Genomic DNA, 65,820 nt, shown 5'->3' with positions numbered 1-65,820 from the left:
TCGCGCTTCTTGAGCTGGCCGAACCACTACCGGAAACAGTGAGTATTTCAATCTACACCTACGACATCTGCATCTGGACGTCAGCGGGCACTCGCCTGCAGGTTCGCGCAAGGCTATAGAAAGCAGCAACACAGGCACCTGACTATCTTCACACACAAGGCCTTACCATCTCAACAGAAAAATGTGCGTGAGTCGCTTTTACGCGAAAAGCGATGTCTCGTTATCCAGTATGCATCAATGGCCAGCGTATCTCCTACAAGAGAAATCATCGGTTTTTGGGTGTCATTGTTGGCCGCGACCTCTCTTGGAGCCCTCAGATTACCCATTTGAAGAAGAAGCTAACATCTATTGTTTAAGTTTTCTACGAGTTCGTCGCTGGCAAAACATGGGGATCGAGCACTTTTTATCAGATTCCTACAGTACGATTCTACGCTCGGCGACGGCCGCGGCAGGCAGCTCGAACGCTTCCCCCGGCCTAAAGTGTTACCTTACGTCTTCGCAGGCTTGGCGACCGTGGATGCTGTTTTTTTGACATCAGGGAACTAGATCTTGGCCCCTCAACAGGTTGGCCAATAGCCGTACACCGAAGACAAGTGCCGAGGGAATACATCACTACCGCTCAAACATCCCGCGGTTTCCGCCCCCCTCATTCTGTGCTCGGCGACGTCAGTGGCAGGAAGCTGGGACGCTTCACCCAGCCTAAAGTGTTACCTTCCGTATTCGCAGGCTGGTAGATTATACTTTTTTACTATTGCGCAAAATAGCATTCAAATAGCATTGCTGCTGCCTCTGCCGTCGCACGAAATATGTTTGTATATATCTTCTAATGACATGCTCACAAGATTCGGTGATGCGTAATGATCTTTGTGGCACTTGCGTCAAACGTTTTAGACAAACAGCAATCATTGACATGCGCCAAGTGTGAGGCATGTTTCTATGTAGGAAAGTGTTCGGGAGTGACATTAAAGGCGTTTAAGCAAATGAATGCGTAGTTGCAGAATGGCTGGCAATGCAGTTCCTGTGAAAATCCTGACCATGGCAGGTCGTCAAATGACGATTGTAAGACAAGGGAAGAGCCGAGCAGTGTTTATAAACTGAGCAACCTTCAGAAAATGCTAACCACTTTGCTGCCCCTTTCCGAGAAAATGGAATCAGTACTAGGAATGAAACAAACCATTGATAGCATTGAGAGTTCTGTGCAAATGCTCTCTGATAAACATGATGAATTTGCAACGCGGTTGAACAAGCAAAACCAGGCGATAAATAATCTTCAGAAAAGGGCGACTGAAATAGAAGTGGGAAATCCAAGGGAAGAAATATCTCGGTTGAAGAAATAGCTAAATGAACGTCGGCAATATGGTAGACGACAGACCCTAAAAGTTCACGGTATTCAAGTAACAACAAATGAGAATTTATTGGCCATAGTAAAGCCTTTGGGTGAGCCACTGGGGCTACAGGAATTTACTGACTCTGACATTGATAGTATTCATAGGTTGCCCTCAAGCCCCAATCGTGTGCCACCCATCATCATTCGTTTTGCCACTTGCAATATTAAAGCGCAACGGAAAGCTAATGCTAAGCTACTGAGAGAAAGACAGTCGGATGTCAATTTTCTTGAAAACTTCACACCGCTACATAAGAAGTTTATTTATCTTGCACTTTCAAAGGCAATGAAAAGAGGCTACCAGTTCGTTTGGGAAGATCGCCGAACAGTACTCACACACAAGAAACCAGGAAACTACGCAATTAAACTTGTACTCAGAGCGATCTCGAGAAGATGGTAGAAGTGTTCTGGCCAACATAATTTGCTGGATTTTTCGATAAACTTTTTAATACCATGGAGGGTTCGATGTAGAGTAAAGATTACTTTAACCAGTACGTAAGGCAGAATGCGTGGACATACAATGCGTTTTATATGCAACATTTTAATGCACGTAGTTTGAAAACCAGGGGAAGAAATTGAATGCTAATTGGAAAAGATGTCACTGAAGTTTGATGTACTATAAGTCACTGAAACATGGTTTGCGAGTTATAGGGATGTCTATTTGTTCAATGGCTACAGGGAATTTAGTGTATTTCGTAGGTCGGAAAAGAGTGGTGGTGTCACATTTTACATAAGGGACGACATTGATTGCTCTGTGGAAATGGAATACTCGGTGATTTCAAATGACTAGGAAATCATTACAATATCTTTTTGCAACGCTTACCTAATTGCTACATACAGGCCTTCATCGGGAATTGCCAGGCGCTTCTTTGAATATCTTAATCATGTTCTTGCGTATCTGTCAACTTTGCGAAAAAAAATTATAGTAATGGTGACATAAATATTAACCTTATGTCAAAACAGCCCTGCAGAAAGAGCTTAATCTCGTACTTCTGGTTTTTGTTGCGAAAATCTCGTAAAATGTGCTACATGAATAACTGTTGCCAACGAGGCAATGCTAGATATTTGTTATACAAATGGTGTGGAAAACAATATAGCCTCTGGGATACTGTCTATCGTTGTTAGTGATCATTTGCCTGCATTTTGTATTTTAGGAGAAACAGCAAGGAAGAAAAATTATGATAAATGCCATAAATTCAGAAGAATAGATGATTCTAAAATAGATGTGTTCAAGCAGATCGTGCTTGATGCAGACTGGTCCAAAGTCCTGAACGGAGATTGCTCTTCGGTGCGTTTTTCTAGATTTTACGAAAATATACTGGACTTAAACCACCATCCTTTCCCAGTAGTTATACGAAAATAAAAGGTAATGAAACCATCGATGACCACCTTCAATTTATGAACAAATACAACACAGGAACAAGCTGTTTCAAGAGTTCTTGAGACTCAAAGAACGCCATAAATTTATTGAATATGAAAGGTATTGTAATAAACCTAAACAAGGAAATCAGAAAGGCAAAAGACAACTTTCACGGTAATAAATTTGATGGCGTTGACAATTCCGGGAAATATGAAATATATATAATAAAATATCATTCAAAGCCCACTCATTAAATGAAATTAAATGAAATTAAATTTGCCGGCAAAGCTATCACAGGTCGAGACCTTTTCAAGAAAATTAATAAGCATTTTCTAACTTGCGGCAGGAAATAAAATATAATACGATAAACGTTGACCCAAGCACTTATATAAACATAAATTGTTCGGATAATTGACACCTGATGCCTACTAGCGAATTCAAAATAATTAGCACAATTGAGTCTAATAATAGTAAAACTGCAGCTGGTCCCGACGAAATTAAGGTTGGTCCGATCAAAGCTGTAGCGTCAACGATTTCAATTCTACTGCCGCACTTTTGTAACTGCATTCTAAAAGACGTATACTTTCCCGATAAATTAAAAGTAGCACGCCTAACTCCTCTGCACAAAGGTGGAAAAACAGATGACTTAGGAAACTGTCGTCCTATCTCCATTCTAAATATATTCTCAAAAGTAACTGAACTCGTTATATTTACAAGAATTACTGACTTTCTAGCAAAACACAACTTGACAGTACCCCAACAGTTTGGATTTCAAAAAACAAGTCCACTGAGCTAGCGCTACTAGGCATTAAAGAAAAATTAGTTGAGGCCATTGAAAAGAAACAGTTTACAGTGGCAATATTTTTAGATATTAAGAAAGCGTTTGGCTCAGTTACTCACCCTATATTATTAAATAAGCTACCCTGCTACGGCTTAAGGGGCCAGGCTTATCAGTTAATCGAAAGTTATCTAGAAACTCGCAAACAGTACGTGATTATAAACAGCTATTCTTCAGATCACAACATAATTACAAAGGTAGTGCCACAAGGCTCGATATTAGGTCCCATTTTATTTCTTTTATATGGTAATGACTTCTGCAACATATCCCCATACTGAGGAGATAGCACTTTTCGCGAACGATACAAATGTATTTTTTCATAGTAAGAATTTGGAACAGGAACATTTGGAATTGGAACATTTGTGTCGGGTGCTTCCCAGGTCATTTCTTGTGTCTATCTTTGCGACTCTTATGTCAAAGTCATAAACTGTTGACGCCATAAACTGCTCACTTTATTTCCTTCTCTTGCATTTCCCTCTCGTTCCCCTAGTGCAGGGTAGTCAACAAGACTCAGTCCTGGTTATCCTCTCTTCATATCATTTATCAATCTAAGAGACGTCTCTAAATGTTATCTGTTGGCGTCATTTATAACGGCGGCGTCGCCATACCGAATGACGATTTGCCAAGACTGATCAAACCAACGATAGAAGGCACGTTTATGACGAGGGTTTTCAGACTGGAAAACAAACGCGGTGTGAAAATATCTTTAGAAGGAGACAGCGTTCCTTCCCACGTCAAAGTAGGACATGTCCGCCATCCAGTACGACCATTCGCACTGCAACCCCTCCAGTATTTCAAGTGTTGCAAGATTGGTCACGTAAAGGGTGTCTGCGTGAAGAACTTCGTGTATCCGCGGTGCTCTGAGTATCATACAGAAGACGCCTGCAGCACAGACATTCTAAAGTGCCCTAACTGCAGTGGCCTTCACAAGGCCTCATCAAGGGATTTCCCCGCAGGTGCGGAAGGAATTTGTGATCCTCATAAGAATGGTGCTTGACAATTCGACGCATCGAGAGGCTGCTGCCGCTCTTTGGCGATGTCGGCATCGACACCGAAAACGTTCACGAAATACTGCAGCTGAAGATAGCGGCCCACCATCTTCCGCCAGAAGGACTGCCGCATCAAAGCATAGCACCACCAAGGCATATGCACGCACACGCACCAAATACGACATTGAACTGGAGAACCTTCGTGCGATTCATCACAGTGCAGAGCGAACATACAGGCGTACAACGTCTACATGACTTGAGGTTGGCCAGAAGAACGCAAAAGATTATTCGACAAACTTGCATCGCGAAGATCGGTGTCATTCTGGGAGTCTTTGGATCCACGAACAGCTTTGTCTCACATAAGGATAACTATTCGTGATCTACCCGGAACTCTGCAGCAGCACCACCTCTTCAAATCTTTGGCCCTTCACAAAAAATGCATGGGGATTGACGTCACTTACGATTTCTGCAGGACGATTGCTGGCGAAACTAGATCCGCTGGAACATCGACGCTAAACCACTCACCAATTTCACGCAACCACCGCATGGACAGTCATTTTACCTAGGAAGAACTCGAGGGTGCACTTGTGCAAGCGTTCATTATCACCAGGACCCGATGATGTAACCTACCGCGCGCTATGTCATCTTGGCGAAGAGGCTCGGGCTACTGCTCTTGTTCAACAGCTCCTGGTAGACAGGTAGGGTTCCTCAGGAATAAAAGACCAGTCGCCTAATTCCACTACTCAAACCTGGCAAATCGCCTGTAGACATTGCATGCTACCGACCAACTGCGCTTGGCAGTTGCATCGGAAAACTAATAGACATGATGGTTTTAGCATGGCTAAAATTGTACCTCGGACATTACCGGGTATATCGAGATGCTATGGGTGGTTTTAGGCGTGGCCGTTCTTCCACAGATTCTTCCATGGACAACGTTACCGACTTGGTGACGTACGTCGAGTACCCGAAAACTTGCAAAAGATTATCTGCAGCCCGGTTTCTGGATGCTAAAGGAACATAAGATAACCTAAAACGCGAAGCGATTTTCAACTCGTTAGAGGCAGCGGGACTTGGCGGCAAGATCTATTCCTGGATTAGTAGCTATCTACATAAGAGAGCCTTTCTCCTACTTATCGACGATGGCCCTACCTCCCAGCATCAATATCCTTCCATACACCTTTAGGCTCTCCATCTATGCCGACGACACTTGTATTTAGATGTCGGGTGTGAGAAGACTGCAGCTTCGCGCGTGGTTTGAGAAGGCAGCCACTTTAACATCATCCTCCCTTCGAGAACAATGACTCTAAATATCGCGTGAAAAGTGTGCAGCGGTGGCATGTACCAGGAAACCAATGTCTCCATACGTGATAGCCGCCGACGGAAAGCTGATCACATACAGCACAAGTCGAATTTTTGAATGTGGTCATTGACAGAAATCTTTCCTATAGACACCTCATGTGAATTATGAGAGGAAACGCCAGACAGGAATTTGACATATGCTGAAGTTCCTAGCAGGAAAGACTTGGAGAGACCTGGAGTGTTCATTGAATCTATGCATCAACTGTAAAGGGCCATCTTTATTGGATTCCTGCGGTATAGCCTAGCGGTAATCTCCAACATCTGCAGAACTAACCTGAATACAATCCACAGCATCCAAGCCCAAGCCCTCAAGATATACCTTGGTCTACCACTGAGTGCGTCAACGACTAAAGATATTGAAGCTAATAAATATTACACTATTAGAACGCACAGGTATTCAGGCAATGCGTGTGCACATAAGGCACTTCGCCCGGATCACTACCTACCACCTTCCAAGTCTCTCAGTAGGAAAGCCTGACACGACATTCAGTGCGACTGTCTTCGCGCATTATGCCTCTCTCAGGTCAGGTTACGCACGTGTGGCAAGTCCTTGGATTCCTCCATGGTGTGTGAGCCGTACTCAAGTAAGCCTAACAATCCCAGTAGTTCAGGAAAAAGTCGGACTTGCCGCCAGCTGTTAGTTAGTTAGGTTAGGTTAGTTAAGTTAGTTTTCTCCTCCTGCACGAGAAATACAGCGACGACACACAGGTCTATACTGATGGCGCAACTACATCAACCAGTTCCGGTGGCGCTGTAGCTATACCAACAGTGGGAATCGCCAAGCGGTTCAAGACTTCCCATATCACTACGTCTACAGTTGCAAAGCTCGCGGCTACCCGCGACGCGCTTCGTGTGATAAATGCTGAAAGTTTTCTAAATTGGGCAGTTTTCTGCTATTCAAGATCGGCCTTGTAATGTCTGCAGTCGTTTTTACGACATGGAACTCATGATCAGCTCACGTGCGAAATCATGGAATTTGTCCATCGCTTGAGAGAAAAACACCATCATATTTCTGTTCAATCGATACCAGGCAATTGCGGTATCATTGGAAATGATGACGCAGATAACGCAAGTCCGACGTCAAACAAAGAGTGCTGCGCCCCCATTTTTCTTTGAAGCACCGACGCTGCGAGACAACTTCGCATTCTAGCACGCACGCTCTCCTTAGCGGAATGGAATACCGCACATGCAAGGTGCAGCAAACTGCTCAGACTAAACCCTCCACTTGAACTCTGACCTCCAACCGGACTGAACCGACGCAAAGCGTCTTTTCTGTGTCGGCTGTGGCTGGGAGTTGCCTTCACGAATGGTTATATAACACCAATGGGAATGGCTGATAGTCCTACATGTGATGTTTGCGGATGCGAGGGGAACATTGACCACTTACTGTACCACTGTCCTAAATTTCAAGCACAAAGGTAATCTTTGTCCAACACATCGAGGTAACTAGATTATCGTTCTCTGAGTGAACAGACAGTACTAGAGCACCGTCCCCACCGCTCATCGGCTCAGAAGGCAGTGAAGGCAGTTTTGTGTTTTCTGCGAACGTCTCGTTTACGCGAGCGGTTTTGACTCAAGTACTGTGTGTGCACGTCACTATACCTTCTATCACCTCCTTATCTCTCTTACCCTTCTCCCTTCCCCCAGCTTAGGGTAGCCAACCGGCCTCTTGATTGGTTAACATCCCAGCCTTCGTTATATCGCTCTCTCTCGCTGTCTGTCTGCAGGTGTTTTGATTTCCTTATGTCACGCGCATTCTCTCGAAGCGGCTTGCACTAATGTATAATGCCCATGATGCAATAATGTAAACTGAAGGAAAGGAACAGAATTTTCTGATGACCTGAACGTCGCTGTGACACAGTGAAAGTGCCAGATCAGCTCCCGAGATATCGAGTGAAGAATCAACAGAGACATTGGGAATATTTAAATATTTGGTCATACGTTTCTTTTAATAGCAAAATTACAAGTTGTAGTTACAGTTTTGATGTCAAACTTACGCATATGTACAGGACTTGACACTCCGTAGGCAAATCACAGCGTTCCAAAACAAAAGCAAGATTTTAAGAACCCTAAACAAGATGTCTTACACAAACTCAGTCGTGATTGAACAAAAATCCAGGAGAATTGTACAGAATGTCGCAAGGTTACGAAGATTAAGGCTTCAATATTAAAAGGAACATTGAACGTTACAAGTATTGACGCAAGCCAGGACACACAGGATAAACAAACAAAAGCAGCAGTGTAAATTTTGTGCTCGGAAATATATTCTGCTTGCACGTCTACCGCGGCGTAAACGTCAACTTGTAGTGGTTTAGCTCTACCAGTGGAATATCGATGGAGTCGAGATCGTGGATCTTCCCTTTTTCGGGCAGGATGCGATACCTCTGGAGAAGACACGTGATGTACAGGAAAATCTCGACGGAGGCCAGGATCTCGCCGGGGCACATGCGTTTTCCTGAGCACAAACGAAGTGGGAAATAAAAGAATGTGAATGTTCCGAGACGGAGGCCGGCTGAAATTTTAGAGTCCGCTGAAGCAAAAAAAGAAAGGACATGGGATGGCGATTTGAACATAGAGAGTAAGACGACAAAATGTGTGGACTGCGCTCACGCTGAAGCACAGTGATTGGTTCGTGTAATAACACCTGAGCACAATTTCTTGGAGGCATTTGTATGCATCAGGTAAACTTAATGTGCGAGAACTTGCGTTAAGGGCCATAGCAAAGTCTTACCCAGCTTGACAGCCAGAAATGTCGCGCGCACTGCTGCATTTTTCACTTATCATTAAGTGAAATCGCTCCATTGCTCTTAAGTATTTGCTGTATGTTGTCCGAGTACTACTTCTACGCACGCAACCGATTTGCAGGCAGTGCAGAGGTCTAGAGTCGCAGTCTGTGTACATTGCGAAAGGGAAACTCGCCAACTGCTTGTGACATTTGCACAATGTAATTCCTGACTGCCAACTCCAGTGGTCCCTGGCAAATTGCACCAGTTGCACCACTAGACAAGTTTCACAATGGTTGAAACAGTGCCCGGTGCCATTAGTCGAGGGTGCCATGACTGTTTTGCATAGGCAATTTTGTTTTTTCTTCATTGGCCCAGCCATGTTTTGCTGCTATGTGAGGAACTTCTCGATTATGTTTGCAGCGACATCCAACTAACCTGGTCGCGCAACACCGACCGCATCACTCCAAAGATTTTCATGCATAGAAATCGACTCTAACGCCGTGCATTGGTTGATAATGATAGAAAAAACGCCCGTATTAGTGAAACACTAAAAAGAAATACTTAGTCAGTTAGCGAAGTGAATATTCTTTAAAACATTGCTGCAATAAATTTGGCGGGAAAATATTGGCCAGTGGTGGCGAAAATGAAGGGCTTACTTCGCTTTATCGAATTTCACGTATTATATCAAGAGCCGATATGTATGTTTTTATGTAATGGATTTCAAAGTACACTACGGACATTATTCAGTCCATTTTGCGCTGGAAAAACTCTCGAAACCTGTTAGCATGCGTATTTGTTCTTTTAGAATTCAATGTAGTCTTGCTCCACCGATAAAATATTAACTTCCCCCAAATATTCGCTTTAAAAAAAACATTTGACATCACACCGGGAAGGTTCGGGCACGCAAGAGGGGCGTTGTGACCGTTCTTTCGTTATCGCTTATTTTCTGGCTCACCAAGTAGAAAAAGTGCGACTTTTGAAACTGCAAAACCGTAATTTACTATACGCCATGACTGCCAACGAGTTCAATAGTAGTTCTGCTCCCATAACCACTCGGTACTTTCCCGCATTGCCTCCACGCTCGGAAATAGTTCCCGAGAAACGACGATCTTGCAAGACGTTCGCTTCCGCCTTGACATCATGGAAATGGGGAACGTTAATTGGCTGGCGCATCTATACGAATTCTTTTCAATTTTGGCAACGGTAGATTTGCCACTGCATTCTTGCAGGTTGCGGAGTAAGAACAGCAGCAATATTTTTCTTTAGAGACCCGATGTGGTGACTTAACGTCTAAGGTGCGGCACTGCTAAGCGCGAAGTCACTGGGTCAAATCTCGGATACGGCGGCCATATTTACCGGGGCGAAATGGCAAAACGCCCATGAACCCCGCTTTGGTGGCGCGTAACATTTTGTCGTGGTCGAAACGAATCCGGAGCTTTTCCACTGCTGCGTGCCTTTAGTCAAATTGTTTGTCTGGCTCGGGAAACCTCACAATTAATTCACTTTTCTTTAACGCCCCTTTAACAACCAATGATGGCGAAACTCGTGAAGTAAACCATGTAAGTACTTGTCTTACCGATAGAGAAAGGGATGAGGTGCTCGGGTTTCGGCTGAATGAGGGAGCCGTCTTCCCTGAAGAACCGCGTCGGGTCGAACTTGAACGGTTCTTTCCACAGCGTCGGGTCGTTGTGCACGGCCCACACATTAGGAATCACGGTGGTTCCTTTGGGAATAAAGTACTCGTCGAACACGGTGTCCTCGCCGGCACTGTGGATCAGATTCAAAAGAACGTCCATAAGAGTAAGATCAAGAGAATTGAACAGGTAGCATGTTGTTTCATCAGAATTTGACGATTTAGCGGCCAACCAATGGTTTCAAGGGAACGAAAGCCATTTTGCTGATAGTCATTTCTGCGGTAGATTTTCGACCACTTGCCCTGTCAACCTGCCAAGAGGACGTTTTATAATATAGTTTTGACATCTTGTACAGGTGTGGTTCTTGCTAAAGAGAGGTCTGTTATTGTTCCTTATTAACAGAAAACATTTGAAAAAAATATCTCCTGCAGAAGGTCGGGCTATTACATATTAAATTGGCAGCTTTCTTTGGTTCTTCCTCCTGCTTGGCGGTTTGTACGTGTATACGTTTTGTCAGGACGTTTACGTTGCTTTAAAGACCACCTAGAGACGGGCCTATACCGTGTATTTCAGCGAGCATTCTAAATATTTTTTGAAAAATTGCCTGTGATAGAAAACACAATTCTAGTCCATGAGCCTATTGAAAAATTGAAATGCATTATCAACTAATAAAGAAATCCCTACTTCAGTTTCTAACTAATTGCCTTATGACACATATTGCATATTACAAATTTAGCCATGCAGTTTGCAAGGCTAATCCATTTAGAATGAAGTCTCAGGATGACACCAGCCTTAAAATTCAAAAACATTGCGGAGAAGTGGTGTCTGGTATATGGTGTCATTCACGTAATTCTTTTTAAGTGGATATGTCTTGCAGTCTAACCCACTAGAATTTGTAGAGCGCAATACGTGTAATACGGCAATTACTTAAAAATTTATGCAGGTATTTTTTGTGTATCCCTGCCTTCCTATATTCAAAATTTCGACCACCGCTGTGCTTCTATTGTTTATCCATGCCGCGTTGTATCTTCTTTTGCATTCGCCGGGCTATCCTTAGATCTTGAATTGACTTAGTTAGTCGTTATATTCTTTCAGCACGACAACGAATCGCATGAAGCCGCTCCAATTCCAGGTCGAGTTCAGAGTACCCTGGAGAACACGTTAGTGTGCGCGTGGCTGTCTGTGCCGTTTCCTTGATAGCATGTTAGAGATGCCTCGTTGTAGAGAGGCCTTTGTGACAAGCGCCCTCAATGTGGGATTAAAAAGTAGTCCAATCTATTCTTCGTATCGTGATGGACGTATACGTGTTAGACAACCCTTTCATCTTGAAGTAAGTGGGTATGTGCTTGATTCCATGCGTTTCAATGTCCAAAACCACTTAACATGTGCGGCGACGCGGCGGGAGACGAAAGTCAAACCGAGGCAGCTGCTGTACGTTATTTCCCGCAGAAACATTGGACTCGCGTCATTCAGTAGGTAGGGACCATTGTTGGAAACTAATGAAGCTAGTCCTCGGCCCGTCGCGTTAACCTTTGAGCTTTTCCAAATGGTATGGTGTACGTTGAAGTCCCCTGTGATAATCCACGGACTAGGTTGTGTATTTCAGATGTCTTTTATTCTTTTGCTGTCAAATCGTCTTCATGGAGACAGATACGCCCCCAAGAGTGTAAAGGTGACTTTTCTATTTTTGACGGTCAAGCACACATACTGATTGTCGTTGCACAGGCTGGACAACGTAAGTGAGCTCACGGCGAATAAACACGACAACCTTGCTGCTGTTGCTGTCGCTTGATCATAATATTGTCTCGTAGCCGAATATCCTTATTGGATGTGATAACCTTGGTTTACAGATCACAGTGATTGGAAATGTGTTAGTGAGAACAAACCGACGAAAATAGGGAATGCGAGATCTTAGACATCTCGCGTTCCACTGAAGGATCGACGCTTCTGTGATTGCGGCTATATCGAAGCTAAGAGCTTATTGACGACACCCTGTGAAGTTTCCCAATACCTCTAGGGAAAGTGTGAAAACTTGCCACTCGTCATCAAAAGCACGTTCGCCGTGCACTCTAAAGCGCGATCCCTCATACCAGCATGGTGCCGGATGATAGACGGTGCTATGATCGCAAAAAGGCTGCGCCCTCAATAAAACGGTCTATAAACGAGGAAAGTGTTTGATAGGGCTGTTAAAACAACGCTTCGGGTCACCACCCGATGCTTGCGGCGGCGGTTACGTAAATTTGTCGCCAGGAGATTGGAGTAAAGCCAAAATTGAATAGTTTGTTGACCACAGGCTCGCGCTTTGGCTAACTTTAGCGCATACGTCTGTTGTGGTCACTGTCCCAATATTTTCGTTCTCACAATGGCCAGCCGTCCATCGTCTTCAATGCATACAGTAGCTGCATCTCCCCACTATAACGAGGCGGATGCTCACATTATGGGTGATTCTTTCATCCCAGTCGCAAATCTCAGGTAGAGCTGTCGGTTCATGGAATAATATAAAAGCATGACTTGGTATCGCTACCCCAAGCCACGGCTGGTACAATAGCTTCTACGCACCCTGAGGTAGCCTTATAAAGACAAAGAGCTAGCTCGCCAGTTTTGAAGTGGAACTGTGCTCTGCTGCGATTTCGTAAACAATTTGGTGATAGTGACCTTCCTATCAAGCGGAACGCTTTAACTGATGTTAGGTAAAAACGTACCTATATTCCATCTCACAAGTCGCTTGCATTACTTCCGAAGGTATGAGGGATACACAGACAGTATTCTTGCAGAGTGAAAATATAGTTTTTGGCGTAACTGTCTGATTATTGGCCGGATTAGAGAGTTTTATTCTTGGTTGGTACGTGATATGGTACAGCGATACGTGACACGCTAGGGCATTTGCGGGATAGTGCGAATTACTGTGGCGGAATTACTTTGGCGTTCTTATTGGCTAAGAAGTCCTGCAGCTTCCACCGTGCTGAAAACTACTTGTGGGATGCAGTATAGGCATGAAACCGAGTAACAAGTTCTATAAATTTAATCTGACGTGTCTCTTTCACAGGAAAAAAAGAAAATGAAGAAAACTTGGGGATGGGGTCACGAGCTGCCAGTCGACATTTTACTTTCATGACATCGACGCCGGAATATACCACAATCTCCCGGTCATGCATAGTAAAAAGATATCGTGAAACTAAGACTCACGGAAACTGCGAGCGGGAATGAAGCCTTAAAGCCGCGATAGGATCACCGCTGTGAACCTGTAAATTATTTTTCTCACTTTCATTCGGGCGCTAGCACTGTTAACTTATTCAGATCGCAATGTTGACTTTATCCTGTCTTTTTTCGATTGTTCTTCCACAAGGCAAGTTGTATAGTAGTCATCAAGATACGTACGTACGCACGCACGCACAGATATAGACAGAGACAGTCTGTAGCGGTTACTCTGTGACAATGCGAGTGATACATAATGACTAAAAAAAAGTTTCACTATCTCAGCTGCACGTGGGCTCTGAGTAAAGTCGTAGCGAACAGCTGTTATGTTCAGTCCGGTTTTAAACGGGCTGTTGGGGAGAGACGGACGTAGAAAATAGCACCGCTAGTCTATTTATTTTTGTCTTGCAGCAAAATAAAATGAAAAAGACAGATTTACGATACAGCTTATGCAGACAAGACGGAAGTCAACAGGAAGGTGAAACCTTGCAGAGTTCAGTTCAAAAGTACAGCCGCACTAAGGATGTCGCCGTGGCCAACTTTTCGACAAGGAATGTAACGTGCAACTATATACGCACTGCCCGTCGAACTTCGCGGTCACGCGAATATGATGGATAGGATGCTTGGGCTCCTTAGCATGCAAGGAAACACTCAAGCAAAAACAGAGCTAAAAACCACAATGCTCTAGTTAGAATCCTGTAGTGTGGCGCTGTGGTGGATTGAGCGCTGTGGTGTTCAGCTAACTCTATGCGAGGATGCGTTGCAGCACGAGAGCAAGTATTTCATAGTACTTGAGTGGATGTTGTTTCAAAATGTTTCTTGCATGGTTTCTGCACACGTTGTAATACGATTGGAATTCTTCTTCAAGTCTACTTCAAGCACTTTGTGCCTGTCTATGCATGGCCTCTTACGCCGACCCAAGACCCACGTTGACTACCAGCTTCGGCCACTAGGGTACACCTGCTCGTCGTCGTAATGCTCTCGCAGTCGTTCCGTTCCATCATCGTGATCCCAGCTTCGTCATCCGACTGTCGTCATGCTGTGGTCCTCTCGCTGTTGTCATGCCCCCGTTATCATTTCCGAAACGTAATCCAATTGTGGTCACCATGTCACCGTCATGCCGGGTTCGTGCTTCTATCGACATCATTCAAGTTTAATCATGCCGTCATCAATCAACCGTGACAATGCCGCCGGTGTCATGCCATCATCGTCACTGCGTCGTCGTCATACAGTGGTCGTCATAAATTCGTCGTCATACAGTCGTCGTGATCTGGTCATGGTCGATTCGTCGTCGTCATTTCAGCTTCGTCATCCGATTTGTGTCATACCGTCGTCGTCACGTCATTGTTGTCGCGCCATCACTATAGTGAGCAGCCGTCGTCGTGCTTTCGTCGCCGTGCATTCGTCGTCATCCCATCGTCCCCATGCCTTTGTTGTCACGCTGTTGTCGTTATAGAGCAGTCATCGTTTTTAATCGTCGTCCAGTTTTAATGTTGTTGATGTTGTCGTCGTGCAGCCTTCGTCATTCCGTCAACATCATTCATGCTCCGCCATTCCATCGTGGTCACTGCGTTGTCGTCGTACAGTCGTCGTCGTGCCGTCATGATCGTGGCGATCACTGGCGAGGGAGTGTCATAGCCAAGTGGACTGATCTCAGAGACAGTGTTGTCGCATATAGCCGAAGTAATGTAAATATCTGAATGACCACTAAAAATTCCAAATAAAGGTGTCTTCAGCAAAATGGTCTGTCACTAGATTGATTAAATGCTAATTGCATTAACGTCGATAGTCACCATAAGATGGGTTCTGAATTTTTTTTCGCCTTGGCACTTTTTGCACTACCATCCGCGTAAAAGGTATTACTTGAGGGATCGTAAAATTATGTTTGGATCCAAATTAGCCTATTTTTTAGAGCAAATCAGATTAACTTGACCCGCGTCAATGTTTAAAATGTAATTCCTGGTTCACGCATTTTTTTGTAGCAATGGGGGGGGGAGGCCGCGTCAATCGAACGAGCATTGATAAAGAAGCCGCTGTAGAAGAGTTCAACATTCGCCGTGGTATATAGGCTTTACGTAGTAGTGAACAAAATTACCCGCAATTTCTCGGCAAAGAGGCTTATACATCATCATCATCATCACAACCACCACCATCATCATCATCATCATCCTGGTTACGCCCACTCCAGGGCAAAAGCCTCTCCCATACTTTTCCAACAACCCCGCTCATGTACTAATTGTGGCCATGTAGTCCCTGCAAACTGCAAACTCTGACGTAATTGATTTTCAAAAGATGAAGCGCCAACAGTGACAGCACACTAAGAAGGAACAAAGACAGGACAAGGCGCAAAGACAGAGATAAAAACAGGATAAACACAGATAAAGACACGAAGTGCCTTGTCCTGTCTTTGTTCCTTCTTAGTGTGCTGTCACTGTTGGCAGTTTTGAAAGCTATGCACCAACTAGCCCGACAACATGTTTTACTGCAATGACATAATTGAACCTGCTTTAGATATCCGCATTGTCCTCTTATAGCGTTCTCTTTTTATCGCATGATTAGGCTTTACTTTGACAAAAATCCCATAAGCTGCAGGGATTCAGATCTCACAGACTCGCGGCGCTTATCCACCGACTCTTTGAAAGGTAGGGAAAGGACCTGAAGCGCTAGTCACAAAAAACTGATCTTCATTTTCCTTCGTGCGATCCTTGGTAGGCAACAGACGACCAAAATCCTAATTAATAGCAAGGTTTAGTGCAGATAGTAGACGCGGTATTAATGCAAAAAGACACAAAAGCAGCGAAATGCATGATTAAATGAACCTAATATTTATTTATTCTTGTCGCTCCACCTGCTCGGAATGCTGAAAAAGTATAAATGTAGAGAGGTAGAGCTAGACGAAAATCATGAAGAACAAAAATCTGTAGCTCTAGTTGGCGTTTGTACGTCTGTGTTCTTATGTGACCGTATTTTTATCTCTTTTCTGTAGTTGTGTTTTATCAGTTGACTCGAACAACGATAGTTGACAAAGGCACATCCTACGGCCACTGTTCCTTACCGTTAGTTTAAAATGACAGAAAAACAGTGATTGTTTGTTGTTGTTCATTCGGCTAAATTGCGTTTAGTATAAAAATTTACCCGACACATGAACGCGCACTGCTTCCTTTACGTATGATGTCCATTCTCACTAAAGTCACTTCACCAGGATGAAAACAAAACCTAAACGAAGCTAATCGGATGACTCGCTACGGCAAGGTGTCGCACATTTCAGGCGTTCTGAAATTTCTGAAGTAAAAAAGATCGAACGATCGAACGAATGATTGAATGAATTAACCCAATACATGTTTAGCGGCTCCACATCGGAGGTCTACAAGGAGCCCAAATTGGCTGAAACATTTTGTGGGTGCTGCGTCTGGGCCTTTTAGCTAAGATCAGTTTTGGTATCTGCTCCTATGAGCACATTCGTACAATACCTTTATCTCTTTTTTGATGATTCTAAATAAGGTATGCAAGTCGTCATACAAACCACGGATATAGCCACACATACATGAAAAGGCGTGGGTATAGGAAAGCGTTTGCTAAATAAAACCTTAGACAGATTACGGACAGGCGCAATAAGGCAGGCCCCCTAAAAGTTCTGAACGTTGTTAGAATTTCCTTACACGACTGTGCTGTCTTCTAACGTAAATAAAATTTGAGGATTTATGTAACCGCTCTTCTAAAAAGCTTTGTTTCACATAGAACAAGTGATTCGTTACAATAGCTGAGAATGCCGGTGGGCACTGAGCCTTGCATATACTCTAAGGAATCATTTCAGCCATTGGTATTTGTGAAATAGTGCATACCGTGCATTACAGAGGTGAACAGTAAAATGCAGAATAGTAAAGTTTCACGCGGTGACACATTTAAGGGACACGCCCGAACGGAACTTGCCACGGTCAACTAAAGTGAGCTGGGATACATGCACGCAGACCATCTAGCGTGAAGCTGACGTTGGAGGCAAAGGGACGAGCAGCCCTCAGAAGATGGACTGTGGGATTCAGATGGGCGTCGGCCAAACAACCCTGCGGGACGCGGGCGTCACATGGGATGCATTAAAGGACCGTTGTTAGCCGGCAGCTGCGTTGTTGTGATCCTTCGGTGTAAACGGTACTCTTCCATCAGCCGTCAAGGGAGAAACTTGTGCGAGGCATTAATTGTTGACCTACAATGTAGCAGAGACATCATATGTCAAGAATGAGCGCGTCACAGCAATAGCATATAGTGTAGCTAATAAAGAAGTCGGAGAGAAGGAGACAGAAGCAGGTCAATGATTTTTGTTGCCTTCTTGGTTCTTACGCTAGCATAGGTCAATAGCCAAATGCACCGTGTGCCACTTATCTTATGGGCTACTCCAAGCAGTCAAGTACTTTGATTGCGCGAGAAACAGATTCCGGAAGAGATACGAACAAGCAGCTGAAGAGCACTTGTCAGATGAAGCAAAAAAATAGGAAAGCTGTTGCCATGTCCGTAAATATTTCGATGGCGAGAAATAGCCGGGTCGATAAATGCGGCTCCGAGGACGGCAAGACAATAGACTTGTCACTTCACGACCTTTATCCATGAGCAACACGTTAAGGAAAACAAGTGCCGGTACATCGAGCAAGGAGAAAGACTCACAGTTGACAGAAGCTAATAAGGTTGCTTCACACAGCAAGAGATTCTCGCCATGGTTGAAGGACTACTCAGTGGGCGTTATTTTTGAAGCTTGAGGCTGTTCCATTTGCAACAGGGGCCTACGCTTCATGAAAGAACGGCAGCAATGCATTTACTGCATCTGGCATATGAAGTAGTGAATGCTGGCGGGCGGTCACAGGTGGGGCACATCTCATCAACCGACTACACCATCCCTCCCCCCCTACTGTTATTTTAGCATGCGAAGTGATTCCGCATGCAAGCACCCGTACCAGACGACAGAATGGCGGTCATCTAGCCCCTGCCAACCCTCGCACCTGTCTATACGGGTGCACAACCAGAGGCAACTCCGACGTCTATACCAGTTTGCGATAATGCCCTTAGGCCACTTCATAAGCGAGCGTTCCTGTTTTTGGGCGTGTAATGCTGAATGTGAGTAGTACACAGTGCGCTGAAAGCATTGAGAGGATACATTATTGTAGGCTTTCCAGAGGATTAGAGCTCTAGGCCGGATGCAGACCTTCAATGTGGCGCAGCAATGATAGCGTACGTTCGCATAGTGCTTTTTATGCTTTTCACACAGACGTAGGTTACCTAGCATAACTTAGGGCGTCTGCGTTAGGTTATGCCGATGAGTAGAGAGGCAAGTGACTTAGCAGTTGAAAAGTAGGCAGCTTAATAAATAAGAAAGAAAGAAATTGAGCTGAAACTGAGCGGTTCATATATTGAAAAGATGAGAATGTAAATAAAAAAAATAGTAAGGAAGTGAAAGCGTACATAGATCACGGAGTCAGCGGTGGGTCGATAAAGAAGTTGACTTTTTCGTAAATATCTAAGAGTGTTATTCTGCGATCTGAAAACACGGATGAATGAATGAATGAATAAATAAATATATCGTTAAATAAATAAATGAGAACCACAAAGAATGTACAGTCGCTAGCTGATACTCGCAGATCGCAAACGATACCTAAAGCTTTGAGTTTCTGTGAAGCTGAAAATGTGAGAGCATTACGTACCCTCTAGGCACACCGAGAGGCGACACGGTCTTCCAGCGGTACATCTCCCAGATGCAGGCCATCGTGTACGGCATCTTGTTCCTGTCCTCCCACGTGGGCTGCCTCTCCTTGCCCACCACTTCGTCGATTTCTCGCTGCACCCTTGCCTGTACCGTGTCCGGAGTGTTGGCGAAGTTGAGCACGTGCCAGTGGATGGTCACGGCCACCGTGTTTGAGCCGGCGATGAAGAAACTGAGCACGTTGCCAAGGAGAAACCGCTCTGCGTCAGAAGACAAGCAACGCAGCGTACACAGATGGTGAAGCGGACAAGTTGGAAGTGAAGCTTTGTAAGCTGCGCGTAAAGTGACGAAGTAGACTTGAAGAAGGATACAAGATGAACGCTGTCTTTGACCAGAAAGTTTGTTAAAAAAAGCGAACCTTCTAATATAGATACGGCAGCCTTGGAATAGCAACAACAAACAAAACCTTGTAGTGTCTGGCTGCGCTGCTAACATGGCACAAACAGGCACACGACGCGTAAACAATATGCGGACGCGGCCATTGCGACCAGATGACGCACCAAATAAAAAAAAGGATTCCTATGACGGATAATGCAATTAGAAATTTCGAGCTACTCCCACACACACACACACACACACACACACACACACACACACACACACACACACACACACACACACACACACACACACACACACACACACACACACACACACACACACACACACACACACACACACACACACACACACACACACACACACACACACACACACACACACACACACACACACACACACACACACACACACACACACACACACACACACACACACACACACACACACACACACACACACACACACACACACACACACACACACACACACACACACACACACACACACCATATATATAATTATATAATTGATTATTGTTATTAATTAATAATTAAACAATTATTTAATTAAAAAATATAATTTATTCATTTATTTACAGATACTACAGACCCTTTCCAGGCCCAAGCAGGAGTGGGTACAACACTGAGCTTGAAAAGAGTAGAAAGCGTAAAAATTATTCAAAGCAAATGCAATCACTGTAGAAAAGCCACCGCTATAGCAGGAGTAATAATACCACAAACATATATATATATATATATATATATATATATTTCGCTCGTGTGGTTCGGTCCCCTTTGAGCAGACACCGTGGTGACGAAACCCGCCGGCGGGCTCATTTCACTGAGAACGCGTGGTCGTGCCAGCTTTTGCAAAGAGCGAGAGCTGCGGAAGCTCTTACATGAATTCAAAAACGCGCGAGGAATATCGATTTACGTGCTAATTACTTTGGTTCGTCGCTGATTACCACAAAGGATTATGGTGTGCCAGCACACCAGCCAGAGCCGGCCGCAGATTCCTGCCAGGGCTGGTCGCAATAAATAGTAATGTTAATGAAGCGCCTCCTGAATAAAGAATGATGCGCAGGTAGCTCTGCTCCCATGGAACTTGTGTTTATCTTTCCGACTGAAACGTATCCCTCCAAAGAATTTTGAGTACGATACATTCCACATCTTACGAACAAGTTATATCGGCGATGAGGTAGTTAGACTATCGAGCAGTGGAACCAGGGGACACGATATTCTTCATCAATGGCTGCTGGCGCTATGTGGTGTCAGTGTGAATGATCGCACCGACTAAACCACCTATTCTGCGCGCGTCAGTGGCAGGTGTGTCTCAGTTCCACTCGCAACAACTGACGAAACAACTGCACTACAATTCACGTCCCGGGATCGGACGCTAGCCTCGTTGAAGAAAATTCGTTGTCAAAAGCCCCCAAATTTGCGGGATGGTCCCGCCTTTTGCGTAAGTGTCCCGAGAGCCGACTTGATCCAGTCCGGACGGCCAAATTTCCGGATTGTAGTGCCGTTTTTATTGAATAACAATGAAGAAATGAGATTTGCTTGTTATAATACCTGCATCTCGGTTTCACTTTCTTCTGTTTTGTATTCTGTTGAGTTCACATAAACATAAAGCTTGGTTTCTTGAAGAGGGTTCTACTATTGTCGCAAGCCCTAACCGCACAGAGCACGTTTATCTGTATTCCTAACCGTGTTAAGTAGGCAGCTACTGAACCTTTCTTTTTCAAAGATTGCGACACGCTAGGACTAAAACAATTTTTGCAGCCTTGTTGCGCGTGCAGACTGGCGGCTTCTGGCAGTGACAGGGTCGGTCGTCGCCTACCGCTCCCTTTATTTGCTTACTTTAACATTCGAAAATAATGAATTCACATTCGGTGCACTCTCACACCTCCAACTTCATTCAAGGACATTAAGAATGTGCGCTGCATTCTATCTTTGCGAAAAGAAATAAACGGGAAAGATATGCACTATTAGTGGCACCACTTTTCTTTTTCTCACTTTTCGTGTAGTATTTACTAACACCGTCACTAACGTTAAGGCTCGTGACTGTAACATTTAGGGAGCACGAAACGGTCAATCTTTGCGAAGTGTTTTTAACACTTCATACGTATGAACCGAGAAAACCACGCTACATAGAACATATTTGAAGCGACAAGACACCGGTCCCTTTGCGACACATCCACAAATCAACTTTACCATTATATATCCGTGCCCTGAGTGGCAAGACAGGCCCATTAAGCAGCTGTATCTTTTTCTGAAGTTCACTAGTCAGCTCGCCCAAGTGAGATTTATTTAGCTACACTCACGTGGATGAAGCTGCACACAACTGTTCATTGAAGATAGTAACGAAACGAACAAAATCTATTTCGTTCGCATATTCCTGACACAATCTTCACTTTACCATACAGGGGTTAATTCTGTGAAAATACATAAAAACTATTTTCACGAGAAGCAGGTTAAAAAAATGAAAGTGCCTCGACATTTTAAGATCAGTAAGCTTTTCTGCAATAAAAATATAAAGTTAGTTTCACGTTTATTTTTGATTTAAAATTTCCATTGTGATTGTGCACGCGCGAGATACTCTGTTGAAGAAAAAAAAGGAATGTATTTTTAGGTTTGATCTCTCCTTTTAATTTCAAGTGTAGAGAAAAATGGGTTGAGGGGCGCCCCCCACCTCGACAGCAGTGCTAGCGGTGGGGAAACATTCGGCACAGAGCACAGGAGAGCGTCTCCACATTCTACTGTCGACTCACGTTGAAAGTTGGGATTCTGCTCCTTGTCATGTTCTTTGATCTTCTTCAGGTAGCCATCGATGAAGTCACGGTTAAAATGCTCGTCGATTGTGGCCTTGTGGTCTTCCACTTGTCCTCTGAAATAATATGCGTAAATTTCCGAATCACTCTGAGGCATGGATGAATCCCGTGAATTAAACCTGCACAACTTGCACTCAGCGCAACTTTGCGAAGAGTAGAACAGAAAAATGCGAAAGGAATATAGAAATTTATATGCGCCAAAACACAGTGAATACGCAACTAAAGTGTAGAATATAAAGCGCTTTGAATGGTTAATACATATAAGCATCAGATGAATCAATACCACTGCGCCATGATGCACCCAAAATATTCAGCAACAGAAAAGCAAAAAGAAACAAAGTATTTCTGATGGCTATCATTCATTGTAAGGACCTGTATGAAGTGAAATGGACTTCTTTCGTACGTCACACATTGTCCCCCAAGAAAACGGAATGATGAAAGGACGTTTCATATTATAGTAGGTTCATTTTAGAGCCCAGATCCTAGGCGGCCTTTCCCTGGGTTGAGCGTCAGCGCCGGTGTGAACGCGCGAACGCGCTCCTGCCACTGCTCGCGCCTTGGTCATCGTCTTCTTGCACAGCCGGCTCCGAAGTCGCTCATTATACCAACGTTCCCATACTGCAAAACGTGTTCCTGCCCATTACTCGTGCCCTAGTCGTCGTCTTCTTGCACAGCCGGCTCCGATGTCGCTGGTTATGCCAAAATTCCCCTACTTCCAAACGCGCTCGTGCCATTGTGTCCAGCCTTCGTCGTTATCTTCTTGCACAGCCGGCTACGATGCCACTCATCATGCCAACGTTCCTATACTGCCAAACGCGCTCGTGCGATTGCTCGTGCCTTCATCGTCGTCTTCTTGCACAGCCGGCTACGATGCCACTCATCATGCCAACGTTCCTATACTGCCAAACGCGCTCGTGCGATTGCTCGTGCCTTCATCGTCGTCTTCTTGCACAGCCGGCTACGATGCCACTCATCATGCCAACGTTCCTATACTGCCAAACGCGCTCGTGCGATCGCTCGTGCCTTCATCGTCGTCTTCTTGCACAGCCGGCTACGATGCCACTCATCATGCCAACGTTCCTATACTGCCAAACGCGCTCGTGCGATTGCTCGTGCCTTCATCGTCGTCTTCTTGCACAGCCGGCTACGATGCCACTCATCATGCCAACGTTCCTATACTGCCAAACGCGCTCGTGCGATTGCTCGTGCCTTCATCGTCGTCTTCTTGCACAGCCGGCTACGATGCCACTCATCATGCCAACGTTCCTATACTGCCAAACGCGCTCGTGCGATTGCTCGTGCCTTCATCGTCGTCTTCTTGCACAGCCGGCTACGATGCCACTCATCATGCCAACGTTCCTATACTGCCAAACGCGCTCGTGCGATCGCTCGTGCCTTCATCGTCGTCTTCTTGCACAGCCGGCTACGATGCCACTCATCATGCCAACGTTCCTATACTGCCAAACGCGCTCGTGCGATTGCTCGTGCCTTCATCGTCGTCTTCTTGCACAGCCGGCTACGATGCCGCTCATCATGCCAACGTTCCTATACTGCCAAACGCGCTCGTGCGATTGCTCGTGCCTTCATCGTCGTCTTCTTGCACAGCCGGCTACGATGCCACTCATCATGCCAACGTTCCTATACTGCCAAACGCGCTCGTGCGATTGCTCGTGCCTTCATCGTCGTCTTCTTGCACAGCCGGCTACGATGCCACTCATCATGCCAACGTTCCTATACTGCCAAACGCGCTCGTGCGATTGCTCGTGCCTTCATCGTCGTCTTCTTGCACAGCCGGCTACGATGCCGCTCATCATGCCAACGTTCCTATACTGCCAAACGCGCTCGTGCGATTGCTCGTGCCTTCATCGTCGTCTTCTTGCACAGCCGGCTACGATGCCGCTCATCATGCCAACGTTCCTATACTGCCAAACGCGCTCGAGCGATTGCTCGTGCCTTCATCGTCGTCTTCTTGCACAGCCGGCTACGATGCCACTCATCATGCCAACGTTCCTATACTGCCAAACGCGCTCGTGCGATTGCTCGTGCCTTCATCGTCGTCTTCTTGCACAGCCGGCTACGATGCCGCTTATCACGCCAGTGTTCCCATACTGCTCCTCCTTCTGCGAAAGCGCTGACGGCACTGGCCGACTGCCAGTCAGTCAATTTCGGTCTCAAATTCTTTGCCTCAATATATGGCGAAATGAAAACACATATAAAGCTGCGCTCAAATTTCTCAATTAGGCGCATCGTGATCGTCGGACATTGTTTGTTGTTGTTTTAGGTGGCTGTTTCCTGTTCTTCTTTGTCCCTTTTTTCTATCTCTGTACTTGAAACGACCTCGAAATAGCTTTTTCACCTTGCGACATTCACCGGGGACACGTTGGGATGAGATGTCAGAGCGCGTTTTCCTGCTAGACTAAATGAAGAGGAATTAATTACGAGATGAAGGGTTAAAAAATATGACAAGGGCTCTGAGTGAAGGAAACACTACAAGAAAAAGTGATTTATCGTTTGCCCTCTTTGAATCGCGCTATTTTAACTTTAATGACGATCAACGAACTATAGGTACCACTGAGATGGAAGCCAGGAAATTTCAGGAGCGAAAAGAACTCCGTAATAATTTCACCTAGACACGTGGAACCGTAATTACTGCAATCTCCGTTCGCATATAGAACCAGAAACCTCAGCAGTACCTCTGGCATTTCCTTAATTATCGAGCACGGTCATAGGGCGCACGAAGGCGCTTGTATAGAAATACACCAGGCACATTTATTTAAGTTTTCTCTTTGAAGCAAGACGCACTGTGCACGTGAATTGAGCTGACAAAGAGAAATTTCCGTCGGAAAGAAGTATTGGTGCTTCTGCTGGTTATGAGATCCGAAAGCGTGAACTATAGCAAAAGGTACAGATCGGCAGCATGACAGACAGAGCGTGGCCGTCGTTCGATGCCAACTGGGGACACCATCCGCAAGGGAAAATGAAAAAGGAGCGTAAAGGACGGGAGGAACTCAGGCGAAGGAGCCCGCTGAGTGGAAGCTGTAGGTTACCTTGCGTCAGTGAGCTTTCTCTCGGGGCTGATCATCGCGCACGTGTACGTAGATGGCGTCGAAACAGCGTGGTTAAATTATTTTAACGTACCACATCGTAATTATCAATCAAGACTGAACAGTGTGAAAAGAAATATTTTATGCTTTGCTACCTTTGGGAACATATAGATATTAAAAGACAAGGGACAAGGTCTCTCCTTTCTTTCTATGTGCATTTTGTTTCTGCCTGTCATCTAATAACGTGAAAAAGGGCTAGAAAATACTTTGCCTACATCATCTGACTATTGTTTTCTATTTTTCTTACGCTTCGACGTAGACTTCATCTGAGTATTGTCTTCTTTTTTGCGATTTGACGTAGACATAATTATTGAATTCAATTACTTTCAATTGAGTTAGTTTTTCAGAAAGCTCCCTTCATTTCGACGAGACCCATAATTTCCCATTATATGGGGATTCACAAGGCACAAAATAATGCAACGACAATACAGGCATATGGAGCAGAAGAAAAGGAAGAATCAGCCAAGCATCTACGCTAAAGAAGGCACAGGTCGACGTATATGGTATTCAGATGATCCATCGATTAAGCGTTGGTTGTATCTTTCTACTCTGTCTTTTTCTCATGTTCGATAGTCACTGATTTCATATCTTATTCGTATCGTATTTCACGGGCATTTACACCTACCTTGTTTTCTTTTACGTCGACATGTGGTTCACCCTTTCTTACTTTTTTTTTACCTAGAGAGCAGGTGCGCCGATCCCGAACATAGTGCAGTTTATAGTGAAATGTTGTTTTTGTTCTATTATATCGGTACTAATTATGCCGCTACCGTTATTTTAGCTACTCTGTGACTCCTTCACGCTTCTTGTCTCGCTGTGACCTACCGTTTGATGCGTTTTGAGACTCGGAAACATGGCCTATGGAGGCGTCCCAGCGCGCGAGGAGTCACGCGATGTGAAGTGCGCGCCGCATGGCGTCGATACGTGCAAACCTTGCATTGCAGTGACGTTGTATTCCACCACGTGTCACGACATGCATCATTTGCATCGTATCGTTCCACGTGTCAAGGGATATGACATATGCACCTCGTAGTCTCGATGCCTGTTCACACTCTACGGTACGCGTTATTGCGCCTCCTCTTAAGGTACGGATCGTAGAGCTACCCACACGGCTGCAACGCAGCAACGTCTGGCACAGCAGACAGCAGAGCAGAAGAGAGCAGCGCCAGTCGCAGCTCGCCGTCGACGCTGGGCGGGCAGTTCAATTCAGTTCTTTCTCGTGACGACGAGTATGTTTGAGTAAATGTGTGCCGATTGAAACACTTCTTTCCGTATACTCAGCATTTGCGGTTACCGTCCTCAAGCTGTTTACGACGGTCTCCCACTGGGCCGCTCCTCCGGCTTACGCTGTGACTGTGTAGCGCGTGCCGTGCCGACCTGCGTCTTTTTTTTTTGTCTATGATAAATCATAAACATCCGCCCCATCTGAGGGGTACCTATAACGAAAAACGCACAACTCGTGGAAACGGAGCGGTGGCATCCTTTGTCATTGTTCGGGCAAAACACGGCACGCGCCTTCTTCTGCCGTTTGATTGGGAGACGACGCCACTGTTTCTTTTTTGCAAATTCCACGTTAAAGGATATAGGCAGGTAAAAAGTATCATTAAAAGTAACTGGCAAAAAGTAACATGGCGTTGGCGACCTCATCGAAGGATGATTATCTCGAAATTGACTCAACTAAAAAGATAGAGTCGGCGAATTTGTGCATCAAAACAGGAAAAAGAACTTGAAAGAGAACGAAACCAAGCACCTTGTGTACTCGATGAATTCTAAGAGCTTGGATTTGATGACTGTGCGCCGCGTTGAAGGCAGCCAAGTGATGACGTTGCGCACAAACGGGGGCAGAAATTCGACCATGGTGCCAGCGCGAATCGCCTTGAACAGCTCGCTGAGCAGCTCGTCCAGGTAACGGCGGCGCGGGTGTTCAAACGGGTACCGACTGCCGTACACCAGCGCCGCGATGTTGTTCGAGGTGCTCGGGAAGATGTACTCCTGGATTGCGAGGGGCGCTCCCTTGGCTTCGGCGATCTTCTCCACCAGGCACTGGCACTCTTCCTGCAGTGCACGACGGTAGTCGAACAAAAAAAGAAGAAAAACAGAAAAGGAAAACAAAACAAAACAATTACGGCAGAAACCATCCTCGACAATTATCTAAGTCAGTGCAAAGCATTTCTCCCCCTGCACGTGTCGCAAAACCCAAACAAACTAACGTCCTCCCGGCGAAACGTTCGCTTGACAACCTCCACATTCGTGGGCCGCGACACCCTGATGACGTGCGATCGCAATCGGGGGAGGGGGGTTGAAGACGCTACGCGCCACGCCGAATTCGTCATCACAAACTGTTCTTCGAAGGTACGCGTCTACGGCCTGCAAGTGGCGGTGCTCCAATCGGCGCCGCTTGGCCTTGGCGGCCTGTTCGGCGAACGCTCGCTTGGCGTGCTGCTGTACTTTGGCCGCGCTTTGCTTCACTTCTTGCCCGCGCTCCACGATCGCGCGTATCTCTTCGGCGTCTCACTTTCGATTAGGCAAGGAAATGCTCTGTGTTTAAAAATTGTGCGGAAAGTCCATTGGAGTTGTCTAAGTATGCGTAAGCATACCACAAAATCTCAGTTGGCCCAACCGCATATTTCAATTTGGCCAACCCCCAAATTTAAGTTTGCTCACGCGCAAATTTCTAGTAGCCCGAATCTCAAATTTCAGTTGCCACACGCCAAAATTTCAATTTGGCCCACCGTGGCTATCGTGTTGGGCTGCGAAGCACGAAGTCGCGGGATCAAATCCCACGCACAGCGGCCGCGTTTCGATGAGGGCGAAATGCGAAAACAGTCTTGTTCTTAGATTTAGGTGCCCGTTGAAGAGCCCCATGCCGTCCAAATTATTCCGGAGTAGCGTAATACGGCGTGCAACATAATTATATCGTCGTTTGGCACGTCAAACCCGAGTATTTAATTAAGTTGACCCACCCTCCATTTGAGGTTAGCCCGCTCCAAATCTCAAGTTGACCCATCTAGTTAGCCTACCCACAAATTTAAGTTGGCCCACCCCTACTATACGCCAGCATATTCTATATTGATACGTAGGGTGGACACACATAGATACATAGAGCCTATGTTTCCACATGGGTATTCTGTCCGATCATTTTTTAACGCGATAGCGTGGAGGGCCCGTGTCACTGAATATGTGGCATCGCCGCCGGCGTCCGCGGCCAAGAAATTTGTATAAAAATTCGTATAGAAATAACGCATAGTCTATGCGGAAATAAAGTCGTTCTTCTGTCAGTAAAGTTGCTGATACTTTGATGATGTTATTTACAATGTTATTTCTCGAAATCTTGAGAAGGCAGCCCACAAACAAAATGTCGTGAAACAAAACACCGACAGCGAATGTCTTTTATGTTAAATCTTCTCAGACTGAAATATCAGAAGTGCGAAAGAATAACAGAAGATGAGCCTATGCAAGAGGCCACGTTTCTACCAGAAAGCTTGCCTTCGTGCATAGATTTTGCCCCCAGCGTTTATCTTTTTTTGGTTTCAATTGTACCCGCCGTGGTTGCTCAGTGGCTATGGTGTTGGGCTGCTGAGCACGAGGTCGCGGGATCGAATCCCGGCCACGGCGGCCGCATATCGATGGGGGCGAAATGCGAAAACACCCGTGTGCTTAGATTTCGGTGCACGTTAAAGAACCCCAGGTGGTCGAAATTTCCGGAGTCCTCCACTACGGCGTGCCTCATAATCAGAAAGTGGTTTTGGCACGTAAAACCAAAAATATTATTATTATTTCAATTGTTCCTTGACTTAGAAAGCTACCAGTCATCTACATTTGCAGTGTTATAACAATTTATTGTCTTCAGAACTTGCGTATTTTTGTGCAGGTACAAGGCATTACACTTTTCGTCTGACAGGCATAGTTTGCCGGGGTACCCGCCAAAGAATGTTTACGCATGAAAACGATCCTGTGTTGTAGTGCACAGCCTTGGCTTAGGGACGGGACAGACAGGAGGCAAGACAACGCATGACGGACCATGAATGACTGCATTGCGCTAGTCATCCAGCGCTAGTCAGCCACATAGATTGTGCTAAGCTGCCCCATTGGAGAGCTGGTTAGCCATATGTCATATTTACCTATAGTCGTCTATAGGTAAATGCCCTGCGTTTTCTAACGCTAGTCAGTAACCGGGCTTGTTCCGTCTTGCCGTAGTGGCATAGGCCTGGTCAGCCATGTGCCATATTGCGCTGTCCGTTCAGGGCTAGTCGGCCAAACAGCTGGCGCTAGCGAGCCATTCGTCGTTTCCACTAGTCGGCTGGCGCTGCGCAACAATATTGTTACTGCTAAAATAAATCTTTGGTTTGGGCAAGTTGGTTCGTTCTTTAAATATAGACAGGGCAACACTAATGGGCCCGTAAACAGGACGAGCGCGGACTCCCAACTATACTTCGAAAAGACAAAACAGGCACAATAACAATATACCTCTATGAGACAGGTGCCATCCATGTTTCCGTAAAGGTGGGGAAAAACGTAATCACAACTGTGAATATATCATAGCTAAATTCCTTTCCGCAGTACCCATTGCCATGCGAAGTGAGAGGGGGCAGTAACAGGCAATTTATGCAAATTGCCATGCTCTATCAGCAGCTCATATATGCATCGGGGCAGCGTATAATTCCAAAGTTCGTTTTGCCATGACGATGTAGTTAACACTGAAGACTGCAAATATATCGCTACGCGAATAACCGAATTGAACATGCTCGGTGCTTGCCTTGACGTGTTCCTCCATGGAGGTCTTGCCGAATCCCAGATCGCGCAAGACATGTAAGCAGAACCTTCTGTTGTCCATCCAGGTATCGCCATTCATCGTCGCCACCCCTGGTCAAAAAGGTCACGACACACAACATAAAATATCTTGTTCTATTCTGTAACGTACTGCTGGTGTTAAGACAGGAATTCCTGCAGTCAAGTCTGTTTTACTGAGGTCGCAACAAAGTTGGTATGGTCGTAAGGTTGGCTGTTCCGCTTACAAGGCGAGTTCCCGTGACTACCGGAAACTCCGTCATGTGTTGGTCGTACCATAGGGCATCCTAGGGGGATGCTTTTTCAACAGGGGTTGAATTTAGGGGCATACTGTAAAGAGGTGTGGAAAGAGGTACTTAAGCAAAAGATCAGGCAGAGCACATCCCCGATATGTCTGTCCATATAAGGAAAGCTTTCTTAGTTTTAGACAACAGTAAATGAAAATGATGTCCGGCCCTTTTTGCGGCACCGAAGAGCGCACGATGATTGCTGGAAGACCAAATGCAGACATAATGAGTAGCAATGACTCTCTCTTTCATTGTGCTAGGTGCCGCCAGTGCCCATCAGTGGCGCAAAAAGGGCCGGCGACCATGCACTCCGACTATCGAGTTCGGATCGCTGAGCACTGTACACTGTGCACAGCAGGTTTCTTAATTTACTTACTACAACCTGTCTATGTTTGGGGTCGTTTCTTTCGGTCTTGCTCTGCAGCAGTCTGAATCTTCTGAAGGGGTGCCATTTACGACAGAGAGGAAAGGTATTCTGCAGCCTTTTTTTTATATACGCCTGATGATGTCAACAGCGTTTTTCGGATTGGATTGTTGCACACAGCGCGTGTTCTGAGTTGTTTAGGTTATGGGACTGCGCTTGTTACAGTTGCAAGACCCCGAGCTGACAATTTTTCGAGCCTTCATATCGCTTCTTGTTAAAAACATCTCACGAATCCCGTGCGTACTATGAGCAAATGTAGCGCAACACCTTCAATGAAACGCCCCAGTTGACCGAGGCTGATTCGATTTTAATGTGAGTTAATGGCGCTTAAAGGGTGCAGGATGTTTGGAGAGAATGGAGTGCGTTCGCAGCCAGTCGATAGCTGCATGAAATGGTTCTGAACTCCCACCAAACTAAGAGCAAGAGGGGAAGAAAGCTTCGATTTGAAGTTCGGATACTAAGGCAAGGTGGCGCCGCTCTTACCTCCATATATTTCTCCCCTGAAAAGCCAGTTCTGGGGACGGTACAGGACCTCTTTTTTCGTGAGAAACTTTTTTATTGACGGGAAGTCGTTCAGTATCACCATGTCTGCCGAACCGGTGCTTATTCTGCAAGAAGGCAAAGACGGTGCTCTTGAGAACTATACAAATCGAGATCACCAGACTTGCGAATAATTAACGAAGGACGAACGCCGTTACATTGATTACCCGAAGACTCATGATGCTGCGCGTGTATAGACGCAACTTTCTGTGTTTTTAGCCTGGCAACTTCAACAGAAAGTTCTACGCTTAGGAATCGCACGATTTCGCTCAAATCTCACAGCATGTTTTCCTCTTGCGCACGTACGCCAACGTGTGCACTGGTGCGGTGCCCAAGACCATGCATGTCAGTGACACCATTTGTTAAAGAGACAAAAACGTGTTATCGCAAGATCTTTTCAGTCAAAGTTTACGCACAGAGCCTTAGGTTTTCTTTTTTTTAAGAAACCGCTACTTCTTAACGACACCACGACTACGTTGTACTTGAGTGAGTGTATTCTGTCACCTATGATTCTTTAACGAGTAGAAAATAATGCAGCCAATGGAAATGAAAGTGCACGAAAAGATAACTTGCTGCCGATGGGAGCTGAACCAACAAACTCCACATGAGGCGTCCGTTGTGGTACCAATTTTGCTACGTCGGCGGCTATCAATTCGTCCACTGATTTCTGTAGTTTGTGCACTCATCCACGAAAACACATCAGTGAGAACAAAGCGGCGTCCAGAAACTGGACAAAAATGTTTCGGCTCTCACTACGCTACGGATGCATTTGCCACTATAGCGAGATCCATCATGCTCTTTCGAGCAATTTTGGAGAACGTCGAGGGCAATGTCTGGTGCGTCTGGCGGGGAATGATCCAGGAGTGATCAGACGGTTAAAAACGACCGCAAAAGAAAGCTACACATTGTACAGCTTCCTAGATTTTAAATAATATCGCGTGATCGCCGACCGCACGACATTTTAGTAACTCATAACGTCGAGAAGCAACAAGCTCGGCAACATTGCGAACAAGCATTGTTTGCGGCGCTCTTCTCTTCAGGAGCGCACATGCCCTCCCTTTCATATCTGTGAGGCCTTATGATTCACAATCAGGCAATTCACATCAGGTGCTGACATATCACCCAGATTTTTTTTCCATCTTAGCTCTATGGCGAATGCGCGTACACAGACTACGAAAGTGGAAAGCGCATCGCAGATGACACATCTTAGTCTTGCATGTATTCTGCATTACACCGTTTTTTTTGTAAACAGGACTCCGGAGATAACTCTAGTAGGGCGTGTATCCTCCTGAATTTAACAGCGTATAGCAGACGACGCTCGAGCTGTAGTAAGCTTTGCGCGTGTGCCCGCGAAATCTTCGATCCCGCCACTCCTCTTAGGAGGAGGAGGCTGACATGCCGTGCGGTCGACGCTTGGTCGATGTTATTAAATATATCGTAGTTTCACCTGGAAAGTGACGCATCTATTGTGATAGCAAGTTGCTAGAGATCTATACGAAGTAAAGATAGTAGCTTTATAGCGCCGCATAAGCTCGTAAAGAGTTGCTTACTAACTAAATTAACAAGCATGATGTCACGCGCACGGGCTAACACGAGTATATCTCACTCGACGACCGCAGACCCTCGCTGTTAAAACGCAGGCGTGAGGAAGAGCGACAACAGCAGCCAGAAAATTGACCTTCATGCTACCTCTTCCTTCAACGTTTACAAAGCGAATATATCACAGCGCGCACGAAGCCATCAGCCTTCGGCGCACCTAGACTCGGTACCCACCCCAGATCGCTTAGAAAATCGGGCCCACGCGGCCGCGCTGAGCCGCCGCCAGAGTAGAATGTCCTCCACTCCTCCCCTCGACGTCTTGCGCACAATTGAAGACCGCGCGCTGCCTCCCCGCCCTCCTTTCTTGTGCGCGCGAGGTCGAGCCACCATCCTTCTCGGCTTGCCCTCGTACGCGTTCACTCGCACCCACCGCATGCGGTGCGCGGCGGCGATATTATAGCACATGAACTTTATACGAAGCATCAGGGCTGTGGTGAAAGCGGCGCTGACAACGACGGTGGAAATGCACCGGAAGGGTCCGCATATCTACCATCCTAACAATATCTGGGAGGCTGCACACGCGACATTATAATGAAGAGCTATCGACGCAAGGCAGTCATTTGACGGAAGTGACGCGAGCGCACCTGTAAACGGGTCCGTACTGCTTGGCCCACTTCATCGCCTGGTTGCAGTGGAAGTCCTTGCGCGTGAACTGCACGTGGCCCACGAGTGGTCGACCGGGCGGACCTGGTGGCAGACGTGTGCCACGTGGCATGCTCCTGCCGCGTAGCCAACTCCGCATGACCAGGTAAAGCAGAGACGCCGCCAGCAGGCTGCCCGCCAGCGTGAACCAGTCCATCATTGTCGTGCGTCCACGAGTTCTGGCTCTGCAATGTAAGCTTAAGAATGTGCACCCTGTATCTGTCGCAAGGACAGAAATAGAGAGGGAGAAAGAAATAATAAAGTAAGGGCAGGGCGTTCAACCAGACGCACGTTCGTTTGGCAGCCGTGCACTTGGTGAAGGGTTAAGAGTTTACACACGACGATCTTGACTCGATCGGACACTAAGCCGCGTGGCGGCGATGTGCTTGTTAAAAGTGATCTAGTTCAAAGAGAGGAGTACTGTAATGAAAACTGGAGAGGTTTGTCTGGCGTCACGTAGAGCATGTGACACCAGGTGGTTGCGATGATAAATGAAATGATATACACAGGGCGTTTGACATTTAACAGCGCATGTAGATGTATAGAGGCCTAGGACGCATCGCTGTTTGTAGACATAGTATACAACTCCGGAAGTGAGCTCAGTTCATTTATTTTTGTTCATTCTCTTGATCCTATTTTTCCAGTGCATGGTAGCAAAAAGAATGTGCACGTAGTTGACCTTACTTTCTTTTTCTTCTTTGTGGTTTTAAGGTTTTCCACAAAGTCATTTGGCTCATTCATAGACTACTGAACGAATAAATAATTACATAAGTTAAAACATCTTGGGAGAAACCATCTCACGATGACCGTCCACGTTATTCTGATTACCTTTCAAGCAATGTAGAAGCACTCAGTATTGCTGAAGGCACCTTTATTTAGATTCCACACGTTCTGAAGCAACAAAAAAGACTTGCCTAAACGTGGCCTCTAGAACGCAGCAAGTTTTGTCCAGCTGACACTGCAGAATTCATTTTCAGCATATCTGACTTTGAATGAACTACGGTGTGATTACATAGTTTTTTCAGGGGCAAAACTAATTTTCGTTCCGGGCCAGGAGAGCGCATGTGCTCATTTTTATCAGTAAATTGCTGCTACGCGACGCGGCTTACGTGCCAAGTGTCTAAAACCGTTCGCTTGTAGAACAGATCTTTAACGTTTTTCCTGCCAAGGGCTGGCCAGGCTCGTCGTTGAAATATGTAACGCCCCTACACCGATGACAAACTGACTTCGTCCGGAGTGAAACCAGGCCCTGCACACTCTCAAATTCCAGCGATCGAAACAGAGGGTGAAAATGGACCGCGGTGCTTTCGAGCCTGAAGCGTGTAAGTGGAGAAACTGTAACTTAGTCGGACAGTTTAATTCGTATATTTATATGTGATGGATTAAATATTCGATTGGATTAAATGTGCCATTTAAGTAAATATGTGATCTGCGGATGTACATACCTCTATGGAAGAGGGTGAAAGAGAGGTGCAAATGAGAGAAAGCCAGGTAGGTTAACCAGAGGTAAAGCCTCCGGTTTCCTACCCTGCACTATAGGGGAAGGGAAAGGATAATTAAACGCGGAAAGATAACCAATAAACATAGTTACTGTGTCATATTTTTTAGAAAATAAGTTGGTCATTGTTTTTATTTGACTTCTGTTATAAAACTCCGTGCTTTATTAGTTGGGTAAAGGTATTAAGACATCCCTGAGATTTAAGGCCCTTAGTGTAATGGCGAAAATTTCGCAATGGATAAAGCATGCCCCTCGTTGAAGGTTGAACTAAAGGCACTAAAAGAGAAACCCTAAAAGAAGGCTGAAGGGGAATTAAGAACGCGTCGCTGTAGTACTGCTCCAGCGACTAAAAAAGTAGATCGTTCAAATAATGACAAAGACACAATGCGTCGAAAAGAAGGGGGCGGACCTTCTAACTCTCACAGTCATGGTGGCCAGCGTCGCCATCGAAATCGTCGGAACAAGTATCTACAAGGACAGCGAGCACACTGGATAGCACTGCAAACACAGTACCTAAACTGGTCTCAGCCAACGATGATGTGCAACTTGTCAATCTTCTGAAGATGCTTGTCGACGTCATCAAATCTCTAATCACCGGTCGTCAGACACCAGCAGCGTCAGCAGCAGAACAACTTTTGGAGGCCGGCGTGCCAGTCCTTGACGGCCTTCACCGGACGTTTTAACTTAAGAGTGGTCTGCAGCCTCGGCCCTTTGGGCTGCAGTGGAATGTCAGGTCGCTGCGACCACGGTCCGCTGATCCAGCTCTTCGACTAATGGCTATGAAGACTCTATCAGGTGTTATAGCGTTTCAGGAAACTAACGTAAGGGAAAAAGAATATCGACTGCCAGGCTTCGTGGGTGTCCACAGTAACACTCGATGCGCGGAACTTGTGGCTCTTTCCAGTGTGTGCACGTGGCGCATACTTGGTGCTGACTTGGATTTCGCAGTTCTTGACACAAACGACATCTGCCATGATGAGTTTTGGTGTACAGGTGTCACTGTGAGCCTCAAAGGTGTGACTGCGACGGTGTAAAGCATATACAACCGGCCCTAACGTTCTTCAGATACCTCACTGCTTACATGCATAATGTTTCGGTGTGGTGCATCGTTTGTGTTATGCGGAGATTTTAATACCCTCCATCCGCGATAGCGTAGCCGTCCCCAAGACAATCGTGGGGCTGAGACTAACGAGCTGATTATCAAGAATTATCTGCAAATACTTAATGACGGTTCACCCACATTTCCAGATAGAGGAAAGGAGCATTCCACCATAGGCCTTACGATATCAACGTAAGATGTGTGCTTAACCTGGTCATGCGAAGCTGAACCATGGGGATCAGATCACCTACCCATTTGGTAAACACAAACACATACCGCGGGCTCCCTGACTGTCGTCTCTGCAGTGACAAATTGGGACAAGGTCCGTCAGCTCATCTTAGAGGCACCATCTGCACCTGTACTAAGACAGACTGTTGAAACTGGTGAGTGAGTGCTTACGAGAAGCTACAGTACAACGACTGCGGAGTATCGACAAACCAATCCCTGATCTTTTGGGGCTCCGCGCATGTCGACGCCGCTTTTATACGGGCACAGCGCCCTAAACGATGCACTGACTGGTCCATGTGTAATCGCATTGATGCAACCATCCGGTGGCATAAAAAACAACTTTGTCGCAAGAATTCGGCAGCCTTATGTAGTTCGCTTCCTACTCAAATGGTTTTCGAAGTGTATGACGCCTACTGAAGGCTCTCCGCACTCCCGAAATCTGCAAGAATCCTACAGCTGTATTCCGCATTGCGACTGGCCAGCCACCGAATTTCTAGCGGAGGCATTTGCAGACTTTTTTGTCTCTCCTGTACCAAGTGACACCACAAATGGTCAGCTTCCTTCGTTGACGGCGGTAACAACTTCCTACGGTCCAGCCTGCCTCAATGACGAAACAAATTTTACTCTTGAGGAGCTCCGACACGTGCTCAGCATCTCCGAACGCGGCACTGTCCCAGGTGGAGACGCTGTGACGTATCAAGCATTGCGGAACATTAAGAGAAGTTTTCATGACCGTATGTTAGACGAGTATATTGAAGTATGGAGAACCAGCGTAATTCCTGGTGAATGAAAATCGTCCGTGGTAATACCTATATTAAAGCCCGGACGATCTTCAAGGCGTTTCATGTCCTACCGGCCAACATCCCTACCTTCAAATGTCATCAAATTAATGGAACGAATTGCCCTGTTTGTCCAAGATGTCAGGCTTGAGAAGATGAAGTTTTTCCCTGATGTCATGATTGGATTTCGTCATCGCCGTTCAGCTGTGGATAGCTTTTCATACCGTGTCTGAGCGCTTGAATTTGCTAGAGGAAAGAAGCACTCCGCCTACATGCTCCTCCGAGACATACAGCAAGCTTTCAACTCGCTTTCGCACAAGGTGATTATTGTCGCTCTTGCAATTGACAGCGGCAATTTCTTACCGTCTGCTCCGTTTTGTGCACAATTTTCTATCGGAGCGCCGGATGAAAGCTCGTGCCGGACGAATAAGAAGTGAATCCCGCACTATGAAGTATGGTGTGCTACACGGCAGCGTTTTATCGCGGCTTCTGTTTAACACCTTACCCGCCGCGCTTCCAAGTCTCTTGCCTCGGAACAATAACTCCTCTGTGAGCATAGCTATCGATGCAAATGACATTGCTTTGTGGATAGGCGGCTCTTCGCAACTTGGTCCGCGGCTTTGCGCAAGCTTGCAAAGAGCTCTGAACGCGACTTCGGAGTACTTGTGCAAAATTGGGCGGCACATATCACTTGTTAAGTTGGCTGCAATAGCATATCACCCTAAATAACGCGGTCATCGAACAATGAGCCGCCTGTACCTTGACGAAACGTCGATAAGCGGGGTGCGACAACATCGTTATTTTATCTTAATGGTGTATGAACGCATCTCCTGGCGTCCTGCCGTTAAACTTGTATGGCACAAATCGCATTTTCTCCTAAGTATGTGGCCGCCTTGACCCGCAGAGGGGCTGGCTGCAACCAAACAACGGCTCTGCAGGTGTACCAGTCACCTATACTCTCAGGCATGATGTATGTGTCCCCAGTCCTGAATGCACCACCTAGTTTGATGGCCGAAATGGAACGAAATCATCGCGTTTGCTTACTGTTAATCCTTGGCTTACCTCGTGAGGCGCAATTTGTTGCATTACTCATTGAAGCGGATCAGTTACCCCTGAGGCTGCAAGCAGACCTGAGAGCTCTACATCATACGGAGCGTCTGCGCCCCTCATCGAATGGTCGCTCACTCCTTGATCATCTTATTCACCGCTCGTTTTCTCACATGGGGGGTGGAGAGAGAGATAGAGAGAAAACAGTTGTTTCAACTGTCGAGAAAAAAAAAATGGCGTCATTATTTATGAACATTGCTGCCATTTCTTAACATGCTGATTCAGTAACACCTCCGCCTCCGAAGGATGTCACCAAATACGTATTCCCTATTTACCTCACAATCCCTGACATAAAAAAAAAGTCTGAAATGCCTGTTTCGGCAATATTTCTTTTTGTTTTGGCTCAGTCTCAGATGTTCGAAAAATTTTCAGATTACCTTCAACTATTTATGGATGCATTTGTAAACAGCGATGGTCAAAGTGACTCTGGAGCTTTTTACTGCCCTTCAACTGAAGTACGACATGTTTCATATACCCCATCCAGCTTCGTGAACAAGTGCGGAGCTTACAGCGATTAATGTTGTACTGCAATACGGGCAAGAGGAATTACCCGCCCCGAAGATTGCCATCGTTACGGACTCCTGCACTTTCCTTAGCAGGTTGCAGTCAGATTGATTATCCATTTGTGTGCAGCATAACTGACTCTGCAAAGAAAATTTCATGCCGTGTGATAACTCTCGTTGCCCAATTAATGGCTACCTTCATACGTGGGGATCACCGGAATCGATCACCGCAGGGATTACCGGATCACCGCAACTACTCACCTAAGGGTTGGCTGTGTGTACGTGTGCGAACGTTTATACAGACAAGGACGTGTAGCCAGTCCGTCGTATGCGTGTTGCGGTTGCGGCGATACACTTCAGCTTCCCGCTTTCAGTACGTCGTGCATGTAGCTATAGAGGGAATACCACCCTCTAGGCCTGCGGTGTACCACGCTCGACGAATGTTTGTACCCGTGTATTGGTTGCACGTCTGGACACGATCAGGCGCATCTCGCTCGCCTCTTTATTTATTGGAATAAATATTGGGAGAGGTTGGCGCCCTTATGGCGGCACCAGCTACTCCTTGTTACTTAGCAAATGAAACAAATTTGCGTAATTAGGGAGAATTATGACAAAATATGGCACTCAATAGTGCACCAGATGTATAAAAGCTATACAGTCTAACAAATACATGAATCGCGAAATGTTGTGCATGGGTTCCAGTACACAATGCCTTATATAAATACAAATATTGTGAATAGCCAAACACAAAAACCATGTAATTACACTGCAGGCACCGAATATAATCACACAATGCGTAAAAATCAGAATCACTACATAAAACAATCTTTAACCCAGAACAACACCCGTATCACTCCTTTACCTTACTTACTCGGATCACCTGAAACTTTATATTTCCCCCAAAAGTTGGTGTCCGCGAAAAGCTTTTTCAAAGCAAGAAGAGCTCTTTTCTGAAGGCACGCAGTTAGCCATGGACCAAGTATATTTTTTGGAGTGAGTGGTCTTCTGTCTAAAAACAACCAATTTGCTTGCAAAACCCTTCGTTGTGGATTGTATTTAGTGCACTCGAGGAGGAGATGATACACATCTTCGTCTAGATGGCCACAAGAACACTGCGGATTAGAGGCACGTTTTATCCTATATAAGAATTGACTCATAAATGCAGTACCAAGCAGCAGGCGGTGCATCAATGTTTCAAGTTTTCTGTGTTCTCTTAGATTCTCCGGCATTAATAGGTTTGTACATGGGTCTATAAAGTATAACTCCGAGTTCACAGATTGCTGGTCAAACCAAGTAGTTTTGCTGAGACGACAGGAAATCTGTCTCAGGATCAGACCGAGTTTACTACACAATAGCGGAAGATTGGTTGTTTCTACGTTATTGTGCGCCCGATTCGCAGCTGCATTAGATATCATATTACCTCTCTTGTTGAATTTAGATGAAAAGAAAAGCAATGGTCCAAATCAAATCCTGAACAGTTTCTTGAAAAGGTACGCAGAATCAGTAAGCAAGTTTCTTCATTTAGTTTTCTTAATGTCACTCTGTGAGAGCCACCTTCCTGCTGAGTGGAAGGTTGCAAAAATAATTCCCATGCCAAAATCCGGGGACACTTCTCGCCTGTCTAACCACCGGCCAATTTCTTTACCATGCACGTGCTGCAAAATACTAAATCACATAATCTTGAAACGACAGAATTCACGGAATCAAACAAATTGATCCATTAAAACCAGCACGGTTTTCGGAACAGTTTATGAACAGTCACCCAACTCGTGGAAACCCTTCACGACTTAACTCAAAACATTATTGAGCAACTACAGGCGGACATAATCTTTATAGATTTCTCTAAAGCGTTTGATCGTGTTTCGCATGTTAAATTGCTTCACAATCTTAACTGCCTGCTTGGCAACGCCCTCTTGTTCGTTGGATCAATGACTTTCTCTCAAAACATTCCCAATACATAGAATACAATGATCACCTTTCCGATGCTGTTCTGCTTTGTCCGGCGTTCCCTAGGGCTGTGTTCCGGCCACACTTCTGTTCTTATTGTACGTAGATGATATAACAAACCAAGTCGACCTCACCATTCGCCTGTTTGCAGACGACTGCATTCTTTATTATACTGTGAGTAACCACGAAGATCAAGCAAAACTGAACAATTCCCTAAATAAGGTAGTGCAGTGGTGTGCAAACAGGCAAATGGTGATATATACCGACAAAGCTGTCTGCATGTCGGTCACAAACAAAACATCAAGTCTGCAGTTCGCGTATGGTTTCGACAGCACTGTTCTGCAAAGCGTCACCCAGTGCAAATACTTAGGCGTAATAATCTCATCCGACATCAGCTGGAATGCGCACATAAATTACGTAGCTGAAAAATCCCTAAACAAACTGTTATACCTCAAACGCACCATATCGCATTTCACCAGCCAAACAAAGCAGCTTACTTACGTCAGCCTTATCCGACCGGCACTCGAATATGACACCATAGTATGGTTTACACATACCAAAAATCATATTCAAACGCTCGAACGCACACAAAGGAAAGCTGCGCGATTTATCTGTAATCATTTTAAACGCACAGGTTCACCAACCAAACTTCTTTCTCGCGCAGGCCTCGCTACCCTAAAAATTCAAGCTAACGTACAACGATTAAAGTTGCTATACTTAGTATTACACAGTGCGCCAAAGTTGGATCCCGCCGCCTTTGTAAAGTACAAACACGCCAGACCGACTCGACATAGCACGCTTTCACGCTAGAAGAATTTTTTTGTAACAACACCCCAATACTTTCCTCTTTTCATTCTTTCCGCGAGCCGTGTGACAGTGGAACTGCTTAAACCCTGCTTTTACTGCCCAGCCCACTTTAGAAACATTTAAAAATAATTTAAAAGAAACAGTCGCGTTCACAACTAAGTTTTTTTTGTGTAAGAGCAGCTCTGTGAAGACCGATATGTTATTCAGTGAATGTAAGTGTCATGTTTTTCTATGCTAACTTTTTTGTTCAGTGTTATCTTGCTCATATTGTACTTTCTTGATAACAATGTGCCAACTACTGTAATAATCCCTATCGGTATTGACAGTATTGTAAATAAATAAATAAATAAATAAATAAATAAATAAATAAATTTCTCTAGCATAACGAGGGCGCGGCTTCCGTCGTTAGTGATCTGCCGCGTGTGGCAGTGTTAACGTGTTGCTTAAAAAATGCGCTAACAAGCGCGCAAATTCATCGCTGCAACCGAGCTGAAACTGGTTCGAGGTCGCCCACGAAAGCGGATTCATTCTGCAGTCGCTGGTGCGTGTGCACCAGTGAGTTAAAAAGGCAGTGATTCGTATTTTCAACTTTTAATTTCTTTGCTTGCGAGGCGGATAAAACAGATCCCTGTAATCATTTCCTAAAGGTTAAAACTAATTATAATTATAAAGTTATTGCTCTTCAAAGGGAAATTCAAACGAGGTTCTTGCTCTCTTTGTCATGTTGACAATATTCCTAGATGGAGTACAGCGTAAATAATAAGTTTTGGCTGTTTCTGCATAACATTTCTGCATTTGCATTTGAGACAAAATAGAATGATTGTGTTTATCGCTAGTGTCTGGCAGAAACAATTGTCTAATCGAAGCTTGGCTAAGCACAGCCCGAACAAGGACACCATTGAAATAAATGCACACGCGAGACAGTGTTGTGTATGTGTGTGCTTTTCTGTCATGGAGCGTTTTGCGCACTGTTCTTAGACAGGAATCTAAAAGTCACCCACGCTTCCGCCATAGTAATAGAGGGTCTTTTCTCTTTCGACTCCAGCTTCCAAGACGCTGCTCTCATTTATTCCCCCCTTTGGACTCTAATGTCTCTGGACTTACACGTCAGCAGTGAATGTGTCACCGCTGAAAGTAACATCAAGGACCAGCATCCTCGCAAGGTATGTTTCTGAACAGTTCGCCTAGAGCCATGATTTGTTCATTCATTGAGCTAACTTTCTTGCAATATTTTCGCTTGCGGGATTGTCATTATTCATTTCTCTTTTCAGGAAAACAGAACAACCTGAGATTATTGGCCTGCAAGCTGCCCACGCGAAGCCATGAGAAGTTCAACGGTCATCATAATGACGACAGGTCCTCTTGAACTATGTGCCTCACCATGAAATGTTTGTAAGTTTACCAGATAGAGAGGTGTGAGTCCATCAGGAACGCATCAGTCTGCAGTTTCGTATCATACCGAGCAGGAATGCTAAAATTTGACATACAATTTTACTTGCTTTGAATGCCGTTTTATGACAAACGAAGGAGTAACATCTTCAGTCCCAACTTGTGTCTTTTCCAGTCATTACAATCATGACGACCAGAACAGAAAGAAGGTCGCAAGCTCATACTTGCTAATGCACAAACTCTGTCATCTGCTCTTTGCAAATCAGCTTGACGGGCAATACCACCAAGTATCACGTGTTCCCTCACAGCGATAATTTGTTACATGAAAATGTAAAAATCAGAAGCGCTCAATGCAACTTTGAACAAATGATACTTCATGCTGACGGAATCTGTGGCAGTCTCTCTTACATGGTTCATCTACAGTTAGCATGAAATCAATAACTAGGCTAGCCCTGTACAGTAAGCTAAGAGATAGCTAGAAAAGGCAAGCTCACACAACCGGCCTACTCCACATTTCCTAAACATGACTAATCACTGGAAACAATGTCTTTCTCTTCAAAATAGTGGATGGCGAACCTGAGCACAGTGGGCTGCCAAAAAGATTTTGACATATATTCGGAGTAACTTTGGCTTAACATTCAGCCAATCCGCAGTGTTGCTCAGTTGAAGTGTTCATTTCCTTGTAACTTCTTTGCTTTGTTTGCATACATAAACCGAAAATTGTTTTTCAACATGAAACCGTAAATTGCATTTTCCAAAGATCTGGGAGTATTTATTGGCCTTGCTTATGTGATTAAATTTGATTTTATTTGATCTTCTTTCTTCACACAATATAGGCAGAAGTCCTTGTAAGCACTGCTATCTACGTAACGTTCTTTGCTTTCCTGTCAGTACTCTGCTTGTGTCAAAGCGTTTACTGCCGCACCTGAACACTAAATGGGCAGCAGAAATATCAAGAGCAGACAATATCTGCTGTAACGTTTAGCATAACGTTTTTTTCTACACTAAGTGCCTCTCGCCAATGTGTTATGAAAGCAATGGGACATTGCAGCCCGAGCTTATTTTGCTTACACTATATCTTTGCCGAGCACTTTTTATGTTTATGTTTTTTAATCTAGCTGAAATCGTCTTACGTGGACAACATACGTATCGTATGAAACATATCAAGCAGTTCTGTACGCAACTGCAGTATGAACGTAGCTAAGCATAAATATCGTTGTCTGAAACTTCGCTTTTGCTGCTTTAGCGGCACGCCTAACAGGATGAGAAAGCTTGGCTTAATTTCAGCTATCTATCCCATTTAATAGATAGCTATCTCTGTTCCTGTATGTTGTAAACTCAGTGACTCACCGCATTAAGTCCACCTGACCTGTGCGAAAATTGTGGGAATGTTACTGCTTCATTCATCATTGCAATGTAAGCTTACTAGTAGCATACCGGAGACTAATATCTGGCTAACCTCTCTGCCCTTCCTCTTCATCTCTCTCTTTCTTGCCAGTTGAGGCATCTCGGTCACTTGGCGACATTATAAAAACATCTGTAGTCATGTTCGCGTACGATACACACGAACGGCGCCCCGACAGCAGTAACAAAACGCCCCAAACCAACGAGCGAGCAGCGTGGCCAGCCTCTACGGCAGCCGCCTTATCGCTCACGACGAAATCATCATGATATTAGTTTTGATTTCGCCAGCATCATCTCCTGGTCGTATATTTTAGTTTGACGACACGACCGTTACTCTTTATTTCCGTTGCACTGTGAAACGTGCAGCTTCCCTTCTCCAAGTATTATAGGTGTTCGGTGGTGAAACCTGCAAACACAAGTTTACCTTCACAGCACATGTGATTTCGGGTTCAGTCATCTTTAGATGTTGCATGACTGGTGATGCCACACAAACAATATATACGGGGTGCTTCTACGAAGGCTCTAAGTAGTATTTAAGAATATATCTTCTTTCAAATAAGAGGACGGTTCTTTCGGAGACAAGGCGTCAGTGGTGGCGACCACGGCGTGATGGAGGATACGTGGTAATTAGCAGCTCATTACCCGAAATCCATAAATAATTTTTAAAATTTCAGTTTCAGCTCACTCATCGTAATTGTAAAATTGAAGCGAACTCTCCGTACAAGATCTATAAGCTTTCGGATCTGGGAAAATGCGATTACCCGCGGAACTGTGGCATGACTAATTTCTGCCATTAGAGCGCGCGAAACCGAAACTGGGAAGCTGCAGTGAGCGCAAGGCCGCGCCCCTCGAGGCGACGTTCTGCTTACGTCACCGAGCAGCGGGCAGCGAGAGCGCTGCGACAGCGAGGAGCACGGAGCCGAGCACGCATGTAACAAGCAGCAGGCTGCCTGCCTGCTGCTGGGTACGTTACACTCGCGACCCACAGACACAACCTCTCAATTTGCACAAACATGTGGATCCACGTGGTGTCGTATTGCGGAACCTCAAACAGTGCTAGATAGCCAAGTACTTGCAAAATGCTTGTCGTCACAGCAGTTCCTACAGTGCGTGGGATCTGCGCAAATTTTTCAGCTAGCATTGCAATTTCGAAGCCCTGCGGTTGACTCTTTATAAACGCTGCAGTTAAGGAAACCTTCAATTTCTTTCGAAAACATTTTTTTTACAACCTTCTCGTAATGTAAGCAGGTTCAGTGATATATTCCGACTCTTTCATTGCGTATATGTTTGTTTGAGCAAACAAAAACAACCGCTATATTTGGGTTTTTTTTTTTTTCTGAGAGTGCTTGGTAGCGAAGTATTAAAGGCAGTTAAGTGGTATATCCAGGGGTAAGCTCGTGGTGTGGTTAGAGTGTCGGGCTGCTAGTTGCGCAGGGTCGCTGCACTGTGACTAAGGAAACCGGGTTCGAAAACGAGCATCGGACATGTAATTTATTGTTCTTCTTGGGGAGCAAGAGCGACATTTAAGGGGCTGGGTAGCGGGCAGTAGCCGCACGCAAAGTGTGCGAAGTAGGCTGAGAATGCTAAACGTTCTAATGGTCGTCATTCAGTGAGATAGCTCAATCCTTCGTTCGTACAGTTAAACGAAGCGCTAGTATTGGGCGCCACGTGAAAGTTTGGCGGAAACTTCCAAATAAGCTGTGCTAATACCGACTGCGCTCTACGAAAGTGCTGGCTCACACAAGACGGCTTCACTGGAGGAGGTAAAACTGTCACTGACAAAGTATCATAAGTAGCAGGGTATCTATAAATAAAAAAAAATGAACAGCGCCTGGAAACGGTTTTTGTATGTCTCGCATTCTTGTCCCGTTTCCTGGCTCTGTTATATTTAAAATTTAGAAATATGTATCAACTAGTTCAGCAACGAACACTAATGCAGCAGGGTATACTGAGTTAGTCGGTATACAGGTTCATGTACTCAGGAAAAGAACGTGCGCCCAACCACGGTTTAGCATGAACACGGCGTCACACGGCTGCCAATTACGTCTGAAAATTCAAACGCGCGTTATTGTGCTTCATGTGTGCCGTGTTTAAAGCGCGTATTTACCATCACTTGGATAATACGAATATCCTTTTGCGTGACGAGTGTTTGCTCGCTCATATCTCTGCGAGCTTTTATCTGGCAGCTATTTTTCGCGTGCTTTGTTACCCTACACTTGAGTACGCTGTCAACGCGGCCTTTCGTGTCGCTTTCAGCACGCGTTCCCTAGTGCCCTGGCCCGTTTACCAAAGTTAAGCGTCGTGGTACACATACTTGATTCGCTCACGCAAAATTTTAAACCAACATGTTTATATTCCGTAATATATTCTCCATTGTTAATTCCATGGATGATTCTGAATCTTCGCAGTACTCGGCATGGTGGATATCGGCGGCCGAATTACCAAGGCATTTCATTCAGAAGCTCTTGTTGCCGTTGGCTGGGGGTCTTCGCGAATTGTACGTCCAACACGGCTAGCGGGCACTTTCTTTTGCGAACAAATTAGGCGTGAGAACATTCATTTGCCCCATAGCTTCGGAATGCTCCGAGTGAAGACAAATTAATATTAGAGGTTTATGCCACAGGAAACAAGAATTTTTCACAGCTATCAGGCTACTCAGAGCATTTATCAATAGGCGGTGTAAAGCTATCGAAACGTTTTGAAAACAGTGAGCACTTTCAAGACATGTAGTAGCATCTTCCTTGCCTCTAGCGATGTTATCTCTCATTTTCTCGTTGACGAGGGGAAAGAAATAAGAGCCCACTAACATAAATACTGTCGTCCTTAATAAAGTTATAATCAGTCGTTCCACATTGCGTCCCACAGTATAACCTTGGTTCGAAAAGAGTTAAAATAATAGCATCTGCATCGCTTTTTCATGTTTTCATTTACGAGAGTCATTTCTTTCCACCGGGCTTCCGAATCTTTCAGGGCGGCACTGCGAAAGCTCTCAATGCTCTAGAACGACACTATAATCGCAACTTGTCAGTTATAATCAGACTTGTACGTAACGAATGACATCTAAATAATTACTTTTTTTGCTATTTTTGTAATTTAACGATTACGTTGTTTGGATAGGAACGCTCGCTGTAATTCAGTTATTTTTTTTCAGTAACCAATTAGATGTAATTACATGCAACAAGCAATCACAGGCCGATCAGCTTTGAGTACTTAAATTCATCGGGAAATACAGTGTCGTAAGGAATCAAAAGATGAAAACACGCTCCTGAGCCACACCTTTTTACAATGAGCGTCCTCCGGCTACGCTTCGTTCCCCTGAACATGCTAGGATTGCAGATTTGTGCACCTCTCTTGGGAGTCTAACCTCGCAGCTTTTTCATTATGATAAATCACTCTCCCTCTACGGGAAGTACACTTAAGAAGCCTGCATAAGTGGGAAGAGCTACTACCCAGTTCTTCTTCGCTTAGCGCATTCTATGACGTCTTTGATACAGGGAGAAGTTCTTGGTCGTTAAAGCCTTAAATTTCTATCTTTATGATATATACGTGACCAATGTACGCTTACTTTTGCAATTGCAACACATGAGCATACGTTTAGAGCTGAACAAAATGCCGCGATATATTAAATTACATTGAATATTTCGCCATCTGTTCAAGAAATATGAACGTTGCTAGTACCCCATACAATTAGTCCAAGTCTAAATGGCTAACGAGTGAAAGACGCCGCAAGGAGGTCCGCTAGGTGCAGACCGACAAATATAAAGCGAGCTTCGTTGGGCAGGTAGCGATGACCACGTCGGACGCTGGTGCCAAAGAATGGGATATGTACGGCTTCTTTTCTTTAGTTTTTCCCTGGCCCCGTTGGGTGGTGGTCAAAGCATTTATTAATTCTTGAGCCCTATGATTACAGCTCGCTGATGGGTCGGCTCGCTTAGGCTGGCCGGGAGCTAGTGGCTCTCAGCGACCCTTAGAGCCCAGCCCACTGCTGATTTTGTGCAGCCGGGTTTGAGCTGGACACCCCGATCTCCATCCCTCAATGTCGGTGAGTTGCCATTCGTAAGGTGGCTGGAGCTCAGAGCAAATGTAAAGGATACGGTGAAAGTCATCTCTGGGCGCACCACAGAGGTTGCATTCAGAGGAGAAACGTCCGGGGTGGATAAGGGCGCACTTTTAGCCACGGAGCGATGCCCCTCACAGAGGACCTAGACGTGGGCATCGCGGCAATGAGTAACCACCGTCTAGCGCTCACAGCCTTCATAGGTTACAGCAGAGCCCTTGCCTCCAGCACTCACATCAGGTGTGTTTTCATTGTCGCTGCAGGTGTTTTTTAAAACAAAACGAGGGAATATTTACAAAAAAAATGTTTGAGAAAGCAACTGTTAGCGCAGACAATATGTGAAGGGCTGCAGTTGACAGCCCGGAAGAGCCATACCAGCTGGTTCTATTAACTGTAATTGCGCAATCTTAATAAATGTAGGGAGGAAAGTGACGTTAAAGCAATCGATTACTTTTTTACTAATCGTTCAATTACGTTGATGGGGCAGTAACTGCTAAGTGTAATCAATCACACCAGTAATTGTGATCGGTTACGTTATTCTTTATTCTTTATTCAGACATATCCCCGCTTAGCCCGAAAGCGTTACAGCAGCGGGGTTACAAACCTGAAAAGAACACATCTTGATTCACACTGCACACCTGTCCACATGACAGTCGATTCCACTGAACGACAGTTTTAACAAAAAAAAAAAGAATTGGCATGCAGGCCCGTCCTAGCCCGGTATTCTGTAATCTTGCACTGGTGGTCAGTGCATGCCGATATATAGTTTGGCGGTTTTAAGTACATTTCCCTATAAATTCCAGTTTTGTTATGATAGATCTCATACAGAAACTGTAGCCACAGTTTCTTTCGGCGAAATGACAGGGATTCCCAGTTGGGCTCTTTTTTTATTGCTGTGCAACTGTACTTCCTCCCGTACCTACCCGAGACGAACCTGGCTGCTCTGTTTTGTATCTTTTATATATATTTTTGGGACCCGTCACAGACATATCTGTGACGGGTCCCAAAGGGTACAAGCATATTCCAAAATAGGTCGTATACAAGTTAGGTATGCCGTGCTTCCAAGGTTAGAATTTGCTCATCTTAAATTTCTTTGAATGTAATTCAAAGAAACTGCCGCTTTGCCAACCACATAGTCCACATGTTCCCGCCAAGAGCAGTCGCTCGACAGCATCACGCCCAAATATTTAGTCATGGATTTATTACTTAAAATATTATTCATTATACAGTAGATGGCATCGATTACATTTTTCTTCTAAGTAAACTGCACATGAACGCACTTACCCGTATTCAAATTCATTTTCCACTTATATAGAGTATTCCAAATTTTACATTTTCCACATTTTTCAATTCTTCAACCTGTGTGAGTCTGTTCACAATTCATTGGTTAATTCATGGATTTAACTTCCCAAAGCTTGAAATACGCCGTGTGGTTTAGGGCTTCGGATTAATTCTGATCACCTGGGGTTCTTTAACGCGCACCTATACGTACACACACTTTTACGCATGTCCCTCCCACCGAAATACTGCTGCGGCGGCCGGGAGTCGAGTCCGCGACCTTGTGCCCAGCAGCAGGACGTCTTAGCCACTGAGCTGTTACCGTGATCGGTTTGCCAGTTATAGTCGAAACAGGAGCGATGGTAAATGGCAGAAGGGCTCACGTTACCGGTACCTCAGGAGACCCTGCTGAAGAAGAGCCCTAAATACACCATGTTCCAAGGCGGATCGAGTGTGTTTTCTCTTTATCGGCGGCTGATGAGGTCAGCTTGAGGCGATGACTGTCCGCTATCACAGCCTTTATGAATTGTGGAAAGAACATTGGTCTGTGTCACAGTAGCAGTTTCACGCGTGTTCCCGAGAATCCCACGAGAAGGCCTCGGCATCACAGGGGGTCTTCCGTTCGGTTGAAAGCGGGGCACCGTCACATCGGAGAGCGAGGTGCGGAAGATTCACTTGTGAAGGCCGAATGCCAAGCAGTAGAGATAGCGATGGTGCATTGGCGTAGCGCTCGTACTTGGGGGGAGGGGGTTCGTTGGAATGCGTTCGTTTGGTAACGATCGCTCTGATTTGCAAAGTCTATTGAGCGCGTTCTATCAACGACGGCAACAGTAGTGGATTTTTGCAGCCATGATTGTCACTGTTTCGAACGCTGCACATAATGCAGCCGGAAGCAGGATGCTGAATATTGAAATGAGTACTTATGTTATAACTGTTTTCAAAGGCAGATGTCAGCAACTTTCCTGTACGAATATTCGAAATTTCAAATACGAATCGCATAGGCTTTGCTATTGGATTAGAATTTTATTCGAATATTTATTATTATTCGAAATTGTCTGATTTTTGGTTTCTTTGAATGCTATAGGAAACAACAATTCTTGCAGCCTACAGGGACAAAAAAAAAAAAAAAAGGTAAGGCAAATGGAGACTCCATCGCATAACTCTGGTGCAGAAGAAAATCGCTGTTGTTGCGCAGCCATCCAGTTCCTGAACCAACACACGGAGAAGGTCAATCGTGCACAAGACTTAGCGGCCATTAGGTTAGCGTGCATTTAAGCAGCATACGAATTCGCGGTCGCTATAGAGACAAAACAAGTAATTATTTGTCCAATCTCATCACTTTTGTGTTCCTTTAAAACGATGTGTAGTGTTTCTCTTTCAAAGAGGCTATCATATATACGCATGCATCTGGCCATGCTATTTCTTTTTCTTCAATTACCTTTACAGTCACTGTGCATAAGATACGATTGTACTTTGGTTTGTTTGTCATTTACATGCTTCTTAGTTGATATGTCATCCAGTTGTTATCGACGTTAGAAGCATCAAATAATGTCGACGAGCTTTTTGTTGCCGTACAGACTTTAAGGAACATTTCCTTTCGATATATTTTTTTTAAAAATACGGAATACCTAACATTCGATTGAAAGTTACTTTCAATATTCCAGTATTTGTTTTTCTCGATCATTCATGCTTGATTCAATTTAAAGAAATCGTCATGTCTAACACCCCTGATTACTGAAAGCGCCCGGCCAATGATAAAGAACACTTATGGACGAAGGGCTTTGTGAATTTCGTTCCAGAAAGCCTTGCTTGTGAATTCGGTCTGAGAAGTCTGCTACAGTGAGTACAAAAAAACGCTTAGTGATGGGCCCCCGGGTCCCGTATTCACAGAAAGGACTTGAGCAAGAACTGTTAGCAAGATCAGGTGCTAGTAAGTCGTGTTGTTGCAAAATTTATTGACGAAGAAGGCCGGTCATTAGCAAACAGCTGAGCGAAACGACATGCCAACTCGGCCTTCGTTCCTCACACCAACAAAGCTACTTTTATTTCTGCGTAGCTACGGTATCCGTCTAAGCTTACCTCAACGGCGGTTAATCTATATCATATTTGCAACGTGCCCTATCTCTGTAAAGTTGAAAACCAGGGGCAAGGCGTATGTTATGCATGTTTATCTTTTTTTTCGTTTATTCTCGGTACGTTTCATTAAACAAATAAGAAAAATATATATTTTTTGGTCAATGAGCCACCATGATAGCTCCGTGGCTACTGAGTTACGTTGCTGAGAATGAGGTTGCATGTTCGATCCTCTCCGCGGTGACCACTTTCCGATGGTGGCGGATTGCCGTTGCGTGCACGCTAAAACAAACAAACCAACAAACAGACAAACTAACAAGCGAACAAAGAAACAAACAAACAAACAAACAAACGAACGAACGAACGAACGAACGAACGAACGAACGAACGAAAATGCAAGCCTGAGTGGTTAAGATAAACTGGAGTCTGCCACTACGGCGTGCCGCATAATCAGTTCAATGTTTGAGCATGTAAAACCCCTAACTTTATTGTTTTTATTTTGGTTTCTGCTTCTGTTTGTGACCAGTATTGACCGGTGTTTGCACACAGTCGACTCGTTTTCTGCAAGGTGCTCTCAAAATGTCGTCTGAGGTTACGCACACACGCATATATATATATATATATATATATATATATATATATATATATATATATATATATATATATATATATGTAGAAAGAGAGAGAGAGCCAGGAAAGGAAAAGCAGGGAGGTCAACTAGACGAGCGTCCGGTTTGCTATGCTACACTGGGGGAAGGAGAGGGGGAACAGAAAGAGGAAAGGGGGATAGAACATATATTTTGTACGATAACAGCGGTGTGGTCGAATAGGACATTCTAGGTAACTCTGGAGGGGCTCTTAACGACGTCGTGAAAGAAAGCAAAAAGAAACAGACGCAGTGTGTTTGACGAAGGGCCGTGGAATAATTGCAACGACATTGGAGATATAGAGAGAGATAGCAACACAGGATATTGATATAGGCAGTGAGCTCAAGCAAATGTACGTAGTTCTGATTGTCTACTCTGCAAGGTGAAATGGAGTAATGACATAGAACGACAACAGAGGAACAGGGTAAGCTCACAATAAACATGATAGCAGAGCTTGCGGTGGGTGTAATAAAGACATGCTACAGTGGTTTCGTAATCTGAGTGTGGTTGCCAAGCAAAGTAATGCAGCGGATTACCGCGTAACTAAGACACAAACGAAAAGGCCCACAAACACTACATACTGTGTGCTAAAGGCTATGGGTATAGGATGAAGGTAAAGGAATGGCATGCGGGCCACTTAAGTAGGTAGCTACGACTAAGAACCGCATGGATCATGCAGCGAGGAATACCATCTCTATTGGTTGCAAATAGGCCTTAAGGCTTCGGGAGTGGGTCTTGATGGGTCCGTGCAAGAAACAGGGAAATGCTCTTGTCACGCAGGCTTTTCTCCCTGACGACATCTACTCATATCCAAGATTATACGTTACGGGCACCGCATACAGGCCTTCCTTTTACGAGCGACGTGCATCTGTCGTACCTCTAGATATTGCGCAGGCCTAACACACCTGCAGGGCCGCGGCATAAGGAGAGCCTCTTACACACGTTACCTCAATACAGGGTGCGTTCCAGGTAATATGGCGTGGCCTGAAGAGCCATTCATGCGGGACTTGCCCAACCCGTCTGTCTAAGCACCGTAGCAACCACGCAAGTGCCGTGCATTTCTCCAGAACTCGGTAACCACGTGATTTGATTAGGTTAAGTAACTGTAGTTTCCGAAAGGTGCGAGTCAGAACGTATTTCGGTGTTTTGACTGGCGTTCCTAAGACATATATATGGTTGTCCATCTGGGACTGTATATTTTGTGACGATAACCTTTCTTTCTTTTTAGCTAATTTCTTGGACACTTGCCATAAGCCACCAAAATTCTGTGTTCGCATTGACAAAAATCTCTTATGCTAGAAATGTTTAGAATAGAAGATTCAAACCAATCCTGATGCTGGGCATATTATTATCGAAGGCGACCACCCAGTGACAGAGGTCGCTGACGAACAAAGCGCCTCGTGAATTTGGCCCATGAAACTGAATTCACAAAGCTTTTCGTTCATAAGTGCACTTTACCATTGGCCAGTCGCATTCCCTTATTGTATGTCCGCCATAAGGATTGGCTGGCATGCGTTCTGACCAAGAATTGTAGCATAATTTCTTTTTCGTAAATACGGGCACAAGTTTCTTCGCTTAAAAATGCCTTTTGGGCAAACTGCGTGTTAAGAAATGTAATGAAGCATTTAATAGAGGCGATTTCCAGCGCGAGCCCACTGTGGTGTAACACTGCCGTTATGGCAAAAACCTTAAACATACCACTATAACAGGGACTTTACCAGTCTTCGCACCTCAGGAGCTGTCCAGCAATGTAAGTGGCGGAAACGCTAACGCCGCTTCAGAAGCTCACGATTATTATGTTCCCGGTCGCGGAGGAGTAGGAAGTGGCAGTGCACCTTTAATGACATTAACACTTCAAGAACTTTTCGGGAAATTTGTTTCTATGTCTCTAAACCTGTCCTACCAATTTGGGTCATTGAGTATGTCACAGTGAATGTGTGCAGCTCTTCAGCGAGAGAGGGAAAAAAAGAAAATTACTTTAAAATTTATTCGGTGCTGGGAGGAGCCGAAACCGCGTTTTATATATATTCAGGAATTTCTGTATTAATATTTTATCATAGACGCGCCATGCGCGGACTTTGTGGCGGCGTCACAAGATGGCGCAGCGTGTCCAATAAGAGGCGCGACAGGGGAACCCGGCTGCATTAAGAAAACAAGACGCGCAAGTCTTCTTCTTCTTTTTGCAACTGATGGTACATGCTGCTTCATCTCGGAGCCCTTAAGAATTGTTTACGCGAAAACGACCTATCGCAAGGTTGTCTTTCGGGATAGAAAAGCAGCATCATTTTCTAAAATTCGGTCGACAAGCAGCTTTACCCCAAAATAAAAACAGATGATTGCTCGTTAGGGGGCTATCGGTTTCAATTCGACACGTCTTCTTATGAGCAATCAGGGAATACAGCAGAAACACGTGTACATTGAGACTGCACACATTCGGTAAACGTTCAGTGCCTACCTAACGTCGACGTTTACGCCATCACGAATGCTCACGCACTGATGACGCCACGGTCGAAAGAATGGATCGTAAAAAGCATCACCGCAAGAGACGGCTTTGCTTTCCTGGAAGACACAAGTGAAGCATTGTCCTGGGGCGCTATAACGTAAAGCTATTCCAAAATTTTTTATTCCAATTCTGCTATCAGCCCTCCACGAATGGTCAAAAACTTTTTTTGACCACCCCCACTTCACCTGTCTGTCACGCGATGTCACGAAAACCGCGATACCTCCCCATCTGATATGATGTGTACACACTGATTATGTATGACTTGACAGAAAAAAGAAAAACAGTTATTTCTGATTCGACCCCTTTTCGCCATTAGCCCTCGGCTATTGGTAAAACGTTTTCGGGCTGCACCCACTTCACCTGCCCGTCACGCGACGTCACAAAACCGCAAGAACTCACCGCGTCAAAGTGACGTGTACGTGATAAAGATGCATTATTATGCTGAACAAAACTGAATTTTCTTCGGAATAGCCGCAGGCTGCCCCGTTCCGAAAGGAATAGAAGATTGCTGCCGCCGATCACTCAGACGCTGGCGACTCGCACCTGCCAGAGAGCATGGGTGTATTTGCGTATAATAAAACTTCTTCCGTGGCCGTGTAACGTTTTCGAGCACTTTCGGGACGTTTACCCCCTCATTCTGCCAACTCTTCTTTGCTGAGGGTCCGTTTAAGCGTCATTCTTGAGCTTCCGTTGCATGCCGCCGCGATTTTCGACCAGCCACCGCAAGCTAAGTAAGACGCCGGCACCACCCTCTTCATCCGGTTATCAACTTTCAGTGCAGTGGCTCGGCCCCATCGAATCCCTCTCCACTTGAGCGTTCTCCTCGCCTATTGTCAGCCAATTAGATAAGAGAAGCCACTTAGTGTAGGGAATGTTATTCGTTTTTCAAGCAAACAAAAGTGACCTCCTATGAACGAGGAGAGCGTTTGATTGGTCTGTTCAGACAACACTGCGGGTGACCGCCCGGTGCTTGCGTTGGTGGTTACGCCGGTTTGACGTCAGGAGATCGGAATAGAAACATATTGGAATAGTTTTACGTTATAGGGCCCCTGATCACGTCTTATTCACAAACAATGTGGGCCCGTATTGATAAAATGCTGTTACGGCACCGTTGTTCGTGAGAGAATTTCCGCCAATCCTAGTGCTGGACATATTATTAGCGAAGCCGGTTAGCTAATGGCAAAGAATACTATCGAATTGAAACCTTTGTGAATTCGGCTCATGGAGTTTTGATGATAATTCCCTAAAATGACGTTTGAGGTTTACATCAGACAGGAGCAACGCGCCGTATTTTAAGGATCTACTTATAGCCGGTGGTGCATTATATTTCTCATATAATCATGAAGAATAAGAAGGAGGAGAAGAAGAAGATGATGATGATGAAGATGATGATCATCATCATCAATATATTACGTTTACTGCAGGCCAAAAGGCTTCTCCCAGCGATCTCCAGTTACCTGTCTTGCGCTAGCTGATTCCGACTTGCACCCGTAAATTTCTTAATTTCATCACTTCACGTAATTTCTTGCCGTCCTCGACTTCGCTTTCCTTCCCTTGGTACCCAATCTGTAACTCTAATATACCACCGGTTATCTGCCCTACGCATTACATGGTCTGCCCAGTTCCATTCTATCTCTTAATGTCAACTAGAATATCCACTATCCCCGTTCGCTATCTGATCTATACCGCTTTCTTCCTGTCTCTTAGCATTATACTAACATTTTTTGATCCATCGCTCTTTGTTGCGCGTTCCTTAACTTGTTCTTGAGCTTCTTGTTAACCTTCAAGTTTCTGCCCCATATGTTTTCACCGGTAGAATGCAAGGATTGTACATGTTTCTTTTCAACAACAGCGCTAAGCTTCCAGTAAGGATTTGATAATGCCTTCCGTATGCCCCTCAACACATTTCCTTCTGATGATAAAAGTCCCCTGTGAGTAATTGACCTCGGTAAACATACTCCTGCACAGACTCTAGAGGCTCACTGGCGGTTGGGAATTCTTGTTCCATTACCAGGCTATTGAAGAGTATCGCTTCTGCCATATTAACCTTCAACCTTACTCTTACACTTCCTCGGTTAAGGTCCACGATCATTTGTGAATGAATTAATTCTGGGGTTTTACTTGCCAAAACCACAATCTCATTGTTACGCACGCCGTAGGGGCATACTACGGATTAATTTTGACCACCCACCAGGGCATCGTTAACGTGGCCCCAATGCATGGGACTCGGGTGTTTCTGCATTTCGCCCCCATCGAAATGAGGCTTCCGCGGCCGATATTTGATCCCGCGACCTCGTGCTTACCAGCGCAACACCATAGCCGCTAATCCACAGCGGCGGGTCTCAAGAATTTGTTGCAGTTCATCCCCCGTTGCTGAACAGGACAACGTCATTTGCCACTGATTCTCACTCCTAAGCCTTCACAGCCTAATAACTTGAATACTTCTAAGCGTGCAGTGAATACCATTGGAGAGATTTTGTCTCCTTGAGCTGATCTCTTTCTTCATAGGTAATTACCATTTTTCTTGTGGAGAAGGCACATATGCCTCCTACACTCCTTGGTTGCGCAAAGCCTCTATGAATGACATTAAATCTGCTGAACCGAACGTCTTTTCATAATCTATGAAAGTCATATAGAGAAGTTGATTGTACTCTACAGATTTCTCAGTGACCTAATTGATGATATGGGGGTCATCCATTGTAGAATATCTCTTCCTGAAGTGAGCCGATGGTAGTAAAGTGTGGCCCTGATTCCATTGAAAGTTATCCTTGTGAATATGTTATACCATGCTGAAAGTAAGCTAATGGCTCTATAATTCTTCAGTTCTGTAAGGTCTCCTTTCTTATGGATTAGTATAATGTTTGCATTCTTCCAGCTGTATGTTACACTTGAAGCCGTGAGGCACTGCGTACAAAGGGCCGCAAGGTTTTCAAATGTAATATCTCCTCCATCTTTGATTCAATCGACTGCTATTCCATCTTCTACTGCCGCTTTTCCCGGGACATGTCTTGCAAGGCCCTTCTAACTTCATCGCTAGTAATAGAAGAAGTCTGTGAACCCTGATCATCACTACTTCTAATGAAATTTGCGTGGCTGCTCTAGGTATTGTACAGTACATCATGCTTATCGCTACCCTGCTTATCTCTTGCTGCATACATCTTGTGTGGTCCTATGCCAAGTTTTCTTCTGATTAATTTCATCCTGTGGCCATTTTTTACTGCTTCCGCAATCTTTCCCGCGTTACAATGTCGAATGTTGTTTACTTTCTTCTCATTGCCAGCTTTGACAGTTCAGTTGATTCTTTCTGGTCTCTTGAGTTGACACTTTCATGCTTTGTCGTTTCTTTATTAGGTCCTTTGTTAATCCTTATATAATCTTCGAATATTATATTTTATGGCTTCAAGAGAAAGCTGGATAACCCATGACATCTTAATTTAAAAAATAAATATAGAAGACAACTCAAAAGAAAACTCTAACTGCCGTCTAAAACGGTACCGGTGATAACAACAACATACGACAACAGCGACACGACAACAATGACGGCATTGTGCGTATTTATGCAGCTTATACGCTTTTGCGAGTTAAGGCCCCTGTGTATAAAAAAAAATTCACATTTTCACTCATATTCCTCAGTGCGCGTAGCATCGATTACCCGCAGTTGACCTTTATCCTTTACGTTCTTATGTACCTTCCGCGCTGTCTACGATAATTATTATGTGCATTTGCAGTTCTCCAAGCAGCAAGAAAGATTCTAACAAGATAAGTTAAGGCATACTGAGCATAATCTAGCTAGCATTACGGAAAAATTGGGCGGAGCGAATATCTAGGGCGAACGGAGCAGCTTTGTGCGCGAATGCTACGCACTGTCTGCACGAGTTCCGGGATAGCCGAAATTGCACTCACCACTTATGTAGTAACTGTCCAGCCTGCCGGTCCGCGAGACGAAGCAGGCACGCGACGTTGGTGAATTAGCAGCGTGCCAGGTGTTGGAGAGGCGAATGGTGCAATCCCGGTCCGAGTTCCGCTACTTGACTCGGCGCCTGCGAAGAGGTCAGACAGTTCGAAGCGGCGGTGTGGGGGATCAGACAGGGAAGGAGGGAGGGGAGGGGTGGCGAAGAGGGTGTACGAATTTGCACGTGAGCTCGCTGTCACCTCGTGTTCAGGAAAAAGCACTTGTCAGCAGTTTTATCTCGGAGGGCAGCACCGTATCCGTCGTCGCCGAGAGCAAACAGAACTCGACGTGGGCCGCCTGCGGAGGAGGCGAGCGGAGCATTTTACTATGTATCGGAAATCCGATTGTTCTTTGCAAACTAGGGACAGTAGCAGGAGCAAACAGTTCGCAGAGAAAATAACAACGAGCGCTTATTGCGTGGTACTGACCAACGCTGCCATTACTCGCCATCCTGACCAGGAAGCGAGAGCTTCGGTACATCTACGGAGGATGCATTGTCGTGCGCGGAGATAACGTTATTGGATCACATGTTGAGCAACTGACGCGCATGTCAATTGCTACCCTGTGAAGGTTCTGTGAAATGTAGAGTATGAGATGAAAAGGCCGCTAAGCATCGAAGATGTGAAGCACTGGATATTAAATGAGCTGCAACAATGAGAGATTATGTGGTCCGCGACGTTTTCTTCATTACTCTTCAATGCGAGAAGAAGCGGACGCTCTTCGTAGGTAAGAAGGACCAATAAATGTCCACAAAGGGGGAGTGGGCAGTACAATTACCACTTCCTCGGTATTTATAAGCGAAGTGACTACTGAAATAAATGTGCTGTCCTCACAGTTTCCCCGCTTTAAGCCGTCGAGGCTGCATTGCTGAGACCACTATGGCCTGACGGTTATAAGTGCGAGAATGAGAGATGTCGGAGAGGGAGCCTCCCCCTCCCCCCCCCCCCCCCCCGATGAGGTCCTAATAGACTATAACTTAAGTAATAACGCTACTGTATGTGAAATTCTTAACAAAGCTACTGGGTATATCTTAAGTAATTGCACAGCCCCAGTATTCTGCTGTAGTCTCCCCACTTGACAGAGCACCTTTTACTCAATATTGTATATATGTACCGGGTATATGGGACATTTTGGCCACCTAACACGTGGCCTACATGTACTGCCATATGACGTGACGTGCAAAGGTATCCCACGCTGATATTTGTGTCCCGAGTTTTCATTTGCACCGGCAGCAAGGAGCGGAGATCTATATTACAAAGCATTTTGTGCGTAAGCACTGTTTGTGATTGGTCGGCCGCCTTCGTTAATAATGTGTCCAACATCGCGATTGGCTGACCTACACTTGCGAACAATTTTTGCGTAAGAACGTTTTTGAGATTACAAGCTCAGGTATGCATCATTTCATCTTTCCTGTACGAGAGACAGTGGCTACCTAGGGCGAGGATATTTACTGCCACATTGCAGGAACTTCCCCCCGGCTAGGATTTGAACCTGAGTCCACTGCGTGGAGGATAAGCATTCCATGGTGAAGTTAATCTCGAAGCCCACAAAACACCGCACAAATTGATTGACAGGTTGATTGACGGTGTCTCACGTCCCCAAAGCAAGAGACGCGATACAGCGGAGGCCTGCAGATTAATTTTTACTATAGCCGGGATTCCTTAGTGTGCACTTAAACCTAAGTACACGAGCGTTTTTATGCTTTGCCCCCATCGAAATGCGTTCGCCACGACCGGTAACCGAAGCCACGACTCCGTGCTAAGCAATAAATATAAAGTGCGTGAAAAAAGGTGGCGAAAAAAAGAGGACGCGCCACAAAAAGCTAACGTTCAAGAAATGGGTCATTTGAAACAGAGGAACGTACATGGGTAGTGCGGTTCACTGCTGTAGGAAGCAGTCAAATCTTCTGCTCTCACATTGCTGGCGCCCTAGCTGCGAGAGGCTGCCGAAGCAATGTCAGTGCACTACAAAGGTGTGTCGGAAGGAGTCAGAACTGCCAATCACAAGTCATCCGCAGCAAGTCTAAGCGATTGTGCTCGTGCCAGAGAGGACAATAATCTGGTCAAGCTCTCAACACAGTTTTTTTCATTTAACAGTGAACCGCTCTATACATACGCCACAACAAAGGCGGTGCCCTCCCTCTCCATCTCCACCTCTTCAAGTGCTTTATACGTGTTCATATGCAATACCAACAAGGTCGCACGTCAGCTTTTGTCTCGTACTAAGCAGGAGAGCGCCACAGCCACTGAACCACCGGTTTATACAGCGGTACTCGTTACTCTCCACCGGACATATCGGAGGCCTACGCCTGCTCTTAGGAGAAAGAGCTCAACAGTACCTCGACCTTGTTGCGCGATTTCGAGTTCTGGTTTCTGAACATGAAAAGGGAACAAGCGAAGTCATGGTGGAAGAAACTCGAGAAGCTACTGCCGATGAAGATGGGCCGTGCTAAATGTCTTTTGTTTATTTAGATCCAGACAACCTTTATAGCGGAACTTACGCGCAATGCTCACCTTGAAATGAAAGTGACAGTAAGAATCAGAACGATTGTTTTTATGTCCTTTCTAGAGAGCTAGGCCTAATTGAGTTGGTTACTGCAGACGCGAGACTCAGGCGGCCAAAACTTTATGGCAGTGTTGGCCGGCTTCCTCTGGGGTACCATTCTCTGCATCGTCACGTTCCGCAATAATGTCATACTCGCAATCTAATTGCGCCCTCTGTTTGACCGAGAGAGAGAGAGAGAGATGCAAATGAGAGAAAGGCAGGGAGGTTAACCAGACTTAAAACCTCCGGTTTGCTACCCTGCACTAGGGGAAGGGAAAGGGGAAGTAAAGACGGAAAGAAGAGCGTGACAAAAATAAAAGCGTGAGAAAAAAAAATATGAAAAGGGATGAGATGGGGTCCTTATAGTCTTTCTAATAGGCCACTGTCACGTAGAAAAGTCAACAAAGCCTTGACCGACTTTTGCTGCGACGACAGGTCACGTCGGCATTCCAAAACTGACTGTTCTGAAAGTGGCCTGTCGTCAAGGCGTGCCAACGTGGTCGCTAGTGACAGCCGGTGCGCGCTGTATTGAGGACAGTGGCAGAGCACGTGTTCGATGGTCTCCTCGCCGCCGCAGTGTCTGCAAGCCGCGCTGTCGTCCATACCGACTCGGAAGGCGAAGGATCTTGTGTAGGCGACACCAAGCCACAGTCGGCAAAGTACTGCTGTTTCTAGTCGAGAGAGTCCAGATGGGGGTCGAAGTCGAAGGGATGGGTCCAGTCGGTGTAGACGTGTATGCTGTAAGCTTGGTGTGTTCCATAAAGTTTTGATGGATTCATTTGCAAGCACACGAATTTTCGTTGCAGCGTCTGTTCTTGAGAAGGGAATGGAGTCTTGCAAGCCCTCCTCATGTGCAGATCGTGCTGCTGCGTCGGCAAGTTCATTGCCCATTATGCCACAGTGGCTTGAAATCCACTGCAACGTGATGTCGTGTCCTTGCTCGACGAGGTGGTGAAGCAGCAGTCTGATTTCGAGACGCTCACTACGGTCTCTCTGACAGCCTGCAAAGGTCGCCATTACCGAATTTGACAGTATGCGGAATTTGACCTCCGGCCGGCACCGCAACCGCCTTCGCACGTTCGAAACACTGTTTCTCGTATACGCATTTTTTTCCCTAATGGCCTTGACGTAACCGAAGGGATTACGATATGTGAACACGTCCTTATACCTCACTGCTTTACGGGGGCTCTGAAAAATTACAGACGAGTCTTGCGGAAAATATTTGGCTTCTAACGCTTCTGTAGACGTGATGCATGGACAGTTTGCCGTAGAGATATTCTTGCGCTCACTCAAGAGGAGAAACAGAGTGTACATGGGCGTGGGCATACTCATAGAAGCTATCAACCTCAGCCACACGCACCGATACACACACAAAAAAAGCACTCCGCCTATCTAGAGACGTCGTTGTTGCTCCATGATAAGATACGTGCCACTGCCATGAAGCTTGGACAGCTCCAATGCAGTAATAAAATATAATAGGGCGTGGAAAGAAACCTACAAACATAATTCATTTGCGTAAATCTAAGCAACTGCAAAACAAGAAAGAAGCGCCTAGATGATGAGAAGGGCGTGTCTAGAAGGGCCGACAGCGACACAAGTTTCAGAAACATCTAAGCGTTAAAAAAAAGGAAAGCGGACGGGAGGTAAGACACGCAAGCGTCACTTCACGTCAAAGTACAGTGAAAAATCTGCCCAGCGGCGACGAAAGTTTCCTATTCGATTTAAGACAGTGCGCAAGCGCTAGAGAAATAAAAAGGTCGGTTATTTAGTTTCCTTTAAAGCCAAAGGCGAAGAAGCCAGACAGCGGAACACAGAATGTTTCCTTACTGGTGCAGCGAAATTTGAAATTTCCGCACTGATTATTATGACAGTCCTGTTGCATACATATAGACAACGGCGCTTAGGATAACACCAAGCCGCCGTGGTAAAACGTAGGTTCAATTCGTATTAGATAACTAGAATTTCGGAGCTTTTGCACGAGCCGAGCCGTGGCACACAAACTCATGTTCCCTGACTGCGATGGTCACTGTACGCGTAACTTATAGCTCTGCTCACACTGTTAGTCGCAGATGCTTGAGGGCATCGCTACGTGCCACAAGTGTCTGGCGAGCGCCGACGGCTGCGTCCCAAGACGGGAAAGACAACAGGCAGATAAAAGCTACAAAGGTCCATTCGAACGAAAGCCCTGAGGGCTTTCCTGAAATGTGGTAGGTGGCTTGACGACAGCAAGAACTACAACTACGACGGAACGATGGCTATGACGGATCTACAGACACACGACGGCTCGTATCGTCCATCTTGGACCCTCGATGTAATCATAAAGTGGAGACAAAGATAGATAGATAGATAGATAGATAGATAGATAGATAGATAGATAGATAGATAGATAGATAGATAGATAGATAGATAGATAGATAGATAGATAGATAGATAGATAGATAGATAGATAGATAGATTACCAGGTTGGCTGTGTCAAGGGCAACAGAAATAAAGGTCTTTCGGGCTATATATCGCTATTCGTTCGGATAAGCTGGATTGTTTGAAGAGGCGGGGACCACATATTTGTAAGACAAACTGCAGAGTGATATTAGTTACTTAACCAAAAATATCTAATTAAATTTGCAATTCGTCAGTTTAGAGCACAAATGTGCCACTTGTAGAATTTAAGCCCAGCAATGAAGATATAATAGCCACTCAGCAGAAATTGTGCGCTCAGTTTCGAGAAAGGCGTTCTCGAAACTGTGAGGGAACGCGTTAATGTCTTATTTAACAGTTATCAGCCCACAAAATTTCGTGTTTCTACCAGTCCTTCATCCTGTCCCCCCCTTTCCCTCCCCTCACCCCCACACACACATTTACTTGGCTTAACAATTAACACGTCGTTTGTCGTAATACTGAGGTTTACAGTTATCAGAACTGCAACCGTACGAATTAAGTTAAACGTATTCGTCTGAAAAGTGCCTCCTAAAGTCGCCTAATATAAGACGTTAGATTTTTCACAAGCCGAAAGACGCAGCTGAGACAAATACGTGTACTCTCCATCATTCCTATTGTGGCGGAAGTCCCGTAGTGGCGAAGTGCCCTCCATAACGTCTATTCTGGTTCGAGCCCTGTTGTGATGAAGAACTATCCATAATTGCTATGTTGGTTGGAGCACCATAGTGGAGACATAGTATTCATAATTTCTATGCTGACTGAAGTTTCGTTTATAGTGGCGAAGTAACATCGTGCAGGAAGATTGAAAATTGGACTTGTTGGTATGGATCTAGGAGGGGGGGGGGAGGCTTTTTCGTGCTCTGTTGTGTTTCAGCGTGGAGAAGCACGCAGAGCATGAGCTTATCTTGAACATTCTCAGTATGAAACTCTGTCGCCGATATCGACAAGATAGGCGTTCACTCTGGCTCGGTAGATAATGCATCAGCTCGAAAAGGAGATGTATCGACCAACTGATTTCAATGGCTTTCGTGCTTGCGTAAACAGCACGGCACAATGAAGAGTAGCTAATTGTCACTGTACACGTAGCAGCTTGCCCACGCGATAGTGAACGCGAAAATGCCTTCTTATATTGAAGATGGCGAACCGAAATAATTTATTGCAAGGAGCACAAATTTAGTGAGAACGTTCAGCAGGTGATACGCGCTCGAATGATACCGGCTAATGACAACAAAAAAGCTTTTGTCTTTGTTTTATTTTGCTCTACGAAAATTTATTCTCCCGAGCACATATGCGAAATGCGCCGCTATGAAATAGGGGTAGTTCTTATATTTGCTCTTTTATTATTCTATTGGCAGGATTTAAAGTACTGTTTTCTCTTCCAGGCGTTTCAAGTGTGATAACTAAAGCTAACTGGAGCGTTCGATTAGATGGAAATTGTGTGGTTCCATTCCTTGGCGAACTGGGGCCAAAGTCACGAAGATTTTTGTTCGTAAGTGTGTTTTGCCAATGGCCGGTCGTCTTCGCGGGTAATATAGAGCAAGATTCAAAGCTCAGCTTTTTGGCATGGATTCGTGCTTTTTGATGCTATTTTGTTCTTAAGCCTAGCGAAGCATGCAAAACGTGAGATGTATATTTAACATTATCAGTATGGAAGTCTCTATCGCCTATCACAACACACGCTGAGCTACCTGCGCGAAATGTACAGTTTGATCCACCAGGAATAAAAACGATCGCATGTCAGGAGTACGTTAACTTGCCCTAAACTTTAGCATGATTCTGCTC

The 65,820-nt window shown here is 45.2% G+C and overlaps 1 protein-coding gene across 2 annotated transcripts; it reads right to left on the bottom strand.

Moving 5' to 3' along the window:
- Window positions 1-7,849: 7,849 nt before the first annotated feature.
- LOC142579102 (cytochrome P450 2A9-like) lies at window positions 7,850-59,155 on the bottom strand. 2 transcript variants are annotated; one of them, XM_075688973.1, is made up of 9 exons: window positions 59,010-59,155; window positions 33,730-33,972; window positions 31,490-31,614; window positions 30,264-30,370; window positions 27,258-27,562; window positions 22,344-22,459; window positions 19,173-19,503; window positions 10,233-10,423; window positions 7,850-8,385 (listed from the first exon to the last, which is right to left on the bottom strand). In XM_075688973.1, exons 2-9 carry the CDS (start codon window positions 33,945-33,947, stop codon window positions 8,210-8,212), a joined length of 1,569 nt encoding a protein of 522 aa, XP_075545088.1. In that variant the 5' UTR covers window positions 33,948-33,972; window positions 59,010-59,155; the 3' UTR covers window positions 7,850-8,209. The 2 variants fall into 2 exon arrangements, with proteins under 2 accessions (XP_075545088.1, XP_075545089.1); XM_075688974.1 differs by having other exon boundaries at window positions 19,173-19,431.
- Between the last annotated feature and the right edge of the window lie 6,665 nt (window positions 59,156-65,820).

Source organism: Dermacentor variabilis, chromosome 4 (genome assembly GCF_050947875.1).
Source record: "Dermacentor variabilis isolate Ectoservices chromosome 4, ASM5094787v1, whole genome shotgun sequence".
NCBI classification, from domain to species: Eukaryota; Metazoa; Arthropoda; class Arachnida; order Ixodida; family Ixodidae; genus Dermacentor; species Dermacentor variabilis.
The sequence above is the reverse complement of the archived record's forward strand: the minus strand, read 5'-3'. Positions and strand labels throughout refer to the sequence as shown.

What these genes read in the sequence shown, in the direction of transcription:
- LOC142579102 (XM_075688973.1), bottom strand. Translation starts at nt 33,947, where the DNA reads ATGATGGACTGGTTCACGCTGGCGGGCAGCCTGCTGGCGGCGTCTCTG. An exon ending in CAGGGGAGAAATATATGGAG is followed by an intron (nt 30,371 to 31,489) that starts GTAAGAGCGGCG and finishes CTTTTTGACCAG; the next exon opens with GGGTGGCGACGATGAATGGC. An exon ending in GCAGAATCCCAACTTTCAAC is followed by an intron (nt 19,504 to 22,343) that starts GTGAGTCGACAG and finishes CTTTACGCGCAG; the next exon opens with CTTACAAAGCTTCACTTCCA.